The sequence below is a fragment of the Kogia breviceps genome, chromosome 19, assembly GCF_026419965.1.
Source record: "Kogia breviceps isolate mKogBre1 chromosome 19, mKogBre1 haplotype 1, whole genome shotgun sequence".
Taxonomy (NCBI): Eukaryota; Metazoa; Chordata; class Mammalia; order Artiodactyla; family Physeteridae; genus Kogia; species Kogia breviceps.
This window is the reverse complement of record NC_081328.1, coordinates 26,677,370-26,749,458: the sequence shown is the minus strand read 5'-3', so window position 1 is coordinate 26,749,458 and position 72,089 is coordinate 26,677,370. Positions and strand designations below refer to the sequence as shown.

Sequence of the window (72,089 nt, the reverse complement as noted above, 5' to 3'; positions counted from 1 at the left end):
CATCAAAACAGTTCACCTATTGCCCCCACCCCAACCATTAATCTGTTCTCTGTATCTATGAGCTTGCTTTCTTTTGCGAAACAAATACTTTAAAGAAAAAAAAAAAAAAAAAAAGCAGCAGCGTACCACCATCTACAATCATGATTATTTCTTAAAAGAGAGAATACTTCAGAGCAAAACCAAAAACAGGATATAACCTCATGAAATTGCTTTTATTTTTCACATTTTTCAGTGAATGTCTCCAAATTAGCATTTGGAAACCACCAAAGCTAGATTAATTAATCCAGGAGCCAGAGATGTGAGTTATAATGTCAAGTCCTGTAAAAAATCATAGAGGACCAAAATTATTTGATTTGAATTGGTATTAACTATTGCTCATATCATGTGGCTCTTTCATGGGGCCAAGGTGTTATGTCTGAAGATTTCTCTATTATTTGAGAGACAGCATATGGAAATCAGCATGCCCAGACACACAAGCCTTACTGAGAGAATCTCTAACTTTGCCACACTCCATAAACCACTCAGCCTTCATCTTTAAAAGAAAGATCTGCTTTACAGGATGTTATATGAAATGAAATAGTAAATCTGAATGCATTTAATAAACTATAAAGTGATTTGTAGCCATCAGATTTTTGTCAGTATCTCTAAGCTTTATAGATGTTTTCTTTAATCAAAACCTGATTAAGGCTGTGTTAATCTCCCTGCAATGTCTGATGAAACATCAAAATATGTTCTACATAGGAGACCACGGTATATAATGTATATGTCAGTGCCTGGCACAAAATAGGCACTCAATTATTTTCTGTTCCCCTACCCACTGAAAGTACATGCTTTGACTCTAGATAATACCAAACATTTTGCTGTAAAAGCAATAGTCAAACTGCAGTTATGCTTCCATGATCTTTTTGAAATTTTCTTGGATAAATGAATGGAAAGGAATCAGAATAATCTTTACGTTATGAAATCCTTCATCCTGCTCACACATCAGCTTTTTCACTTCACTTCCTTCTCTCTCTCCTTGCGCCCTCTACTGACTACAAGTTTGTACTGATTTAGCAAATTTAACTATTCTGAACAAAAAGATCACAATTTTCTCCAGCCTGTGACAGTGACTAATATGTATGCTACTTTTCCCACAAATATAGGATCAAGCTGTACATTAGTTTTTGAAAATTCGCTTTAGTACTAATTGTGTATGGCAAACATCTCTCCATGTCAATAAATGGACCATCAAAATGGCTACATAGTGTGCCATTGCAACGATGTCCCATCTTTATGGGAGCACATTTAGTCTGCCTCAGCTTTTCTCACTGCTGTATTTTAAAAAGTTTCCTTTTATGTCTCATATTCTCCATGAAGATATGTTAGAAAGTAGAGCCAAAATTGATAACACTCCATAATTAACATTGCAATCTAAAAAAGATACACCAGTACTCAAAATTGTAATATATAGTACTGCCAAATATTTATCCTGCCACTTTCTTTTCCCTGCACTGCTTATCCTTTTCTCCTAAATTGCACCAAAATATATTTATCATAATCAGAGAGCAAATATTTAAAAAGACTTAAAATCTTGTTTACAATAGGACCCAAGAAGATATTTCTTCTCCAAAATGAAAGAGGGTTGATTGTAATGAATAAGGAAAAATCTGAGGTCTGGAAAAGCTAGGAGAAAATTAGAAATATATTTGCTATGTTCACCCCCCCACCAATGAAGGAGTGAATGTCCTATATTACACTGAAAAAATCCAATTAATGAAGCTGAAGAAAAACTTGAGCATTCTCTCAAAATTCACAGGAAAATAATAAATAATTGAAAATAATTAAAGAAAAGATAAGAAATAAGGAGTCCAAAACATGTAGTTATACAAAGTAGGAATTCCAAAGCAGGAAATGGAACCAGGAGAACACAAGCAAAAATTAAGTGACAGAAGAAGAAATTTTTAAGCTAAAGAAATATTTAAGTTTGAAGCTTTAAAAACTTCACTAAAAATAAATGAAACACATGCCTAGGTATATCCAGGCAAAATTCTTGAATATAAAAGATAAACCAAGCTTTCTACATGAATTGAGCCTTTTAAAACAGAAAAAAATCATGTGTTCTAGAGAAGAACACAAATCAAGCTATTCTCCCTAAAGCTAAATGCCAATCCTCAATGTTTACAGAACTTTGAGGATGGGTCAAAATTAAGGATTCAAGAACAGTAGAGACTTAGCTTAAAAAAACTAACAGTGAACAATAAAAGCATGGTTTTGAAGCAATTTGCAAATATAAAAATATAATTCTTTAAAGACAGGATGGATGTTGTAAACCATAACAGTAATAATCTAGGCTTTCATTCCAAAATAATATAAGCAAACCAAAGAAATAGCAAAGGTTAGTGAAAGGTAGTATAAAATCACTATATTTTTTCATTTTTTGGATGAGATTAATATTTTTTATTGAAGTATAGTTGATGTACAATATTATATAAGCTACAGGTAGACACCACAGTGATTCAAAACTTTTAAAGGTTATACTCCATTTATAGCTATTATAAAATATTGGCTATATTCCCCATGTAGTACAATATATCCTTGTAGCTTATTTTATATCTAATAGCTTGTACCTTTTTTTTTTCCAACATCTTTATTGGAGTATAGTTGCTCTACAATTGTGTGTTAGTTTCTGCTGTAAAACAAAGTGGATCAGCCATACATATACACATATCCATATTTCCTCCCTCTTGCATCTCCCTCCCACCCTCCCTATCCCACCCCTCTAGGTGGTCACAAAACACGAGCTGATCTCCCTGTGCTATGCAGCTGCTTCCCACCAGCCATCCATTCTACATTTGTTAGTACATATATGTCCCTACCACTCTCTCACTTTGTCCCAGCCCACTCCTCCCCCTCAATGTGTCCTCAAGTCCACTCTCCAAGTCTGCATCTCAACTCCTGTCATGCCCCTAGGTTCCTCAGAACCATTTTTTTTTTTTTTTTAGACTCCATATATATGTGTGAGACTACAGTATTTGTTTTTCTTCCTGACTTCACTCTGTATGACAGACTCTAGGTCCATCCACCTCATTACAAATAACTCATGTTCGTTTCTTTTTATGGCTGAGTAATATTCCATTGTATAAATGTGCCACATATTCTTTATCCATTCATCTGTTGATGGGCACTTAGGTTGCTTCCATCTCCTGGCTATTGCAAATAGAGCTGCAATGAACATTGTGGTACATGACTCTTTTTGAATTATGGTTTTCTCAGGGTATATGACCAGTAGTGGGATTGCTGGGTGGTATGGTAGTTCTATTTTTAGTTTTTTAAGGAACCTCCATACTGTTCTCCATAGCAGCTGTATCAATTTATATTCCCACAAATAGTGCAAGACAGTTTCCTTTTCTCCACATCCTCTCCAGCATTTATTGTTTGTAGAGTTTTCTTATGATGGCCATTCTGACTGGTGTGAGGTGATACCTCATTGTAGCTTGGATTTACCTTTCTCTAATGATTAGTGCTGCTTGCATCCTTTCATGTGTTTGTTGGCAATATGTATATCTTCTTTGTAGAAATGTCTACTTAGGTCTTCTGGCCATTTTTGATTGGGTTGTTTGTTTTTTTGATATTGAGCTGCATGAGCTACTTGTATACTTTGGAGATTAATCCTTTGTCAGTTACTTCATTTGCAATTATTTCCTCCAATTCTGAGGGTGGTCTTTTGGTCTTGTTTATGGTTTCCTTTGCCATGAGAAAGCTTTTAAGTTTTGTTAGGTCCAATTTGTTTAATTCTGTTTTTATTTCCATTTCTCTAAGAGGTGGCTCAAAAAGGATCTTGCTGTGATTTATGTCATAGAGTGTTCTGCCTATGTTTTCCTCTAAGAGTTTAATAGTGTCTGGCCTTACATTTTTGTCTTTAATCTATTTTGAGTTTATTTTTGTGTATGGTGTAAGGGAGTGTTCTAATTTCATTCTTTTACACGTAGCTGTGCAGTTTTCCCAGCACCACTTATGGAAGAGTCTGTCTTTTCTCCATGGTATATTCTTGTCTCCTTTATCAAAGATAAGGTGACCATATGTGCGTGGGTTTATCTCTGGGCTTTCTATCCTGTTCCATTGATCTATATTTCTGTTTTTGTGCCAGTACCATACTGTCTTGATTACTATAGCTTTGTAGTATAGTCTGAAGTCAGGGAGCCTGATTCCTCCAGCTCCATTTTTCTTTCTCAAGATTGCTTTGGCTATTCGGGGTCTTTTGTGTTTCCATACAAATTGTGAAATTTTTTGTTCTAGTTCTGTGAAAAATGCCAGTGGTACTTTGATAGGGATTGCATTGAATCTGTAGATTGCTTTGGGTAGTACAGTCATTTTCACAATGTTGATTCTTCCAATCCAAGAACATGGTATATCTCTCCATCTATTTGTATCATCTTTAATTTCTTTCATCAGTGTCTTATAATTTTCTGCATACAGGTCTTTTGTCTCCTTAGGTAGGTTTATTCCTAGTCATTTTATTCTTTTTGTTGCAGTGATAAATGGGAGTGTTTCCTTAATTCCACATTCAGAAATTTTGTTACTAGTGTATAGGCATGCAAGAGATTTCTGTGCATTTTGTATCCTGCTACTTTTTGAAATTCATTGACTAGCTCTAGTAGTTTTCTGGTAGCATCTTTGGGATTGTCTATGTATAGTATCATGTCATCTGCAAACAGTGACAACTTTACTTCTTTTCCAATTTGGATCCCTTTTATTTCTTTTTCTTGTATGACTGCTGTGGTTAAAACTTCCAAAACTATGTTGAATCATAGTGGTGAGAGTGGACAACCTTGTCTTGTTCCTGAAATTAGAGGAAATGGTTTCAATTTTTCACCATTGAAAACCATGTTAGCTGTGGGTTTGTCATATATGGCCTTAATTATGTTGAGGTAATTTCCCTCTATGTCTTCTTTCTGGAGGGTTTTAATCATAAATGGGTGTTGAATTTTGTGGAAAGCTTTCTTTTCATCTATTGAGATGATCAAATGGTTTTTCTCCTTCAATTTGTTAATATGGTGTATCACATTGATTGATTTGAGTATATTGAAGAATCCTTGCATTCCTGGGATAAACCCCACTTGATCATGGTGTATGATCCTTTTAATGTGCTGTTGGATCCTGTTTGCTACTATTTTGTTGAGGATTTTTGCATCTATGTTCATCAGTGATATTGACCTGTAGTTCTCTTCTTTTGTGTCATCTTAGTCTGGTTTGGGTATCAGGGTGATGGTGGCCTCGTAGAATGAGTTTGGGAGTGTTCCTCCCTCTGCTATATTTTGGAAGAGTTGAGAAGGATAGTTGTTAGCCCTTCTCTAAATGTTTGATAGAATTCACCTGTGAAGCCATCTGGTCCTTGGCTTTTGTTTGTTCAAAGATTTTAAATCACAGTTTCAATTTCAGTGCTTGTGATTGGTCTATTTATATTTTCTATTTCTTTCTGGTTCAGTCTTGGAAGGTTGTGCATTTCTCAGAATTTGTACATTTCTTCCCAGTTATCCATTTTATTGGCATAGAGTTGCTTGTAGTAATCTCTTATGATCCTTTGTATTTCCAGTTGTTACTTCTCCTTTTTCATTTCTAATTCTATTAATTTGAGTCTTCTCCCTTTTTTTCTTGATGAGTCTGGCTATTGCTTTATCAATTTTGTTAAGGAACCAGCTTTTAAGTTTTATTGATCTTTGCTATAGTTTCCTTCATTTCTTTTTTGTTTATTTCTGATCTTTATGATCTTCTGATCCTTATGATTTCTTTCCTTCGGCTAACTCTGGTTTTTTTTTGTTGTTGTTGTTCTTCTTCTTCTTTCTCTAATTGCTTTAGGTGTAACTTTAGGTTGTTTATTTGAGATGTTTCTTGTTTCTTAAGGTAGGATTGTATTGCTTTAAACTTCTCTCTTAGAACTGCTTTCCCTGCAGCCCATAGGTTTTGAGTTGTCTTGTTTTCATTGTCATTTGTTTCTAGGTATTTTTTGATTTCCTGTTTGATTTCTTCAGTGATCTCTTGGTTATTTAGTAGTGTATTGTTTAGCTTCCATGTGTTTGTATTTTTTACAGATATTTTCCTTTAATTGATATCTAGTCTCATAGTGTTGTGGTAGGAAAAGATAACTGACATGGTTTCAATTTTCTTAAATTTACCAAGGCTTGGTTTGTGACCCAAGATATGATCTATCCTGGAGAATGCTGATGAGCACTTGAGAAGAATGTATATTCTCTTGTTTTTGGATGGAATGTCCTATAAATATCAATTACGTCCATCTTGTTTAATATATCATTTAAAGGTTGTGTTTCCTTATTTATTTTCATTTTGGATGAGCTGTCCATTGATGGAAGTGGGGTGTTAAAGTCCCCACTATGATTGTGTTACTGTCGATTTCCCCTTTTATGCCTGTTAGTGCTTGCCTTATGTATTGAGGTGCTCCTATGTTGGGTGCATAAATATTTGCAGTTTTTATATCTTCTTCTTGGATTGAATCCTTGATCATTATGTAGTGTCCTTCTTTGTCTCTTATAATTGTCTTTGTTTTAAAGTCTATTTTGTCTGATATGAGAATTGCTACTCCAGCTTTCTTTTGGTTTCCATTTGCATGGAATATCCTTTTTCTATCCCCTTACTTTCAGTCTGTATGTGTCCCTAGGTCTGAAATGGGTCTCTTGTAGACAGCATATATACGGGTCTTATTTTTGTATCCATTCAGCCAGTCCATGTCTTTTGGTTGGAGCATTTAATCCATTTACATTTAAGGTAATTATTGACTTGTATGTTCTTATTACCATTTTCTTAATTGTTTTGGGTTTGTTATTGTAGGTCCTTTGTTTCTCTTGTGTTTCCTGCCTAGAGAAGTTCCTTTAGCATTTGTTGTAAAGCTGGTTTGGTGGTGCTGAATTCTCTTAGCTTTGGCTTGTCTGTAAAGGTTTGAATTTCTGTCAAATCTGAATGAGATCCTTGCTGGGTAGAGGTATCTTGGTTGTAGGTTTTTCCCTTTCATCACTTTAAATATGTTCTGCCACTCCCTTCTGGCTTGCAGAGTTTCTGCTGAAAGATCACCTGTTAACCTTATGGGGATTCCCTTGTATGTTATTTGTTGTTTTTCCCTTGCTGCTTTTAATATTTTTTTTTGTATTTAATGTTTGTTAGTTTTATTAATATGTGTCTTGGCGTCTTTCTCCTTGGATTTATCTTGTATGGGACTCTCTGTGCTTCCTGGACTTAACTATATCCTTTCCCATATTAGGGAAGTTTTCAACTATAATCTCTTCAAGTATTTTCTTAGTCCCTTTCTTTTTCTCTTCTTCTTCAGGGACCCCTATAATTCGAATGTTGGTGCGTTTAATGTTGTCCCAGAGGTCTCTGAGACTGTCCTCAGTTCTTTTCATTCTTTTTTCTTTCTTCTGCTCTGCAGTAGTTATTTCCACTATTTTATCTTCCAGGTCACTTATCCGTTCTTCTGCCTCAGTTATTCTGCTACTCATCCCTTCTACAGAATTCTTAATTTCATTTATTGTGTTGTTCATCACTGTTTGTTTGCTCTTTAGTTAAACGTTTCTTGTATTTTCTCCATTCTATATCCAAGATTTTGGATCATCATTACTATCATTATTCTGAATTCTTTTTCAGGTAGACTGCCTATTTCCTCTTCATTTGTTAGGTCTGGTGGGTGTTTACCTTGCTCCTTCATCTGCTGTGTGTTTCTATGTCTTCTCATTTTGCTTAACTTACTGTGTTTGGGGTCTCCTTTCACAGGCTGCAGGTTCGTAGTTCCTGTTGTTTTTGGTGTCAGCCCCCAGTGGCTAAGGTTGGTTCAGTGGGTTGTGTAGGCTTCCTGGTGGAGGGGACTACTGCCTGTGTTCTGGTGGATGAGGATGTATCTTGTCTTTCTGGTGTGTAAGTCCATGTCTCATGGTGTGTTTTGGGGTGTCTGTGGCCTTATTATGATTTTAGGCAGTCTCTCTGTTAATGGGTTGGGTTGTATTCCTGTCTTGCTAGTTGTTTGGCATAGAGTGTCCAGCACTGTAGCCTGGTGGTCATTGAGTGGATCTTGTCTTGGTGTTGAGATGGAGATCTCTGTGAGATATTCACCATTTTATATTATGTGGAGCTGGGAGGTCTCTTGTGGACTAATGGCCTGAATTTGGCTCTCCAACCTCATAAGCACAGCCCTGACAACTGGCTGGAGTACCAAGAGCCTGTCATCCACATGGCTCAGAATAAAAGGGGAAAAAAGGGGAAAGAAAGAAAGAAGAAGATAAAATAATGTTATTAAAATAAAAAATAATTATTAAAAAATTTTTTAAGTGATAGGAATAAAAAGAAAGAAGAGAGCAACCAAACCAAAAAACAAACCCACCAATTATAACATGTCCTAAAAACTATACTAAAAAACAAACAAAAAATGGACAGAACCCTAGGACAAATGGTAAAAGCAAAGCTATACAGACAAAATCACACACAGAAGCATACACATACACACTCACAAAAAGAGAAAAGGGGGAAAAATATATATCGTTGCTCCCAAAGTCCACCTTCTCAGTTTGGGATGACTGGTTGTCTATTCAGGTATTCCACAGATGCAGGGTACATCAAGTTGATTGTGGAGCTTTAATCCGCTGCTCCTGAGGCTGCTGGGAGAAATTTCCCTTTCCCTTCTTTGTTCGTACAGCTCCTGGGGTTCAGCTTTGGATTTGTCCCCGCCTCTGCGCGTAGGTCACCTGAGGGCGTCTGTTCTTCGCTTAGACAGGACGGGGTTAAAGGAGCAGCAGACTCAGGGCTCTGGCTCACTCAGGCCGCGGGGAAGGAGGGGTACAGACGCGGGTTGAGCCTGCGGCGGCAGAGGCCGGCGTGACGTTGCACCAGCCTGAGGCATGCCATGTGTTCTCCCCGGGAAGTTGTACCTGGATCCCGGGACCCTGGCAGTGGCAGGCCACACAGGCTGCTGGAAGGGGCGGTGTGGAGAGTGACCTGTGCTCGCACACAGGCTTCCTGGTGGTGGCAGCAGCAGCCTTAGCATCTCATGCCCATCTCTGGGGTCCGCACTGACAGCCGCGGCTCGCGCCCATCTCTGGAGCTCCTTTAAGTGGCGCTCTTAATCCCCTCTCCTCGGGCATCAGGAAACAAAGAGGCAAGAAAAAGTCTCTTGCCTCTTCGGCAGCTCCAGACCTTTTCTCGGACTCCCTCCCAGCTAGCCGTGGTGCACTAACCCCTTCAGGCTGTGTTCACGCAGCCAACCCCAGTCCTCTCCCTGGGATCCGACCTCCGAAGCCCGAGCCTCAGCTCCCAGCCCCCGCCCGCCCTGGTGGGTGAGCAGACAAGCCTCTCGGGCTGGTGAGTGCTGATCGGCACTGATCTTCTGTGCGGGAATCTCTCCGCTTTGCCCTCTGCACCCCTGTTGCTGCGCTCTCCTCTGTGGCTCCGAAGCTTCCCCCCTCGGCCACCCGCAGTTTCCGCCCGCGAAGGGGCTTCTAGTGTGTAGAAACCTTTCCTCCTTCACAGCTCCCTCCTACTGGTGCAGGTCCCGTCCCTATTCTTTTGTCTCTATTTATTCTTTTTTCTTTAGCCCTACACAGGTACATGGGGAGTTTCTTGCCTTTTGGGAGGTCTGAGGTCTTCTGCCAGCGTTCAGTAGGTGTTCTGTAGGAGTTGTTCCACATGTAGATGTATTTCTGATGTATTTGTGGGGAGGAAGGTGATCTCCACGTCTTACTCCTCCGCCATCTTGAAGCCCCTTCCCCAGGATCTACTTTAAAGATGACTTGCTTACATGGCTGGCAAGCTGGTGCTAACTGCCAGTTATAAACTCAGCCAGGGCTGTGAGCCAGGGGCCTTGGATCACCTCCAAGGCTGCTTGGTCTTCCTCATTTCATGGCATCTAGGAATTGAGATAGACTTCCTAGGGAAACAGGAAGCAGTATTATCATCTAGATAAACAGGAAGCAGTATTATCGTCTATGACCTGGTCTTGGAAGTCACAGAATATCACTTCTGAGTGTGGGAAGAAGCTCACCCTGATTCAAAATGAGGGGACACAGACACTACCTTTTGGTGGTATGAGCATCACAGTCACATCATAGGAGGTTATGTGGGATAAGAGATATTGTTGTGGCTATTTTTTAGATAGTACAATTTGTCTACCTTCAAATTACCAAAGGGGAAAAAGTATTTTAAAATCTCCACATATATGGCCTTATTTACCTCAGTAGTTGTGAGAAGTGGCTAGAATTAGAAAGATTTGGATCCTGACTGTAATATTTACTTTCTTTGCATCTATGGACATTTCACTTAGTCTTTTTAAAGCTATTTGTTAAATGGAAATATTGATATACAATTCATAGGGTTTGTAGTGAGAAAACGTATTTTAACTAGTTAGCATACTACCTGGCTCATATTAAATGGTCAATAAATGATCATTTTTAAAAAGACAAGGATGACTGGGATACCACTGTTTACATTGTTTCAGAAGTTCTGGCCCAGTGATTCTCAAGTTTCTTTTGGGGAGTAGAACACTTTTCCCCTCATAAACTCTTCTGTAGAGCAATTAGAAAACCAACCTTTTTTTTTTTTTTTTTAAACATCTTTATTGGAGTATAATTGCTTTACAATGGTGTGTTAGTTTCTGCTTTACAACAAAGTGAATCAGTTATACATATACATATGTTCCCATATCTCTTCCCTCTTGCAAGACTGGGGGCCTGGAGCTCAACCTGCTAGTTTACCCTATTTCCCACAATGGAGCCAGAGATATCTCCTCAGACATTTCAGCTCATATAATAACATGGGAAAGGAAAAGAATTGATATAGCTATTGAATAAGCTATGATGCAATTATCTTCCCCACTCCTGACAATATGATTGTCTATGTAGAAAACTGAGAACAACTTAAAATCTAATGGAACTGACAAAAGAACTTAGTATACAATTCGTATATAATTCATATATATATGAATATATATATAAGGATCAACAGAATTCTTATATTAATTCACTCAACAGATATTTACATGTTATTACATGTTCATAACTGGGGAAAACAGTGGTGAGAGAGATGGACAGGTCTCTGCTGTTGGGCTTACGCTCTAATGGAGAAGACAGATGCTCAGCTAATTATAGATCAAGATCATTGTTGGAAATCAAAGAGCACTTACTTGTTTACTTTTTAGTTTTCCTACTGCCCCCACTGGGGTGCAAGTTCAGTCACAAGTAGCAGTAAATTTTATACAAGAAAAAAGCAAATGGCTGAGATAGCAAATAAAAGAGGCTGAGGGGAAGAGTCTATGGAAGGACGATTCAGGCTGATACCCAAAGGATGAGAATGAGTGAAGGGTGTGGGGAAAGCTGCTGAGGCAGAGAAAAGAGTGAGGACCATGTTTCTGAGGTAAGGACATACGTGGCACAACCCAGAAACTAAGGAACAGCAGGCTGGAGTCTAGTGAGTGAGGGGAGGGTGGGGAAAATGGGGATGAAGATGCAGGAAGGGCCAATCAGATGGTGGAGGACTCTGTAGGCTAGGGGAAGAAGTTTGAATGTTATTTAACGCACCCCTAAGCCAATGAATGGTTGTAAGGAGTGGGGTGACAGGATGACTCAGCATTTTAATACAGCACTCTGTGTGTCTCTGTGTTGGGAGTGGACTCCATCAGGGAGACCATCAGAAGGTCACTGAGCAATCAGGGGAACAGTCATGGGGCTTTGGCTACGTGGGTAGTACAGATGGAAAGCAGTGGAAAAATCCAAGCTATGTGGGAAGTAGAAATAGCAAAAGCTGTTTACAAATCATATGTGGGGTTTGAAGGAAAGAGAGGAGTATCATTGTAAGGTTTTTAAACTTCCAAACAAAATCTGATCTACCCTCATGGACACACAACCCTAGTGAGACAGTGCATAGAGAGGACCTGAGTGAGACCTTTACTAGGTGGAAATGGCCTAAATTAAGTTGCCTGAAGTTATGAAGAGCATAGTCTACAATCCCAGTCAGGCTTTGGATCCAAACTTGAGTGCTCCAGTCTAAGAGAGGAACCTATGTTTATGCTGATTCATATGAAAGTGCAGCCCTGCAGTCTGGAGATCACAACCCAGCTGAAACCCTAGACGTGGTCTGAAACATCCTAGTGCTGAACTTGGATCCCCTGTGGTGATTTGTCAGGGCAACGGAAGGGACTTCGTAATACAATACTTTCAGCTAGTCTCTGGAATCCCCTTACTGGAAGGAAGGTGGTTGATGATTTTATTCTCTGATCCCTTCCAGGAGTCAAACAAACCTAGTTTTGTGAATTATTATTTTCATTTAATAAAGTTCACACAACGCATGTTTTAACAGGAAAAACTATAAACTCATCTTTTCTAACACCTAATTTGTATGTCTTATTATATTTCTATTAACAGGCAAAATACACTAGGGACACTTGGTCTTCATGGGTCTGGACAACATGATTTGACTAAATGGATAACCAAATTATTATTCAAGGTATTACCTCTTTGTACCTCAATTCTCTCAGCTGTAAAAGTGGTGGACTAGATAATACATGACATACATAAAATACTTTCTCTAATTAATTGTGTTCATGTGGACTGCAAGCTAAAGATAAGAATTTGCATCTCGTATATCTTTTCTACAATAGCTGATATAGCCATGGAAGCATAAAATTTCATACTTAAGGAGAATATAGATATTGTCTTTAATTTATTCTTTTACCTATTTATATAGTCACTTGTTTGATAAATATTGATCAATATTCAATAAATACCTATCAAATGAGTACATAAATAAGTTAAAAGAAGAATAAACTATGGGTGATATCTAAATCCTTTTTAAGTATTAAATTTTATAGTTTTATGGCTATAATGGTTCATTAAAGTCTTTTAGGAATGAAAACCTTGTTTACAGATCTAATTGGGTTAGAAGTTATGTTCACTGCTTCATGTCTATAGATCCTGTATCAGTAATGGGTGATCCAGACATGAGAAATAGGTTCTAGAATTCAACAAAACTAGATCCAAACCCCAGCTTTGCCTTTGACCTACCCATGTGACTGTGGACAAGTTACTTCACTTCTCTAAACTTCAGTTTCTTCATGTAAAATCTGGAGAGTATAATAGAACTGATTTCAAAACTGGTATTGTAAATATTAAATGAAAACCCTTAGCATAGTTTCTGTTATAAAGAGTACTCAGTAGACTAAATCTATTATGAACCAACTTACAAGTTAATATTTTATAAGTTTTGGGGCCTGGTAACAGCTTCATCACCCTCTTTTTCTTCTCCATTGCCCTAGCAAGATAAAGCTCTTGAGCATTTTAATAGAGGCAGACATTCAACAGTACAAGTTGAGTAGACTAGAACTAAATTATTTGGATGGCCCTTGAAACAGATTAACATCAGCTCAGCAGTAGAATTTAGAGTTAACCACTGAGATAATACATTTCAAAAGGGTTTTATTTTCACTTTACAGAGAGCTTTCATTTGTATTATTATATTTATATCGCTGTTAAGTAAACAGGTTTGAAAATTGAAGTGATCTGCCAGGTTCTTAAAGACCAGAACCCAGATTTTTTATTGCAAAGCTAGTTTTTGTGACCTTGATTCTATCTTGGGAATCCACAAATCAAATTAGTTCTGTACTGTGAAACCTATCTCTACAGAAAGTGAGAAGTTCTGATCTTTACACAGATGTTTTATCCATGATACCATATATTTCATTCATTTTTCAGTTACTTGGGGACTAGTAGCTTTTACTAGTGAATAAGAACAGATATTCTTTTAATCCCCTAATTAAAAACAAAACCCAAAACACTGATCAATCACAATAGGTAATGCCTAACTTTGTTCCCTGTGCAAAGTTAGGCATTTGTGAACATTCATTATTCATTCATTTTTCATAGTATCTCAGAATGGTGTTTTTCTTCTGCTATTGTTAATGGCAATTATAGTATTATACCTTTATTAGAATCATTTCCTTTATTTGTTTAAATTACACAAATTTCAAATATACAGTAAAGTGTAGAGAATAACATTCATGAACCCACCACCCAGTGTATACATTACTATTGTGCCTTATTTGCCTCATACTTTTTTAAAGAAATAAAATGTTATAGTTACTGTTGAAGTTAATGAGAATTCTTCCCATTCACATTCACAGTTTTTAGGGCATATGTATTGTCCGTAAACACTATAAAGTATCTTACTCTGTACGTCCTTCTACAACTTGCTGTCTTCATTCATCAGTGTTTTCAAGATTTATCCATAATTTGTAAGTAGATTATTTTTTAATTTCAGAAGCTATACAATGAATAAACCACAATTTATTGATACTTATTTATTTTCTGGTTGGTAGATTATGTTTTATCAAACAAAATTTTTGCCACTAAAACAATGTGCATCCTTATGCAATATTAGCAGTTGTCTCAGGTGTACTAATAGATGTGGAACTGCTGGGCCAGAAAGTACGTGTATCCTCAAATTTAATAGGTCTTTTCAAGTTGTTTTTCAAACTATCATTTAAATTTTAACCAGAATACTTTGTTAGAGCTATCATTTCCCTCTATATTCACCAACACCTAATTTTTAAGTTTTTGCCAATTTAACGTAAATGAAATGATGTAATTTATCTTGCACTTCTCCAGTTACTCTGGAAGTTAAGCAACTTTTCATGTGTTCTTATACTATTTGGGTTTTCTCACTGTTCATATTTTCAATTTCGTTATCTGGGTTTTTCTCACTGATTCTTAGTTCTGTGTATATCATCAATATGGATCCTTGGCTGGCTTTGTGAGTAACAAGTGTCTTCTACAAATCTATGTGTTGGATTTTAATTTATTTATAGTATGTAGCTGAACAGGAGTTCTTGCTTTTTAATGTAGACAACAATCAGTCAAGAGTAAGTGCAGAAAAAAACACTCTAGGTATTTCAAGCAGAAAGGAATTTGATGCAGTGAATTAATTGGTGGCTAAGTTCCTAGAGTAAGTGTGTATTTGTTTTGTTTTGTTTTCAAATATATGGGGGGGGCAGGGATTGGCTATTTTTGTTTCCTTTTTATTCCTGTCTTTTATCTTTTACATTGTCATCAGAGAATGATATAGATTCTTTCCTGTTGGTTGAAAACATCCTTTGTGGCTTATGGAATCATCAATTTTAATAAATGTTTTATGCGAGTTTGTAATTGGGTTCTATAAGTGCCCTTTATATCAGACATATGAATTATATGCTCAAATCTTTCATATCTTTACCAATTTTTTTGTCTACTTGATCAATCCATTTCCTAGAAAAGAGCCTTAAAATCGTCCACTATGATTGTAAATTTGATGATTTTTCCTTGTACGGTGAGTCCTTCACATCCATGGGTTTCCTTGATTTAACCAACCACAAATTGAAAACATTAAAAAAAAATTCCAGAAACTTCCAAAAAGCAAAGCTTGAAAATGCTATACACAGGCAACTCTTTATGTAGCATTTACATTGTATTAGGTATTATAAGTAATCTAGAGATTATTTAAAGTATATGTGAGGAGGTGCATAGGTTATATACAAATATACCAATTCATATAAGGGATGTGAGTATCTGCGGATTTTGGTATCCTCAGGGGTCCTGGGATCAATCCCCCCAAATACTGAGGGAAGACCGCACAGGTAACATCTTTTGCCTTATGTATTTGAGACTATGTTGTGAAATGAATATAAATTTAGGCATTCAGAACTCCTGAAGAGTTGTGTCCTTTTTCCTTTAACTCATGAACTTCTTTCTACTAATTTTTTTCTTGCCTTAAAGTCTGTTTTGATGATTTTTTTTTTTTTTTTTTTTTTTTTTTTTTTTTTTTTTTTTTTGCGGTATGCGGGCCTCTCACTGTTGTGGCCTCTCCCATTGCGGAGCACAGGCTCCGGACGCGCAGGCCTAGCGGCCATGGCTCACGGGCTTAGTTGCTCCACGGCATGTGGGATCTTCCCGGACCAGAGCACGAACCCGTGTCTCCTGCATCTGCAGGCGGATTCTCAACCACTGCGCCACCAGGGAAGCCCTTGATGATATTTTTACAGCCACATCAGCTTTCTTTTGTTTAAGGCTTACTTGTGTATATTTTGCATACATTTACCTCTACATTTTCTGTGTAATTATATTTTAGTTATGTCTCATATAAACACATATAGCTGGGTTTTCTCAAAATTTCTATTTTGAATAATTTCAAATATGAAGAAAATTTGAAGGAATAGAAAATATTGCTACCCTTACCTAAATTTATCAGTTGTTTATATTTTGTCACTTTTGCATTTCTATATAGATTACACAATTTTTAACTGACCAATTTGAATATAAATTGCAGGTATCATGCTACTTCATTCCTGAATTGAATGATTTATACAAAATTGCATAACTTACATTGTATATATATATACAATATATATCACATACATATGCACACAAGTTCATATACACATATGTTAATCGTTTAAAAGTGTATTGCTGAGTAGTGCTTGGATGGTGGATATATCACAATGGATATATCACAATTTGTTTTATCAGTTCACCCACTGAAGGTCATTTGAGCTGTTTCCAGTTTTTGGCTATTACAAATTAAGATGCTATGAACATTTGTGTCTATATGAACAATGCTATTTTTTTTTTCTCTTGGGTAAATACCTAGGAATGGAATGGCTAGATTGTATGGTAGGTGTATTTTTTTTAATATCTTTATTGGAGTATAATTGTTTTACAATGTTGTGTTAGTTTCTGCTGTACAACAAAGTGAATCAGCTATATGTATACATATATCCCAATAGCTCCTCCCTCTTGCGTCTCCCTCCCACCCTCCCTATCCCACCCCTCTAGGTGATCACAAAGCACCAAGCTGATCTCCCTGTGCTATGCGGCTGCTTCCCACTAGCTATTTATTTTACATTTGGTAGTGTATATATGTCAATGCTACTCTCTCACTTTGTCCCAGCTTACCCTTCCCCCTCCTGTGTATGTTTAACTTTTAAAGAAATTGTCAGTTTTCCACACTGTCTGTCCCATTTCCATTCCCATCAGCAATGCAGGAGAGCTCTATTTCTTCCACATCCTTGCCAACACTTACTTTGGTCAATCTTTTTAATTTCAGCTCTCTAAAAGGTGCATATTTATATCTCATATGTGATTTTAATTTATTATCCTGATGATAAATGATGTTGAGTATCTTTTCATGTTCTTATTTGCCTATCTTTTCATGTTCTTATTTGCCATCAGTATATATTCTTGGTGAAATGTCTGTTTAAATCTTTTGCCCATTTTTATTTGTTTGCTTGCTTTCTTATTGTTGCATTTTGAGAATTTATTCCATTAAATTTTAACATGCACAGAAGACAATTAATCAATATCTCTTACCCACCTTCTAAAGAAAACTCTGACTTTGTCCTCCCCTGTTTATGTTTTTTGCTGTTTAGAATTTTAGTTTCTCTTTGTTTCCATATGTCAATTTATCTATCTATCTCCCCACCCATCCACCTCACCTCTTAACCTCTCTGTTCTCTTCTTGTGAAACTCTAGTCATAAATGTTTTACCTTTCCAATGTGTCCTTCATGTCTCTTAGTTAATCTTTCATGTTTTCCATTTCTTTATATCTCTGTGTTGCTTTCTGGAGAATTTCCTCATAGTCACCTTCTTATTTCCCTCTTGAAGTGTGGTAGGACAACTACTTTACCTCCTCTTTTACATTTCTAATTGTAGTGACTGTTAATAGTTTTTATTTGTAAAAGGTGGTTTGCTTTTTTTGCTTCTTTTTCACATTCATTTATCTTTTTCTTAGTGTTCTATTTTCTAGACCTTCTTTTACCTCTTACATTATCACAAATACATGTTGAATAATTACTCTCATATTGGTCTGTTATCTGTGGTTCTTTTGTTCTGATGGTCCTGTTTGCACATCTGCTAGCTCTCTGACATGGAGAGTTGTTCCCTCATGTCTTTGTAACTCACTTTTTGTACATGCACCTTCTTGTGGGTGTTGTTTTCTCTTGGATAATTACACGTGTCCTAGCTGTGAAAGTGTCACTGGTTTTGATTCTGGCAGGGTCCCAGGTGTTTCAATGGTCCTTTGTGTTAATTTATCTCCTTGTGGCTCCCATTCAGTTGCAGGTAATGTAAATTAAAATTCCATCTCTGGCATAGGCTTGGGGTGTGGTTTCTTCCAGTTGCCTTTTTGTTTTTTTCTACCTAAGTCTTCAGGAAAAGCATGAGGTTCCTTGAGGTTCCATGGTCTACAGTCTGGGGATTTTCTGGTTTCATTGGAATGGAAGGGGCAGCTCTTCGGGGATCCAGGGTCCATAAAGAAGTCCCTGGTTCAGCTTCGCACCAGCTATGGCCCAGCAGCACATCTTTAGTCCACGTGTGAGTACTAGAACCCCAACCCCAGCCCTTAGAACGTTTGTCTGTTGGGATTTTAGGAAGCCCCAAATATATTATTCCTCACCTGCCATGTTGCTGGAAGTTCCTCTAAAGAGTGTTTTTCACAAAGGAAAGAGGCTGGCCTATTATAATAGACAAGTCCTAAAGGAGAACAGATCTTTCTGGACCCCCTTCCAACCCTTTTCCAGATTTTTGCCACAAAATAAAAATTATTTCCTAATATTACTCTTTCCTTCATTAGCTCTAATAAAATAATCAGGGTTGTAAATATCAACATACCCAAACGTATATACATTTACCTTCTGAGTTTAGTAGATAGGCACACGTTTAAACACATGTAATAAACACAATTTAAACTTCCCGCTTTATATCTTTCATAATGCCATTTATACTCTCATGCTTGCCTTCATTAATCAGTTTCTATAAAGTGATAAAGCTGCAGCCTCATCAAAGCCCACCTTTAAAATGGAATTCTTTGATGATATATGAAAATACTTCATAGTCAATGTTTTTTGAAGAAATTCCTTTTTTTAAGCAATTAAACTTTAGTTTAAATATTTTTTTATAAAGAGGACCAAACTTAAGAGTCTCTAACCTCTTGTGCATTTAGTGTAGGGAACTACCCCATCCCTCCTACCATCCTCATAAAACAGAACAGAACCAGCCTTGAACTGAATACAGCAGTAATTTATCTACGCTGCCAAGTCTAATCATTTTCTCCTTGCAAACTGGCATAAATGCAGAGTTTGCCAGCAACTTCAAGGCTTTCTTTCAAGTATAGAAGGAGAAACATTTCAATATATAAATGTAAAACAAGTGGACATTTTAATGACCATTCACTTTGATAGGCACTGTGCAAACACGTTCTATGTTTATTTTATGTAGTAACCTCCTCAATTCTAACTGGTTGCACAATTTTACCCCATTTTACAGATGAGGAAACATGGGTTGCCAGAGTTTACTGGCACCCATGTACTGTTACACTGACTGATGTTTAAACTGTCTACTTTATCCAAACCAAAATGCAGCCTGGTGGTAAGAAATATAGCAACATCAAAGGGACTTGAGGGAACAAAAAGGTCTTTGAGTTGCAAAAGATCAAAATTATGCAACCAGCAGAAATCTTGGTTGGACACCATGATACCTTTTTAGATCATCTTCCACCATCCAGGGGGCAAAATACCATTATGTATTAGGTTTCTTAACCCTTTTTGTGAGATGGACCCTTTGGCCTTCTGGGGAATCCCATGGACCTCGTCTCAGAAAAATGTTTTAAAGTTCATAACAGAACGAATGTAATATTGTTCTAGCATCTGACCCCTAAGAATTTCAAGCATTTCTGCTCTGTCCATCTTACCTCCATGTCTACTGGACCACTCAGAGACCTTCCCTAGCCTTCTTCGGAGAAGGTAAAGGAGAGACAGCCAAGCAGGTTTGGTGGGTATGGTGTTGGGGAAGAGATGCTTCTGAGATGACATCAGTGTCTTCCTTTTCCCGTCTGTCTAGAAGCCTCCCCATTTCCTGCCCTCTCCAGCTTTCCCCAGATCAAGTCCAAAGTTTCTCTAGTTTTCTTTCTTTCCCGTCCTTCCGCAGCTCTCGCTCTGCGGAAACCTTCTCTAGGCCTGCCCCTCACGGGCCCCGCCTTCCCTTAGCCTCCTACTCCCAAGTCCCGCCTTCTCCCAATCACTTTTCGGTTCCCTGCCAGTCACGCTGGGCCACCCTCTCGCCCCGCCCCCGAACACGAACCTAGCGCGTCCTTGGCCTCCCCTGCAGGCTGAGAAGCCGCTGCTGCGGAAGGATGGACCTTGTGGCCGGCGGCTTTTCTGAGGAGCAGTTTCGGGAAGCCTGCGCTGAGCTTCAGCAGCCCGCACTTTCCGGGGCAGACTGGGAGCTGCTGGTGGAGACCTTTGGTATCAGCATCTATCGGCTGCTGGACCAGGTAGCTGTAGGCCCGCTGGAGGACCACGGGGCGACAGCATACGGGGTTCCCCCGCCCGCGGGGACTGCGGGGCTGTAGCCGGAAGTGCGGACCTCGCGGGTCTTCTGGAGCACAGAGAGCTAGCTCTGGGGGTGCCTGCCGCTGACTTTGCCCCCTGCTGGTCGCCGGGAGTGGGGAGGTCATCAGAATTTAGGCTCAGGTCTGAGGCCCGACAGGGCAAGTCGTTTGTTTACAAGAGTTAAAAGGTGGGTCTGCTGATTCTTAGCTCCATGCACTTGCCTGCAAGGGACGTGGAGCCCCGCTCCCGGATGGATGCCAGTGGTGTTTGTGTGGTGGGAAGTATTTTAGGATTGAATGCAGGTAGAAAAAAGATTGGACTTTTCAGAGAGTGGATGTGCAGGGTGATATGTGTGGGGAGAGGAGTGTTGCTGAGAAGGGACTTACTGTCATCTCTAGTCATTTTACTGACTTGGTTTGTTTGGATGCTCCCCGCTTCCTTGTAAATTGGACTTAATAACTTGTCTGAAGCTTCCCGGGAGAAAGATTGAAAGGGTAGGAGGAATGGAGTTGAGGGCCTGCCTGGAGGCCTTTGGAACCAGGTGGAATCATGGCCAGTCATCAGTTGCTCTGTGTGCGGGTAGCTGCATGGCAAGTGGCATAAAAGTCACCTTTAGACAAGGTAAATGAAGTTGAGGTTTCCTGGCAGAGGATCAGAGGATTAGAGTGTTCGAGAAGGGAGGAGCTCTGAATGTCTGTGAGTACCAGGGTCACTGGGTACAACAGGATGAACAGGAAGCTCAGTAAAGAGCAGGCAGAATTAATTTCTTAGTGTCATTTCAGCAGTTACCTTGGTGCAAAAATGGACATGTTTTCAGACAACATCCTTTTATCTTCTGACCATTTCATTTTCCACACCAGCCATGCTCAGTCATTTGCCAAGTGTCGTCATTTCACTGCTCAGATGTATCTGATGTCTGGTCCATTTCCCTTCCCTTTCTTTCCGTTGCCTTTGCTACTCTGAGTGGCACCTCTTACCTAGAATTGCAGTGACCTCCAACCTAGCTTCTTGGCCTTCCACCTCTCTGATCCCTTCGATCCTACACACTACAGTCCAGTCAAGCACCTGAAGGAGAGGTTGTGATCTTATCACCCTTCGATCCTACACACTACAGTCCAATCAAGCACCTGAAGGAGAGGTTGTGATCTTATCAATCTCCTTCCAGTGGCCCTGTCAATTGCAGAATTAATAATACCTACAGTAATAGCTAACACATTGCATGCTTTCGTAGGCTCCAGGCACTGTTTAAGGGCTTTGCAGGCATTGACTTAATCTTCACATCAACCCCATGTTGTAAGTTACTATGTATGTATATGTAAGGTACTATGACTATCACCTTTTTACCAATTTGGTAATGGATATGTGGAAAGGTTAAGTTGATTGCTCAAGACTCAAACTGGGATTGGAACTCAGCTATCTAGCTCCAGACCTGTGCTGTAAATATGCTCCTACACTGACTCTGAAAGAGGGCAAGTGCTGCCAGGTGGGCTATGCATGTGGTACTAGGCTGATCCCAACTCAATTTCCGGCTTTACCTCCCATGACTTGTCCATACCCCTCCTGTCCTCCAGTCAACCCTGACTGCTCCCCTCACCTGCCCCCAAGGGCTTGTGCTCTTTTGATTTTGTGCCTTTTATCGCACAGCATCCACTGCCTGAGCTGAGACAGAGTGACTGGCATTGTATTATGTATTGTTTCCATTGTGTATTGTTATGTAGCAGGTCCCATCTCCCTCCTGTGGGGAGGATGTGCGTGAGATTCAGGATGTGCGTGAGATTCAGAATAGTTCCTATCCCTACCAACCGTAAGTCTTATTTCCACCCGTTCTGGGTGTGAGGGCAGTCATGGTACATTGACGTAAGCTGCAAGTCTTTCCAGAGAACTTCCATAAGTTGGAAGCTGTACGATTCCCAGAGGTGTGCCCTTGAGCCTCAATAGCTAGGATGCAGGGCCACCTTGATCTCCATCTGTATTAAATGTCGAGAGGCCCTGTTGTGTTGGGTACAAGCCCTTCCTCTTTCTTCCTTCCTTTCCTTCCTTTCCTCCCTTCCTTCCTTCCTTCCTCTCTTTCTTTTTTCTTTCTTTCTTCTTTCTTCTCTCTCTTTCTTTCTTTTAAACCAGTTGCCAAGTGATGCTGAAACTCCTGGTCCACAGACCATACTTTGAGAACCACTGATATATGGGGAGCATCTGGCATGGTGCTTAAGGGAGTTCTGACACTGAGAGGCAGGAGAGGGCCCTAGACATGAGAAGCAGTGGGAACTGAAAGGTAAGGGAGAGAAAGAAGAGTGGACAGAAGCAATGCCCATTTTAACACTCACTCTCCCTGATTTTTCAATTAGTGGTCACATGGGAGTGAATGTGGTCCCCTGAACAGTGTTGAGAAGTTCCCCTGGAGAGAAAGGCCGTGGGTTACTTACAAAAGCTTTCCCAGGGACCTGCAGTCAGATCTCACTGGAGCTTTAGGCTGGTTACCAGGCCAGTAGACATCGCGAACTGCCAATAGGTGGTGTGAAACTGGCGTGCAGAGGCTCACATCATTGATTTGGACCAAGAAAGTGTTGGACTGAAAAGATCTGGCTGAGCGCTTGACTTCTTATGTTTTTAAACCAAGTGTCTGGCACTGTAAGAAGGGACTGCCTTTGTCCTCTCATAGGTCTTCTAATCAATGAGTTTGGTGAGGGGCAGACAGTACTTTCCTAGGGACTGTTCTTTCCTATATTGTTGACCTTCTAAAATACCGAGAGCCTGGATTTACTGGGAAAACTCTGTGGTTCGCCAGGCTGGACTGAGAGAAAGTTTGGCCTTTTGGAGGGGAGCAGAGATTTAACTGCCATGAGAACAGATTTCCCTCGATGGATGAGAAGCTTCCACTCAGGTGGGATCGTAATCCAATTTGCATCACGGGCGTCTTTACTTGCGGATGATAGGACTCTTCTGCCTCTCTCTTAAGGGAGGAGTAGGTACCAGTGTGATGGATGGAACAATTGTTGCACCCAGGACACTTACAGAGCCATATTTACTCATGGGTTGGGCCACCGTGTCTTAAGGCCGAGCACCATGTGTTGCCTCCTTCTACTTCCTGCTGCTGATCGAGGCTAACTCACTCTCTGTCTCTCTCTCTCTCTCTGTCTCTGCCTGTCTGTCTCTGTCTCTGTTCTATTTCATCTTTCCTGAGCATACAACTGGATGGACATGTCAGAGCCTCAGTTCGCCCTCTCCTCGCTTGTCTCTCAGGATGAGGGTGTGGTATGAGGCAGTATGAAGATGCTGGTCCCAAGACTTAGATTTGGGGGAACGAAGGGGGAGGGCTGAGTAGGATCCCCCACTTCCATCTGCAGGTATAAATCGAACTTTGTGCTCCACGTCCGCCTTTGGGCTGTTTGAATATGTCCTAGTGAGAAGAAACCTCCAAAATATCGGTTCATGACCCATTCAAGCAGTCTTTCAGGACCTATTGTGTGCCTGCATTTTGCTAAGCCCTGGTGATGCCTGGTGAATAAGACAAAGTTCATGCCTTCCAGAAGCTTTAAGACAATAAAACCGGCACTTTTTTTTTGCTGCGTAGATCTGAGCACCTGACCTATACCATTTTTCTTCTGCCTGAAAAGCTTCTTTTAACATTCCTTCCAGAGGAGGTCTGCTACTGATGTACTCCCTCAGTTTTTATTTGTCTGAAAAAGTTTTTATTTCTTCTTCACTCTTGAAGGACAGTTTCATTGGATATAGAATTCTAGTCAGTAATGTATTTCTTTCAAAATATTATGTATTTCACTCCACCCTCTTTTTGCAGGGTGGATTCTCAGCAGATGTCTGTTGTAATTCTCATCTGTATTCCTCTGTAGGTAAAGTGCTGCCCCATCCCTCCTGCTAGAGCATCTTTCAAGATTTTCTTTTTCTCTTTGGTTTTCTGAGTTTGAATATGATTTATTTAAGATTTTTTGGTGTTTCTTCTGTATGATGTGCTCAAGATTGGCAGATTTGCTTTGAAGGGTGGTCTGAGCTTAGATGGTAAACTGCCATGTGATTCAAAATACAATATAGTATATTTGGGGCTTATGACACAAAGATTTCTCTCTTGCGTGTGGAATTGCAATACAACTCTAGTAATTCAGAGTTTTCCTGGGGTGTATGTTTTAGAAGTGGTGGTGGCACTGGTCTAAAGCAGGGACTGTGAATTTTTTTATGTAAAGAGCCAAATAGAAAATATTTTAGGCTTTACAGGCTAAGAGGCAAAATGGAGGTAATTATGTATTGACTTATATAACCACTTAAAAATGTAAAAAACATTTTTAGCTTGTAGACTGTGAAAAATAGCCAGCATGACAGATTTAGCAACCCTGGTCTAACGTATAGTTCTTTTTTTTTTTTTTTTTTTGCGGTACGCAGGCCTCTCACTGTTGTGGCCTCTCGCGTTGCGGAGGACAGGCTCCAGATGTGCAGGCTCAGCGGCCATGACTCACGGGCCCAGCCGCTCTGCGGCATGTAGGATCCTCCCGGACCGGGGCACGAACCCGTGTCCCCTGCATTAGCAGGCGGACTCTCAACCACTGTGCCCCCAGGGAAGCCCTTAACGTATAGTTTTGATACCTAATTGCTCTGTCACTTTAAGATTTATGAACCTAAGACCCTAGCTGAGTCTCTGCTTCCCAGTCTACAAGCTGGAGATAATTCCTGTCCTGCCAAATTTGTACAGGGATCCAATGAGAAGATACATTTTGAAGCACCTTGTAAATTGAATGGTGTTTGGTTGTGAGATATAGCAAGGGTGATCTATGTCCCGATATACCCACCACAGGCTTGGTTTACACTTGTCCTGGTGAAACATTTTATAACGCCTCTGTCACTCAAAAGTGTTCTGGTTGGAATGATAAATTATATGGTCACCCTAATGCTATATGCACCCTGAGGGCTTATTAATTTATCTAAGGACATGTTGGGAGAGGTCAGTGACTATTTGAGGCAGGATCATAGACTTTGAACTCTGCGGTCATATCGCTGGCTTCAAGTCCAGGTTCTGTTGCAACTAATGAACTTCAAGTTCATTAGTTGTGTGACCTTGGGTGGGTTTCATAACCTTTTATTTTTATTTTAATAGCTCTTTTGAGGTATCACTTAAGTACCACAAAATTTACTCATTTTAAGTGTACAGTTCACTGAGTTTTAGTAAATTTATGGAGTCATGCAGCCTTCCCCAAGTCTAATTTTAGAACATGTGTGTTACCCCCAAAGAAACCTCCTGCCCATTTGCAGTCCTCCCATGTTTCCATTCTCAATCCCAGACAACCACCAAGCTACTTCTGTCTCTACAGACTTAGCTTTTCCAAGAATTTCTCAGAACTTCTTTAAACCTCAGTTTTGTTGTCTGTATGGTCCACACCTCATATTTTCATTGCATAGATTAAATAGGATGACCCCTGTAATGCACTCCGCCCAGGGCCTGGTATTCAGTAAGTACTCAACAAGCATTAGCTATCAGTGTTATTTTACCTAGCTATCTGCAGTCCTTCAGGATTAAACATGCCATGTGTTCTTGAGGAGACCTCAAATATTGAATCCGATTTAGCCAGCCATCTTTCTTCATACACACTGCCCAGTGGCAGTTGCAGCTTTGACATCTGCCATTAGGAGTGATTCTTGTTGGTGAAAAATGCTTACTTTTCATACCTTCTGAGCCTGTTACTTGCCACAGAGGGCTGGAGTTGGACAGTTTCCACAGTGGTAGATTGGAGAGGTGTCCTGGGGCCTGAGGAATGGAAATGAGCTCTTCTACGAGAGGCAAAGAAAATTCAGTGCACACTCGAGGGTGCATTTATAGGATTAGAGAGATGTGATTCACCAAGGCTGTCTTGTAGTTAGTGATGTAAATGCGGATAGACACCATAATTGAAGAAAATGAGTGGTGCCTTTCTGCAGGTGAAGTGTCAGGGTTTAGGGACAGTGGGATTTACTCCTCTGTGGAATTACTCCTGTGTGGGAATTGCAAATGTCAAACACAAACATTATGACCTTTTGACATTTCTCAGATGTAAACACATTAGCGCTACAGAATTTATTCTGCCTAGGACAAACAAGTGAACTATTGGCAGCAGTGTTTCTCAAAATATTTTAACTCTATGAATGCAATTAAAAAATTGAAATTTAAAAAAAATGCATTTGAATTACAATTGGTAAGAAATGTAAGAGCTTCATTTTTAGACTAGTAAGCCAGAATAACAGAACATCTCAAAAATTAGTGATGACAGTAGCAAATTGCTAAAGCATGCCTCCACACCCCTTCTGCTTCTTCACTGATAAAGTGGAGATAATGAGATGCTTATTTCATAGGGTTATTATGAGTATTAATCTCCAAGTACAGTGCCCAGCTTAGAGCAGGTGCTGCATAGATGTTAGTTCCTGTAAAATGCACATTACATTACAGCTCTGAATGATCAGTTCTTTAATCTGGAAAAAGGAGATCATTATTACACCTACCTTATTAGTACTTACTAAGTACTTATTACCTACTGGGCACCACAGTAAGAGCTTTAGATGGATTACCTAATTTAATCCTCATAATCATTCCCCTAAGTAGAAACTCTTATTAGACCCACTTTGCAGCTGAGGAAAGCAAGGCTAGTAGGTGGAAGAGCTTAGACCATACCCAGTTGTGACTCCAAGCCCATTCTATAAATACCACGCTGTATTTCCTGGCACGGGAGTTTTGAGATGACTCTGAAATAATATATGGAAAAATACCACAGCCCTAGCTCATTGAAAGTGATAATATTTATCCTTTCTCCATTCCTGCCTTTTCCTTTTTCCTTGTCTCAATCCCCCAGAAGCAGCATCTAAAAAATACCTCTTCTGGCTGGAGGCCAATTGGGCAAACACACCAGGCTGAAGGACTCATGGGACCATCTCAGTGGGAGGTCCATCCTGGGTGGTCGGGTGCAGGAACACAGGCTTGGGGACTGGAAGTACCAGTTTCCCATCCACGCTTTGCCACCAAGAGTCATCAGCTGACTCTTGACGAGTCACTGTCACCTTTTCCATAAGGGTCTAAGGCCTCTTCCAGCTCTAAGAGCTTGTGTTGTCTTTACTGAAATTATTAGCTTGTCATTTGGAACAGTGGCTTGGAGCAAATGTGCAGAGAGAATAGAGCTAAATTAGAAGACTTTGTGGGAAGAAGAAGGGGCCAGTGTCACCCTCTTTCTGGCTGTCCCAAGTGTTAACTGTAGGACTCAGGCAACTAATGTAGCCTCTTTGAGCTTCATTTCCTCATGTAAAGGTGGAGATGACACCAATGTCCCTATTGATACCACAGGGCTATGTTGAGATTATAAGACATAATGAATATAAAACTGAAAACTGCACTGTGTTTAGAGAAACAAATGCTAGTGTTATTGAAAGAGCTTACAGCAGGTCCAAGTGATTGGAAGACTTCAAATGCATAATACATGATTGTTGCAGTGACTGCTGACAGATCACCAAAGGAAACACATTCCAAGCTGAAAAATCAAGTATAAGACTATGCCTGATTGTTTTCTCAGGGCCAAGAACATAGTGGGTCCATAAATTTTTTCTGAGTTACATAGTGGAAGGAGTTGGAACTTTCTATGATAGTGTGTGTGAAGTTTCAGATATCTGTGCAAAATTAAATATGCTTCAATTTAATGTCCATTAATAGTGTCCATTATCTCTTCTATTCCTTGACAATTCATTTTAGTAATGCTTATGTATTAATGTACTATTTTAATGTTTTACACATAGTCATATTTGCTTGTAATGTTTTTGTCAGTCTACTTGTCTACTTAAAATAATGTTAAAGAAAAAACAAACCTGGACTTAGGGTTGGGGGTTATTGTAGTAGGGAGAATACTTTTTTTTTTTTGGCGGTATGCAGGCCTCTCACTGTTGTGGCCTCTCCCTTTGCGGAGCACAGGCTCCGGACGTGCAGGCTCAGCGGCCATGGCTCATGGGCCCAGCCATTCCGCGGCATGTGGGATCTTCCCAGATCGGGACACGATCTGTCCCCTGCATCGGCAGGCAGACTCTCAACCACTGTGCCACCAGGGAAGCCCAAGGGAGAATACTTTGACCATAAGATCCACGAGTATCTCAGAAGTGAGGCAGAAAGGTCTTTCTTTTATAGAGAGAAGTCAGCAAAGCTAGAAGCCATGTGTGGGCAAGTGGGATGAAGGTGGCCTGACTGGAGAATAGAACAGAGAATATCTTACCCTGAGGCCAGTCCGTTCTCAGGAGGTGCTGGATGCTGACTCAGGCTGAGGCTGGTCCAAAGTTTAGGGTCTGGAGGAAGGAGAGGTGCTTAACTAGCTCGGTTAACAAGTATTTTGTTCCGGTTGATCAGTGGAATAAGCAGTTTAGCTAATCATTTACAGGGCAATGAAAGGGAATTTAGAGGCTCTATGTCTGGCCTTGTGATAGGTATACAAGGGGCATGTGTGTGAGTCTTATCTAAGTCATGAGGGAAAAGGTGGTTCTTTTGTGATAAGCTGTTTTCTGGAACCCAAAGGGTGGGAGATTTTCTTAACCTCTACTATTTTCTGGGATGACAGAACTCAAGTACAATTCTCAGTAAGAACTGCTTGTAATAATTAGGATTGCTTTTAGCTGCAAGTAACAGAAAACTGGATTACAATGACTTAAACAAAGAGGGGTTTATTTTTCTCACCTAACAAGTAGTTCAGAGGTCAACAGTTGCTGGCATTGGTTTAGCTGATCAATGACGTTAATAAAACCCTGAATATTTTCACTCTGCTTTCTCATGTTTGTTGTCTTTTAGTCACAAAATAGCTGCTGCAGCTCCAGAATCATATACATATTCAAAACAAGAGAGAGGTGTCTTATGGCTATTACCTCTACTTGTATAGGAGACCAGGAAAGTTTTTAGCTGTGCACATGGCCATAGGGGTTCTCTTAGTAAGAGAGTATGTGCTATAACGAATCTTCTGTTTCTTCTGGGAATTATATTCTACACATGATATTGACTGATTCTCTACCATTGAATAATTCCTTTATCATCTCAAGTATAGGAAATTAAATATCCTATAAATGGAGCATTAGAAAATCATGCAGTGTGTTTTACTTTAGATAAACAAAATCGAGCCATTCTTAGAAGTGGTTTTCTGGAGGACCTTCAGGAAAAGCCAAGAACCTCTTCAGTAAACTTGTTTGGAGTCATTTATTGAAATGTTAGTATGTTTGGAAACATATCTGCAACAAATGTTGTACAGGAATTATATCTCTAATTTGAAAGAGACTAAATACTGAAGTTTTATGTGGGCAATACTAGAAACATTGCCCAAATAAAACTAAGGTTTATGTTCTTTTTCTGTTAAATTGTTTGTACAAACAATGGTACCTAATCCTGGTAAGATGCTCCTTTGCTACTGGTGAGAGTATAAATAGGTAAAAATTTTTCTTAAAGGTTTAGAAAAAGCAAAAATAGCATTAAAATATTAAAGTCCTTTACCCTAAAATTTATCTCTAAGGAAGAATTTGCTTTCCTTCTGAAAATGTTAGAATTATGAACCAAGTTTGTCCTTATAGAATCATTTTTTCCAGCAATGTTCATAATTGTGAAAATATATGGAAACAGAAATAACTTACAAGAATAATTAAATTAGTTGTTATTGCTCCATAGTTTCAAAATAATATAGTTAAAAATAAGAATACAAGCTGTTTATACCATCTTACTACCATTTTATAACATGTAGAAGTATTTATTTACTCAAAAAACATGTCAGATATTACCAATGGGTACTTGTGGATTATGGAATTTCACATCATTTAAATTTTCTTTATTATTTTTGGCATTTTCTAATTTTCCTTAATGAATATGAATTATTTCTATAATTATAAAAAATTCACTTTATTTTATAAAAGATATAATGAAAATGTGAGTATGTTTTCTGAGACCCTCTAAATAAGGGATGAAAAAGTGCTTTGATCCAAGAATTTGGGTGGGGTTGCTCAGAGCCTGAAAAGAACATTTTATTGATAGACTAGAAAAGGTGTCACAAAGCATTTTGTCCTCTGGAGTTCTGGCATTTCCCAGTTCTGCCACGAAGGAAATGTTCAAAGGAAGTTGTCACAATAGTTCATTCTTCGGTATTCAGGTTAATCACATCTTTCTATTTTTCTCTTCCTAGAGAGCTTTCTGTTTTACTTTTCTGTGATATGTACAAGACTGAGGTTACTAGGGCTGAAACTATATTCAGAGGGATGGGAAGAAATTCTAGAAAACTGTCTTAATTCATCCAGATAATCAAAGGTAACTCATGTGGAGTTGGGGAGATCATTATCTCTATACATAATTATCCCTTTTGCTTAGTATGTGTAGAAAATCGGGACCCAGTACTCCTGAACAGAAGCTAATTGTCCCTCTCCTAAGACATTAAAATGTGTGTGGGTGTAGATGTGTGGTGTGTACAATCCCTCACTAACTTTCCATCTGTGAGCTTGAGGGGAGGGGACAGGAGGGGAAGGAGATATTTCTCTCGAGTCCTGCCTTTCCTATGGGGCATCCATGGTACAGCATATAAGGAGGTCAGTCCTACCAGTTTGTCATTTGCTGGTTGCAAACCCTTGGTATAAAGCCACATACTTTTGGAATTGAAACATCCTTATGAATTCAGTTTCAATTTTACCTTCCATATCCTGCCAGGTACTTTCATATACATCTGAGATTCCTAAACTGGGATATGCTTATCCCTGGGTTATGCCACCTGAGTCAGGAGACACTTGAAGCCTCAGGATCTCTAGAAAGATTCCCCGTGTTTACCCCTTGACCTCAGATAAGTCCCTGGAGCGGTGTTTAAGAAGAAGGGTTCATTCATGTTTGATTAGCCAATCAGATTGCGTTAGGATGTGGAAATATGAATACATATAAAAGCTTCATTTTTGTTTGTTTGCTTTTGCACTGAAATTAAGAGACATTGATTTAATTTTAACAATAGAGCTTTTAGACAAGGTGAGGTTCAGGAATTGTTAGCTGCCATTGTACGGAGAGTGAAGCGTGTAGTGTCACCAACTCCAGCCCAGAACCCTCACAGAATATGGCTTAACATGAAAACAAGGAAAATCTCTTGTACTTAGGAATCTAGATATGGTCTTTTACTGAATAAAAGGGACTAGTATGATTTGAGGCTGGTGTGTTGCCCCCTTTTCATTCTTTTATACACAAGTCTTTTATAGGGACTTCCCTGGCAGTCCAGTGGTTAAGACTTCGCCTTCCAATGCAGTGGGTGAGGGTTCAATCCCTGGTTGGGGAGCTAAGATCCCACATGCCTCCTGGTGAAAACCCCAAAACATAAAACAGAAGCAATATTGTAACAAATTCAATAAAGACTTAAAAAAAGAAAGTCACTTATAGAAAAATTCTGTCTTGGAATTGGTAAAACAATGTGTTGGGTTTCATTACACCCCACGGATATCTAAAACTGTAGTCTGAACCCTGAATGCTAACTGCCTATATGATACCCCTACATGGATGTTTAATAAGCATCTCAAACTCAACTTGCCCAAGGTAGAACTCTTGGTTACCCTGCAGCCCACAAATCACCTCCTCTGCAAGTTTTCTCTGTCTTAGAAAATGGATCTCCCATCTACCTGCTTGTTTAAGCAAATGTTATAAGAATTATCCTCAACTCTTTGTTTTCTCTGTCCCCACGGCCAGTCAGCAATTCCTGTTGACATTATTTCTAAAATGTGTCCCTAAATCACTGACTTCTCTCCATCACTGTTACCTTCCTGTCTAATCACCATCATCTCTTTTCTGGACCATTGCCCTGGTCTTCTAACTCAGGGGTCCCCATCCCCTGGGTCACGGACTGGTGCTGGTCCATGGGCTGTTAGGAACCGCACTGCACAGCAGGAGGTGAGCGACAGGTGAGCGAGCAAAGCTTCATCTGTATTTACAGCCACTCCCCATCACTCACATTACCGCCTGAGCTCTGCCTTCTGTCAGATCAGCAGTGGCATTAGAATATCATAGGAGTGCAAACCCTACTGTGCATTGCTCGTGTGAGGGATCTAGGTTGCGTACTTCTCATGAGACTCTAATGCCTGATGATCTGAGGTGGAGCTGAGGCCGTGATGCTAGCGCTGGGGAGTGGCTGCAAATACAGATTATCATTAGCAGAGAGGTTTGACTACACAGACACCATAATAAATCAATTGCTTGCAGACTCATTTCAAAACCCTATCAGTGAGTAGCAAGTGAAAACACGCTCAGGGCTCCCACTGATTCTGCATTATGGTGAGTCATATAATTATTTCATTAAATATTGCAATGTAATAATAATAGAAATAAAGTACACAATAAATGTAATGCACTTGAATCATCCTGAAACCATCCTCCACCCTGGTCCGTGGAAAAATTGTCTTCCACGAAACTGGTCCCTAGTGCCAAAAAAGTTGGGGACTGCTGTTCTAACCCATCTCCTTGCTCTCTTATGATCTATCTTCTGCCAAGCAGCAAGAATCATCTTTTAAAAGTCATCCCCTATTTAAAATCATTCCCATATTTAAAATTATTGTTGGTTTTCCATAGCAGTTATAAAAATATTTTTACCCCTTTACCCTGGTTTACAAAGCCCTTTGGGCATGGCCTCTACTACCTCTCTGACCTCAGCCCCTACCACTCTCCCCCATCACAGTTCTCTGGACCCCCTGACTTTCTGTTCTGTAAGGCAAACCATCGGGCACCCTCCCAACCAGAAGTGGGCTTTCCTCATCTTCCCATGGCTGGATCCTTCTAATATTTAGAAGAAACCATTCTGATAAATCCCTCATAGAGACATTTCCTGAACACCCGACGATATAGGACGTACCACCAGCCCACCAAAACTAGACAGCATTTATCACATAACCCTCTTTTATCCTACTTAAATTACCTGGATAGCATATAGCTGTCACCGACTCCAAGGCCTAAGGCCAAATATAAGACCCATGAGAGCAGGCTCCTCATCTGCTTTTTCACTATTGTTTCACTAAGACCAAGAGGAGGTGCTCAATAATGGTGCTGCATGAACAGCTGTTTTTCATATGCTGTGTTATCTCAACCTGGGAATCAATAGGTTGTTTCTATCTGTTCTGTTTTTATAGCAGACTGGAGTGTATGAGTATAAGGTCTTTGGCGTTCTGGAGGATTGCTCGCTGGATCTACTTGCAGATGTCTATATGGACTTAGACTATAGAAAACAGTGGGACCAGTATGTTAAAGGTGAGTGACACCTACAATTTAACAAAGCCAGTTAGAAAGTAGAATCTAATGTTATTTATTCTAGCCAGCAGTAAGCAAAAGGTTTAATTTTTACTATATTATGTTTCATTTTTAATTTTGGCATATATGTCTTAAAGTTCTAGGTTAAAATGTGACTTTGCTAATCTTAAGATTTGCTCCTTGCATACTATTAGAGTCACTCTCCAGTTTGCTCTGAGGGCTACTTTGTTCTTATTATAAGTTCTTTGTCATCTCATAAACCTAGGTGGTCATGGAAGGCTTCTTGGAGGAGGTGGTACCCAAGCTTTGTTTTAGAGGTTGAATCAGAGTTTTATAAATGGCAAGAATACCTATATGTGAAGAGGTGAGAGGGTGAGGGGGTGAGTGGTTAAAGGGCATTTGAGGTCTAGGGAATAGCATGAGTAAAGTGAGGAAGGCATGAAACAACATGAAATATTAAAAAACTGTGAGCAGTTGGGTGCTGTTGAGTTACTGGGGTAGCAGAATCTGGAACTAGGGTGGCAGGAGGGTCCAGAGCCCCAAGGGCCTAGGCTGGCCACCTGGCTACATTTCTTAGATTTTCACTAGAAGTGAGGGAGAGTTATGAGAGGCATTAGATTGGGGGTCTTCCTGCCACTTAGAGTGGGGAGTGGCCTCTGCCATCCCAGTCACAGTGGGATAGATACACAGCAGCTAGCCCAGGGACACAGGAAACCCTGACATACCCTTGCTGTAGTCAGGAATCTTGGTTGCAAGTAACCAAGCACTAACAAATGCCAGTGTAAGAAAAGGAGAAAGCGTTTTTTTGGTTGTTGTTGTTCATGGAATTGAAAAGTGCATAGGTGTCTGGCTTCCAGGTCAGCTACATCCAATACTTTATATCTCCAGCTTGACTGTGTTTTCTTCTGTGTTGACCTCATTCTCAGGCAGATTCTTATGTCATGGCAAAGTTGCCACCAGAGGGTGCAGGCTTACATTCTAACCATGTACATAACCCCAGAGGAATAGGAACTTTCCTATTGATGCAGCCAGAGTCCCAGGGCTGGCTCTTATAGCCTCAATATGGATCATATACTTACTTCCTGGGGACAGTTATCATGGTTTTGGGTCACTTAGTGCTATCAAATAGCCTTCCTATCTAGGGGGAATTGTGATGCCACCTATTCAGGGGAGAAGCCACAAGTTCTCTGCCCATCTCTCTAGCAGACATTGTACAGTCGTGTGCTGTAGACATTGGAAGAGCCTCTGATGTGTGGTACTTGGCATCAGCATTCCACACTATGGAGTAAAGTCGAGAGACGGCAGTAGTTTGGCTTCTCTGGAGCCATCCTGAGGTTTTCACCTAACTCTGGTCCTCCTAGATCTTCTGTAAACTGCATGAGAGCCTTTAAAAGTACACTTTTTGGCCTAAACTTGCTAGAGTGGCAAGCCAAGACTCTGTCCACACATGCCTTCCCTAAACTAATCACCTTGGCCATGTCTGGCTCAATATCCCACCCCTATAATTAACGCCGAGTCAGTTCTGCTTAAACCACATAGTGAAGGAGAAAAAGTAGAATGAGATGCTGGTCCAAGAAAGGGAGAGCCAGAGCTGAGCAGGCAAAGCAACAGATGTCTGCTCCTTCATTTCCTTTCAAGGGCATCTTCAGCCTCCTGTACCAGTGAGCTGGCAAGCTCTTTACCCCGTGGTCTGCTTCTAATAGATTTCATTTTTTCAAAAGCTAAATTAATTAACACATTGCCACAGTTAGTATCTCCTTAAGGGACTCTCTTGGTTCTTTGAGCACCCTTGGTGTAGGACCTTCTCTAAATGGTTAGTTAGAAGCTTCCTGCACAGTTTGGGGGCAGAGGCTGTGCACTTCATAGCATTCCTTTGCTATCTCCCTACAAGAGCTGATGTATATGCACTATATGCGTGGTGGACATTAAGGAGATTTGATCCCTGTAGCTGTGGTATAAAGCAACATAGGAGAGAGGAAAGAAAGTTAGGGTTAGCACAGTTAAGCAACTTTCTATCTGTTTAGAAAGGACACTGCCCTTTCTGGAACCTTCGTTTCCCAATTGAACACACTAGACTGGGTTGCTCAGTCTCAGGACACCTGTAATATGTTAAGAAATCTAAAGGGGGGGCGTAAGGACACAACAGTAAAACATTTGGTACTCTAGTGACATCTGGTGGTTTCCCTGATTTTTAAACCTGAAAATTTATTTATTTATTTATTTATTTATTTTTTTTTTGCGGTATGCGGGCCTCTCACTGTTGTGGCCTCTCCCGTTGCGGAGCACAGGCTCCGGACGCGCAGGCCTAGCGGCCATGGCTCACGGGCTTGGTCGCTCCGCGGCACGTGGGATCTTCCCGGACCAGGGCACGAACCCGTGTCTCCTGCATCGGCAGGAGGATTCTCAACCACTGCGCCACCAGGGAAGCCCTGAAAATTTATTTTTTAATGCCTAATTTTATTTCACTGCATTTTATTTGAGAGTGTTGTTTGTGCTATATGATGATCAACTTTTGCTGGGTTCTTTTATTTTTACTCTGTTTTAATATCTACTAGACTCTACCCCTGGGCAACAAGCTTTCAGTGGTAGTAAATCTGACTTTTTCTTGAATTCTGTGCCTTATGAGTGAGTGGTTTATCATCTCTACAGAATCATCATATCAAAGCTTCTTGGTTTTTTTGTTTATTTTTTCTGAATTTTTGAGTTTTATTTTGTTTATTTTTTTATACAGCAGGTTCTTACTACTCATCCATTTTATACATATTAGTGTATACATGTCAATCCCAATCTCCCAATTCATCACACACACACCCCACTGCCACTTTCTCCCGTTGGTACCCACACATTTGTTCTCTCCACCTGTGTCTCTATTTCTGCCCTGAAAACCAGTTCATCTGTACCATTTTTCTAGGTTCCACATATATGTGTTAATATATGATACTTGTTTTTCTCTTTCTGACTTAACTTCACTCTGTATGACAGTCTCCAGATCCATCCACATCTCTACAAATGACCCAATTTCGTTCCTTTTTATGGCTAATATTCCATTGTATATATGTACCACATCTTCTTCATGCATTCGTCTGTCGATGGACATTTAGGTTGCTTCCATGACCTGGCTATCGTAAATAGTGCTGAAGTGAACATTGGGGTGCATGTGTCTTTTTGAATTGTGGTTTTCTCTGGCTATATGCCCAGTAGTGGGATTGCTGGGTCATATGGTAATTCTATTATTAGTTTTTAAAGGAACCTCCATACTGTTCTCCATAGTGGCTGTATCAATTTACAATCCCACCAACAGTGCAAGAGGGTTCCCTTTTCTCCACACCCACTCCAGCATTTGTTGTTTGTAGATTTTCTGATGATGCCCATTCTAACTGGTGTGAGGTGATACCTCATTGTAGTTTTGATTTGCATTTCTCTAATAATTAGTGATGTGGAGCAGCTTTTCATGTGCTTCTTGTCCTTCTGTATATCTTCTTTGGAGAAATGTCTATTTAGGTCTTCTGCCCATTTTTGGATTGGGTTGTTTGTTTCTCTAATATTTAGCTGCATGAGCTGTTTATATATTTTGGAGATAAATCCTGTGTCCGTTGATTCATTTGCAAATATTTTCTTGCATTCTGAGGGTTGTGTTTACATCTTGTTTGTAGTTTCCTTTGCTGTGCAAAAGCTTTTAAGTTTCATTAGGTCCCATTTGTTTATTTTTGTTTTTATTTCCATTACTCTAGGAGGTGGATCAAAAAGGATCTTGCTGTGATTTATGTCAAAGAGTGTTCTTCCTATGTTTTCCGCTAAGAGTTTTATAGCGTCCGGTCTTACATTTAGGGCTCTAATCCATTTTGAGTTTATTTTTGTGTATGGTGTTAGGGAGTGTTCTAATTTCATTCTTTTATATGTAGCTGTCCAATTTTCCCATCACCACTTATTGAAGAGACTGTCTTTTCTCCATTGTATATCCTTGCCTCCTTTGTCATAGATTAGGTGACTAGGTGCCTGGGTTTATCACTGGGCTTTCTATACTGTCCCATTGATCTGTATGTCTGTTTTTGTGCCAGTACCATATTGTCTTGATGACTTTAGCTTTGTAGTATAGTCTGAAGTCAGGGAGTCTGATTCCTCCAGCTCTGTTTTTTTCCCTCAAGACTGCTTTGGCTCTTCGGAGTCTTTTGTGTCTCCATACAAATTTTAAGATTTTTTGTTCTAGTTCTGTAAAAAATTCCATTGGTAATTTGATAGGGATTGCACTGAATCTGTAGATTGTGTAGTATAGTCATTTTTACAATATTGATTCTTCCAATCCAAGAACATGGTATATCTCTCCATCTGTTTGTGTCATCTTTAATTTCTTTCATCAGTGTCTTGTAGTTTTCTGCATACCGTTCTGTTGTCTCCCTAGGTAGGTTTATTTCTAGGTATTTTATTCTTTTTGTTGCAATGGTAAATGGGAGTGTTTCCTTAATTTCTCTTTCAGATTTTTCATCATTGGTATATAGGAATGCAAGAGACTTCTGTGCATTAATTTTGTATTCTGCAACTTTACTAAATTCATTGATTAGCTCTTATAGTTTTCTGGTGGCATCTTTAGTATTCTCTACATATAGTATCATTTCATCTGCAAAGAGTGACAGTTTTACTTCTACTTTTCCGATTTGCATTCCTTTTATTTATTTTTCTTTTCTGATTGCTGGGGCTAGGACTTGCCAAAACTATGTTTAATCATAATGGTGAGAGTGGACATCCTTGTTTTGTTCCTGATCTTAGAGGAAATGCTTTCAGTTTTTTACCATTGAGAATGATATTTGCTGTGGGTTTGTCATCTACGGCATTTATTATGTTGAGGTAGGTTCCTTCTATGCCCACTTTCTGGTGATTTTTTATAATAAATGGGCATTGAAGTTTGTCAGAAACTTTTTCTGCACCTGTTGAGATGATCATACGGTTTTTATTCTTCAGTTTGTTAATATGGTGTATCACATTGATTGATTTGCATATATTGAAGAATCCTTGCATCCCTGGGATAAATCCCACTTAATCACGGTGTGTGATCCTTTGAATGTGTTTTTGGATTCTGTTTGCTAGAATTTTGTTGAGGATTTTTGCGTCTATGTTCATCAGTGATATTGGTGTGTAATTTTCTTTTTTTGCAGTATCTTTTTCTGGTTTTTGTATCAGGGTGATGGTGGCCTCGTAGAATGAGTTTGGGAGTGTTCCTCCCTCTGATATATTTTGTAAGAGTTTGAGAATGATAGGTGTTATCTCGTCTGTAAATATTTGATAGAATTCACCTGTGAAGCCATCTGGTCCTGGACTTTTGTTTGTTGCAAGATTTTTAATCACAGTTTCAATTTCATTACTTGTGATTGTTCTGTTCATATTTTCTATTTCTTCCTGTTTCAGTCTTGGAAGGTTATACCTTTCTAAGAATTTTTCCATTTCTTCCAGGTTGTCCATTTTACTGGCATAGAGTTGCTTGTAGTAGTCTCTTAGTATGTTTTGTATTTCTGGGCTGTCTGTTGTAACTTCTCCTTTTTCATTTCTCATTTTATTGATTTGAGTCCTCTCACTCTTTTTCTTGATGAGTCTGCCTAATGGTTAATCCATTTTGTTTATCTTCTCAAAGAACCAGCTTTTAGTTTTATCAATCTTTGCTATTGTTTTCTTTGTTTCAATTTCATTTATTTCTACTCTGATCTTTATGAGTTCTTTCCTTCTGCTAACTTTCGGTTTTGTGTGTTCTTCTTTCTCAAGGTCCTTTAGGTGTAAGGTTAGATTGTTTATTTGAGATTTTTCTTGTTTCCTGAGGTAGGCTTCTATTGCTAAAAACTTCCCTCTTAGAACAGCTTTTGCTGCATCCCATAGGTTTTGGATGGTCATTTTTTTGTTGTAATTTGTTTCCAGGTATTTTTTGATTTCCTCAGTGATGTCTTGGTTATTTAGTAGCATATTGTTTAACTTCCATTTGTTTGTGTTTTTTATGTTGTTTTCCCTGTAATTGATTTCTGATCTCATAGCATTGTTGTCAGAAAGGTGCTTGATATTATTTAAATTTTCTTAAATTTACTGAGGCTTGATTTGTTACCCAAGATGTGATCTATCCTGGAAAATGTTCCGTGTGCACTTGAGAAGAAAACGTAATCTGCTGGTTTTGGATGGAATGTCCTATAAATATCAATTAAATCTATCTGGTCTGTTGTGTCATTTAAAGCTTGTGTTTCCTTATTAATTTTCTGTTTGGATGATCTGTCCGTTGGTGTAAGTGAGGTATTAAAGTCTCCCACTATTATTGTGTTACTGTTGGTTTCCTCTTTTATAGCTGTTAGCAGTTGCCTTATGTATTGAGGTGCTCCTATGGTGGGTGCATATATATTTATAATTGTTATATCTTCTTCCTGGTTTGATCCCTTGATCATTATGTAGTGTCCTTCCTTGTCTCTTGTAACATTTTTTATTTTTAAAGTCTATTTAATCTGATATAAGTATTGCTACTCTAGCTTTCTTTTGATTTCCATTTGCATGGAATATCTTTTTCCATCCCCTCACTTTCAGTCTGTATGTGTCCTTAGGTCTGAAATGGGTCTCTTGTAGACAGCATATATATGGGTCTTGTTTTTGTATCCATTCAACAATCCTGTGTCTTTTGGTGGAAGCATTTAATCCGTTCATGTTTAAGGTAATTATCAATATTTATGTTCCTGTTACCATTTTCTTAATTGTTATGGGTTTGTTTTTGTAGTTCCTTTTTTTCTCTTTGTTTCCCACTTAGAGAAGTTCCTTTAGCATTTGTTGCAGAGCTGGTTTGGTGGCGCTGAATTTTCTTAGCTTTTGCTTGTCTGTAAAGCTTTTGCTTTCTCCATTGAATCTGAATGAGATCCTTGCCGGGAAGAGTAGTCTTGGTTGTAGGTATTTCCCTTTCATCACTTTAAATGTATCATGCCACTCCCTTCTGGCTTGCAGAGTTTCTGCTGAGAAATCAGCTGTTAACCTTATGGGAGTTCCCCTTTTATGTTATTTGTCATTCTTCCCTTGTTGCTTTCAATAATTTTTCTTTGTCTTTAATTTTTGTCAGTGTGATTACTGTGTGTCTCAGCATGTTTCTCCTTGGGTTTATCCTACCTGGGAGTCTCTGTGCTTCCTGGACTTGGGTGGCTCTTTGCTTTCCCACGTTAGGGAAATTTTTGACTATAATGCCTTCAAATATTTTCTCAGGTCCTTTCTCTTGTTCTTCTCCTTCTGGGACCCCTATAATGTGAATGTTGTTGTGTTTAATGTTGTCCCAGAGGTCTCTTAGGCTGTCTTCATTTCTTTTCATTCTTTTTTCTTTAGTCTGTTCTGTGGCAGTGAATTCCACCATTCTGTCTTCCTGGTCACTTATCCATTCTTCTGCCTCAGTTATTCTTTTTTTTTTGTGGTATGCGGGCCTCACTGTTGTGGCCTCTCCTGTTGTGGAGCACAGGCTCTGAACGCGCAGGCTCAGCAGCCATTGCTCACGGGCCCAGCCGCTCCGTGGCATGTGGGATCTTCCCAGACCAGGGCACGAACCCGTGTCCCCTGCATCGGCAGGCGGATTCTCAACCACTGCGCCACCAGGGAAGCCCTCAGTTATTCTGCTATTGACTCCTTCTAGAGTATTTTTCATTTCAGTTATTGTATTGTTCATCTCTGTTTGTTTGTTCTTTAGTTCTTCTAGGTCTTTGTTAAACATTTCTTGCATCTTCTAGATCTTTGCCTCCATTCTTTTTCCGAGGTCCTGAATCATCTTCACTATCATTATTCTGTACTCTTTTTCTGGAAGATTTCCTATCTCCACTTCATTTAGTTGTTTTTCTGGGGTTTTATCTTGTTCCTTCATCTGGTACATAGTCCTCTGCCTTTTCATGTTGTCTATCTTTCTGTGAATGGGGTTTTTGTTCTACAAGCTACAGGATTGTAGTTCTTCTTGCTTCTTCTGTCTGACCTCTGGTGGATGAGGCTATCTAAGAGGTTTGTGCAAGTTTCCTGATGGGAGGCAAAGCTTCTTGTTAATAGAAGCCAAAGAGGCTTCTATATGCAATAACTTCTTTTTTTTTTTTTTCAGAACTTTATGAGAAAGAGTGCAATGGAGAAGTAATGGTCTACTGGCAAGTCAAGTACCCTTTTCCCATGTCCAACAGAGATGTATCCTTTCCAAAAACATACCATTACTCAGCTTTTGAAGTGTTTCTGTGCCCCATGGCCATCACCCAATGGTGGTATGTCCAGCAGGTGTGGACAATATTGTCTTTGACTCTTGTAGAGACATCTGCTACAGCTGTTGCTTCCTGTGTGGCTTTCAGATTTCCAGGCCTGACCACGTGGAGCATCTGTAATTATGGTCACAGGAGTGCAGCTCATAATTTCCCGAAAAGTTTTCTAGGAAATCCTTGTGCCAGAGAATTGCGGACCTGAAAACAACTTTTCATAAAGAGTATTCAATACACTCTCAATCTGTAGGAGAGGAAGTAGGGATCCAGAGAGACAATGTGACAGAGTCCCACACTCAGGTGGTTAGCAGCAGACTGGGGCTGGGACCCAGGCCCCACATTTCCAGCTCCCTCCACCTCCTTCCTCCTCGAATAATGGATATGGACACTGTGTGTATGTTTCTTCCCCTCAGTTTCCTTTATTATGATATGAAGCAGTTGAATGGATGTGAGGAGTTTTAGCTGACAGTCCAAGTCTCTATGAAGCCCCTTAGGGCCAGCCTGGGAGGGTTTGATGGGCATTTGCTGGGTGGGCAGATGGGGTAGAATATAGGCGGGGACAGGTGAGATTTCCACTCCACTGTTCTCTTCAATCATAGCAGCTGAGTGCTTTACACACTGAATTTCCATAAATAATCCTTTTAACAAAGGTTCTGTGGAATTAAAAGAAAAAAAAAAACTTGGAAACCAGTGAACTGGATGATCGCTGGAATCTTTTCTAGATCTAACATTCTGTAAGTCTGTATATTCCTAAATAATTGTTCTTTAAAAAGAGAGGGGACATCAGGGTGGTTTGTGGGTATTGTTTCTGTGTGTTTTGTGTGTATGTGTCTACCCTGGCCCAGCTAGATTACAGACTCCATAAGGGATTATTTTGGCCAAGTTCCCACAGACTGCTAGATACATGTGGTAGGTAATTCAAGATTGTGGTAGATTTTATATGGTTTTCTCTCCTCCTGCCAACAACTGTGCAGGGTAGGAGCCATCATCCCCATCAGTCAGGGAGGGAAACTGAGGCAAAGGGAAGTTCAGAATCCTGCTCAGGTTCTCATCAGGTTCTCACCACTAGTGGGTGGCAGAGGCAGGCCTGGGCCCAGGTCCAGCTGTGACCAGAGAAGGTGATCTGGACCAGGGCAACACCACTTTCTGACCTCCTGTGGATACTGCTGGGGGCTGTTCTCAGGAGTGGACACTTGGTGCTCCTTGAAGTTTGGTTTCATTGGCTTTCCAGTGCCACACAGTCCCGTAATGAGTTTCTTAGTCCTTGTATATACACATATGTATCTCCAGCAAGGGCTGTTCAATTTTTAGAATAGAGAACAGTGTAATGGAAAAGAACATTAGTTTTGGAGGGAAAGATCCCAGGTTAAGTGTGCTCTCATTTCCTGGTTTGCTCTGTGATCTTGGAAAATGCACTTCACTTCTCTGGGCCTCAGTAAACTAGTGGTTCTCTACTCATAGACTGTGTGGCATGCTGGACCTTCCAACCCTTCAAAGAACTCTGTGAAATGGCAGTGAATATATCAAGTTAATTTTTCTTCCATGGAGTGTCAGGTGATGTTTATCACATGAGCTAAGCAAGGTGTGGGACCATATTTGCTGTGAGGAAAAAACAAAAGACTTGGGAAAGAGGAAATCCAGAGCTAAAGCAACTTCATTCCTTCCCTAAAACATTTAAGAGATTTACTCATCAGTGCCTAGAGACTGGGGGCAGTAGACCATCCTGCAGGGTGCCTGGGGGAGGGGCAGCCCACTGTGGGTGCTGTAGAGCCTCCGAGCTGGCCTGGGGCTATGGTCGCGGCTGTTGCAGTAAGTGTAACTGTGTTGTACGTACAGTGGTTGTTTGGATTATTTTAGGCTTTAATTCCTTCTCCTGTGAAACCTAAAATTCTGCTATTGGAAAGTCTAATGAACACATTAAAGAGCTGAGCCCTCTGTAGCTATGAAAATCTCACCAGGTTTTGGAGTCTAATCTTGGTTCAAATTCAGGTTCCATCACTTCAGCTGGGCTATGGGATCTTCAGCAAGTTTCTTCTCTGAGGATGGGGATACTTATGCTGGACTCACAGGGACTTTCTCAGGATCAAAATTGATGCCAATTGTAAAGCACACGATGCATGTACGTGGTAAGGGCTCAATAAGTGATGACTCATGTTTCTTAAAATCAAATCATCTTCCCTATAATAGTGCCCCAGACGTAGTGGTTATTCTATAAGTGTTTATTGAGTTGAAATGGCTTTGTGATTCTTGGTGAACCAGCAAGGGCATCTGCTTACTAAATATTCAGGTATTCATGTGTCTTCCTATGATCTCCAGGTGTAAGTAACCCTTCCTGACCATCCTCTGTGCATAGAGGTCAGTGATTAGGGGAAGGACGAAGAGCAATGGCCCCATTGTTTACTGAGGGTTTATTCTGCTCCAGTCTCTCTCTAGAGCCCCCACCAAGTCTGACTGCAGGGCAGTGGTACCCTCTTTTCTTTCAGAGGGAAACCAATCTCAGAAAAGTTGAGTTACCAAACCAGGATCACAAGCTGATAAGTGACCAATCCTCTGAGATCTCATTGCCATCTTGGAAAAACGAGGAATGGGTTCCCCACATAACTAAAAGCAGCAGGGAACGATTCACAGGTGGGTAACACACGCTCTCAAATGAGAACACCAGGTAGGAGGAGCTGCGGTTTTGCAGAGCAGGTCGGCAGACAGGGCAGGAAGTGAAGTAACAGTGCAAGGGAGCAAATGCCAAGTGGAGGAACAGAATCATCTCCCTTTGCTTCTGGCTTGCGGGCTTCTGCCCATCTGAGGTGCTGGCCTTGATGTTGTGCCTTGACTGGCGGTGTGGTACGTGTATGTGCGGCAGCGGCGAGAGCTGGACCATGAAGGACAGAAGATCCACGTGATCCTGGCCCAGAGCACCTCCGTGCCACAGTTTCCAGAGAAGTCGGGCGTGATTCGGGTGAAGCAGTACAAGCAGAGGCTGGCGATCCAGAGCGATGGCAAGAGGGGGAGCAAAGGTAAAATGAGGGCACGTGTTGGCGCACCAGCCAGGAGCACCGATATAAGGCCACACTGGCTGCAAGGCACGTAAAATGCAGGATGCTTTATTCCCTGAGGTCAGGGACTGGGCACGGGCGCAAAAGAAACAAGGGAGACTCAATTCACCCCAGAAGCTTGGCTACAATGCAGCGTGGATGTTTAAATCTGATCAATTCATTCTTTACCGACTCTTGCATTGTTCAGATGAAATCAGAACATCCAAGTGAACCAGAAGGTTTAGAAGCTCACTTCAGGCTGGTCCTGTCCATGCACACACCAGCCAAGCGGGGGCAGGAGGGCTAGTGGGACCATCTCTGAGGAGGCAGCTCCTGCTCAGCAAAAACCCAGGGACTCAGGACCTGCCTGCCTTGAGTTCCAGCCTCTGGAGAGAGGCTGGGAGGGGTCCATGCGGCCACCTGCTGGACTGGAATGGGTGTGGCCTTGAGGCTGTGGCAAAATCTGAACTTAGTTGTGACATGTGTGTTAGATCTGCCGCCTTGGGCATGTCACCCCACTCTTCTGAGTCTCCGTTTTATCATTTATAAACTGGGGTTCAATTTTATCAACTCCTTAGGATTGAGATGATTAATGAGAGGAATAATAAAATGAGAGACTGTATCTAAGTCTAGCCCTTGCCAGGTGGTTAATAAATATCAGCAGAATGAGCCTTGGCTGTTTTCCAAAGTGTTTATGTGTAAGTCTCCCGTAAGGCAAGGCAGAGGGGCAAGTCCACTTGAATTCCGTGTTACCTCCCTCCTTACTTTCTGGACCTGGATATGAAGGTGGAATGTTTGCAAAGTTTGTTATTATATCTTTCTAACATGTTTCTTCCTTTTGAATTGTCCTTTCTTTTCCTCTCTAGTTTTCATGTATTACTTCGATAACCCAGGTGGCCAAATTCCGTCCTGGCTCGTTAACTGGGCTGCCAAGGTGAGATCCCAGGAGGCAGGAGGGGAAGTGTGTTTGACAAATGTTGACTTAGCCCATGGGGCTGTCAGGCTGAAGAGATGAGCTGTCTCAGGCTCATGATGCTCTTTTATGAGGCAACTCTGTTGAGTGACTATGGTTAGGACTGGGGTTGCCAATACCCAGCACAGAGGCTGGGACAAAAGACAAATAATCTTTAGCTGGAATGCCAGCCCTCCCTGCTTTTCTCTGAGAGCCCGCACCAGGATCCCAATAGCCTGGTCCTTGTAGGGACAATGGTGCCTGTGGATCCTCTATCTGCTTATAGAGGAGTTAGGCCAACCTGGCCCAGGAGACACCAGCCATGTCCAAGCCTGGGGAAGCCTTCAGTTTTTTTAATGGTTCTTTTGTTTTTCTGTAAGGAGAGGGAACCACAGTGGTACCCAGATCACTAGAGACTGCCTAGGACCTGGAATCATGGTGACCATTCAGTCTGCTTTATAAGGCCCTACGTACTGGGTGGAAGCCTCACCGATTCCCTGGGAGAGTGAAAACGCACATAGGTTTTGAGTCAAACACATGATATTTTGAATCCTGGCCTTGTTTCTGACTGTGTAATCTAGGGAAGCCATCAATTTCTTCCCTCGTAAAAATGGAGATGGATATTCCCGCCCTGTAGAGAAGGAGTAAATAGAACAATGTTTGGAGAAAGTCTTGAACAGTGTTCAACACTAACTAAAGAATGACATATCCTGCCTCTTGCCCCCAGTCCTTACCATTTTCTAATTCTGGAAAGCAAGTCCTTTCTTTCACTTCTTTGGAAGAATCCCACAGCCTAACCCAATCTCATTTTTGGGTTTTCTTTTTCTTTTGAAAAAATGGTGTCTTAGAAATATCTTAGCTTTTTATTAGCAAAAGTTAAAATATACAACAAGGTCTTATAACAGTGGCCCCTGCGGTTCAGCCTTACCTGTGCCCTGCATCTTACCTTTTGTTATCATCTACTGCAACGCTCTGTGGAAATCTGCTCGTGGGCCCTATTGTCATATTTATTACTCCCAAAGCCATCTTCCTTTACCTTTGCCACATCCCGAAGAATTAAGAATAATCCCTGTGAGGATATAGAAGTGACAGTCTCCTTTCCTTTGCAGAATGGAGTTCCTAACTTCTTGAAAGACATGACAAAAGCCTGTCAGAACTATCACAAGAAAACCTAAGGGAGGGAATTGGGAGTCTTGTGTCCATGGAATGATGTCTCCAGAAGTGCCACAACCGCCAGCGCTCAGCCTGCCTTTCACTTTTTTGTCCTCAGAGGCTTGCACGCTCTCCAGCATGTTGTCCCCAGGTGTGTTTGCCTGACGCCCGGCTTCCTTTCCCACTCTCGCTTCCCCAGGACCCGCTGCCTTCTTCCACTGTTGAATGTGGGTCAGATTAGGGAAACTTTTGCTTGTTTACTTTTAAAAAGGGGAGTCCTCAGTAAGGAACACAGTCAATCCATTGTGCCATTCTAGGGAGATCTTGGGTGGAGGACTGATAACACCATCTAAGAGTGACTGATCCTGGCAAGCTGGCTCCTTCCCACATGTGATTTCTTGCAACCCAGGGGGGTGATTTCCTGCTGAAGTTGCATTTTCTTCAGAACTTACGCTCAGTGCACCAAGACTGGGAGATTCATGTCCATTTGCCTTATGCTTTGCTGCCTTGATCTGAGCTGATAATCCACTAAACCTCTCCCCATTCCTGCTTGTGGAGGATCATGAGCTCTTTTGATTTTAAACCATTTTGAAGAATGTTGCAGACCTAAGTGTATAGTGTGATAACAGTTTTTTCTTATCACCCATGTCTGGGTTTGTCTCTTTCCCATATGCCACTGGAGAAGGCTGTCCGTACCTCACTAGCTCTTTCTTTTACTGGACACTAGGCATCAAGACTGCTCTGGCAGTTACCAGAAGCCCACCTACTTTGCACACAGCATTGCGATAATGTGTCTTTTTATGCAATTTCCCTTCCAGAATGTTTGGAGATGTTGAAAGGATAAGAGTTCCCAGCCAGGGAAATATTAATTAGTGGTGTGGTTCACTCTGCACCTTTTTCTCAGGAATTCTACCTAAGTTATCCACCTGTCCCACCACCAGAAGACCTTCCATTTCCTACTTTTCTCTTGAATTTTGGAGGGAAAGATATTCTGTGGACAAAGGCACAGCCTTATAATCTCAGGGAAAAATTGTAACCACTGTATGTGACGGTACCAAACATTGATTAAGGGGAATAAAAATCCAGGATGCAAAGCCAGAAGCAGGGGATTTATTAAAATGGGATACTCCAGACTCTGTAATTTCTCTCTGGAAAGGGAAGTGCATTGAACACCAAATAAATACAGAGTGACTTATACTTGTCCTGTCTGCAGTCTCCTTCCTGCCTTGTTCCTTCTGTGAGAATAAGTCTGTTAGGTCTCTTTGGTTTGCAAGTCACATCCAACCTAACTCATGGACTTGAAGGAATTTTAGTCTCACTTACATGCAAGGCCAGGTGTAGAGTGGTCTCAAGTATGGGTTGATACGGGTGCTCAAACTGGCATTAGGAATCAGCTCGTTCTTCTTTAAGGTTTCTTTGATTTGGGGCTGTGTTTGGTGGCAGGACTGCTGCTGATAGCAAATGGTAGGCCTGCATCTTCTCAGGTTCCTGCTGAGTCAAAAAAAGACAGTATTTCTTCCCAGTAGATCCTGAACCATCCCATGATTCCCTCTAAACCATGTGTTGATCCCTGCCCTAGTCACTGTGGTCATATGGATAGAATTATGCAAATTAGCATTTACTTCATAAATGTGTCATTAAATTATCACTATTAGTAATGTAGTTGGAATTTAATTTTTGGTAAAGTAAATTTAAATGTCTCATGTAATAGAGGTCAAGTTGACATTTTATGTATAAAGTCATTGAAAGACAAACACTAGGATTATAGTCTTTGAGCAGAGAATCTGCATGAAATGGTGTCAGGCAAACCGTATCTTTTACAGTGTTTGACAATCTGCTAAGAACACTGAGTATACTAAGAATACTGAGTTTCTAGATAAGGCAGTTTAAGAAAAGTCACTAAGCTTGCTATAATTAGTAGAGTTAAGACCCTTTGGCATTCATGCTTGCTTATTCAGAGAAGACAGTCCTATACAGCATTGATATAGGTTACGTGAGAAACTGAGAAGCCCTGAGCCAATATTAAATGCAAGGGGCCCAAAATATGTAGAATTGGTGCTCTGGAAGCTGCACTGGATTCTTCAAGGTCTGTCTCTGTGCAGGGGCTGAAAGTATCATTTGGAATTTGAAAGTTATAAGTGTATTGTCATTACTCTAGCTCTTTGTTTCACTTATTTTCTCATGTCTGTCTCTGAATAGACAAAAAATAGACTTTTTTTGGATAGAAACCCTTCTTTCACTTTGATTTCTGGCCCTCAAATGATAACTAAATGAGTGAATTTAATGATTTGGGGAAGAATGACCAAATGACACACACCCAGAAGGCAAAACTTACCCAGATATAGAAGTTTAATTTGATTACATTAAATACTACTTTAATATTTAATAATTTAGTTCTAGCCAAATTATTTCCTCGAGTCATCGTTTTAGGGGTTCTTGATTCCTGAGGATCTCATTGTTTTTTCCTTGAAAGCACTCAGGTTCTTTGTTTGTTAAGGGGTGGCTTTGCTGGTGTGGCTGTGGGTTATACTTTAATGTTATGGAAATGGTGCAGTCTGGACTGAGTTCCACTGTGATTAGTCAGGATTTCAGGATTCTCATGATGAAAGTAGCACTACTGTTAGTGCTAAATGTTTTCCACAGGCAAATTATTCACGCTGCATAACAGTTCAAAGTTAATGACCACCTTGGAACTGAGGGATTCCAGCAGAGGGTCACTTCCTTAAAAACGTTCCTATTTCACAGTGAGGGTCCTGGCCTGGCTCCCTGGCTGAGATTCCTCTCCCAGAATCCCCACCTCTACTGCCTGCCCTTCAATCCTCCTGCTTCCCAGCTGGGTTTCATTGAAAGAGAGAGAGAGAGCAGGAAGAGCCCATTTGGTTCTCATGTTTCTGGTAGCACCACCCAGTCTGCTCAGAGAATTATCTTTAAAAGTTGTAAGATGCATGTTCACTTCACAGATATTTCTCAATGGTCTGGTGTCCATCTGGCAAGGGGACAGGTATGGCTGTTCCTGGGATGAGTGGGACAGACTTGGTGTTCGCCCTCATGGAGCTTACCCAGTGAAGAAGACACAATGGACAAGCTGTTGAAAAGGTGATGAGTTGTGAGAAAGGGCAAGTAGGGGGGGCTAGAATCTAAACCTGGGGGCACTAACCAACTTTGAGGGGTCAGGGGAGAACATGTTGGAGTTGGCTGGATGAAGGTTGGAGAAGAAAACTATTCCACATGGAAGGCAGCGTTTCCATAAAATCCCTCAAGAAGGAAAGCCGGTCATGTTGGAGGAACTACCAGAGGCCAGTAGGTCTGAGCAATGAAAGTGGAAGAAGGCATCTCACATGTGGCTGAAGAAGGAGACCATCAGGTCATGGGAGATCCTGAGAGGTATGGCAAGGACTTTGGACTTTATACCCAGAACACCAGTAAGCTTTGAAGGATTTTAGGCTGAGCAGTGACCAGATAAGACATATTCATTCCTAACAGCCCCCATGGTTCTTCACCATCTCCAGTGTCCCTCCAGCACCATCATGGGGGTGCTCTCCAACGTGCTGTATGCCTCGTGGCTCTGAATCATCCTCACCGTCAGGCTGCACACTGAGTAGCCCACACCCAAACCTAGTTTCTAAGGTTGAGCATCAGCCTCTGAAGTTTAAGGGGAGTAAATGAGGTGCAGGGAACACCCATGGGCACAGCCCCCTTCTTTTCTTGCCTACACTGTTGTCAACATGCCCTCCTATGTGACTGCACCATGTAGCCCATCAGAACAGAGCTACTACAGGAGCCAGAAGTGTCAGAGAAAAAGAAAAGGCATACAAAATGTAAGCAGGTCTGCCTTCCCCAAAGTTTATTTTACTATACTGCTCCCCAACTAAAAGGAAGAATATATATATTTTTCTTGAGAATATAGAAACACTTTATTCGTTTAGGTTCTCAGCGTTTAGAACCAGCATAATGGAAGGACTTCAGAAAAATTATTTATATTGTTAATCTATTTATGTGAATGTTTGTGTGTGTCTGCTTGGACACATATAATATGTGCTCCATTTCAGAAGGTGTGATAATGGAACAACAACTAGACAGCATGTTATGTGAAGTGGCTTTGCACGTTCTCTACATGACGTGCCAGGCTCAGTGCTAGGCAGTGGAGTTCGTAAAGTTGAACAAATTCTTCCCTTAGGTAATTAGCAGACTACAGAGGACATGGAATATGTGCACAGTTTATGAGAATGACATCACCACCTTATGTAAGGAAAATATGTAATATTTTCAGAGTCTGTGGCTAACTGCTCTTAAAAACAAGACAACAGGCCCCAAATGGAGTCACTTATGCTAAGCCCCACATCCCAAACCAAGACTTAATATCAGTTTCGGCTCTCCCCAAAATGGAATCTCAAACCAGTCCATCAGGAATTGCCTCATCAGCACTAGTTAATCTGCCTGATAGACCTCTGTCCTCCCCTAAATGAAAGTAATGTTGCAATAACCAACCTTCTTTTTTTCCTAATATAACTTCCTTGTTTCTGCTTCCTTCTGCCTATAAAATTCTCTCATTTTGTACATTCCTTTCGAGCTCCTTTCTATCTCCTAGGAGGGATACTGTCCTATCGAACTGATTTTTGCTTAAACAAGCTCTTAAAATTTTTAATATGCCTCAGTTTCTCTTTTAACAGCTCTGGTGTGAGAAGAGGGAACTTAAGGAGACCCGCCTCCCCAAAGGCCCCAAGAAGCAAAAGCAACCAGACTTGGTTACCTGCTGAGCCCTTGAACTCTGCTTTCCCGGTGCTTCTGGAGGTGGTGAGTAAGTCTCTCTCAGATTGTAGCTCTGTAGCTTTTCCTTGAGTTTCCAGATTTTATTTGAGCATTTTTTTTTTTTTTCTTGACTGGGTCCAGAAACTCACCAAAATCAGATTGGGTCTGACTTAGAAACCAGACTGGGTGTGCAATTTGACTGGGTCCAGCTTAGAAACTAGACTGAGTCTAGAGTCAGACTGGGTCTGACTTAGGTTGTACTGAGTCCTCTTGAGGCCTCAGGTGAATAAAATATTGTTTTAGGGCTGGACAAGTAGGCTCACCTTACCAAAGATAATCTTGAATCACAGTGGCCACAGTAGAGAACTTTTACCCTAGATAATCTTATCATTTATGATGTGATCTAGAAAAAAAGGGTTCTCAGCCAAGTATTCATCATAAAGGGTAGAGGGAAAATGATTTTTCCTCCTCTAAAAGTTTTGGTGACCAGGATGGGACCTGCTGGGACACCCTACTCACTGCGGACAGGATCCTAGGAGAACTGGCAGAAGCCAGCAAAGGTAAGAATTCTTACCAAAGTCAGCTCTCTCATCTCTATATCCATCTGTGGTGCCTGGTTAACAGAGGAAGGTAAAATTCCACTTTCTCCCTTCCTTTCCAAATTCAGATTGGCAGGCAGAAAACATTTATAAGAATTAGATCTTTAAATTGTGAATTTGCTTTTGAGTACACATTGGTTGTAGATCCCTCCTTTCCCAAGGACAGCCATTGCCTTCTTGTTTGTCTACGTTTTGTCCTGAGAACTTGGTTTGGCAACAGCCAAGTTGGGATCCCCAAAAATTTTGCCTGGGAAGAAATGTGAGTTGCACTCCATGTGTGGCCAGGGTTCTACCCCTGTTGTCAGCCTTCATGGGAATTGTCTGAGGCTGTCTTTCTTTTGGTTATCTTTGGGAGTGTCTCTGGATCTTGGGAGGATAATATTTTTTGCACTCTTTGGGAATGCCTGTTGTCCTCATGGGGTTGTTCAGTACTGCTAGGAATATGTACTATTTGTCCAGTTGAAACCTGATAAGATATTCAAAAGGAATTTTTTTTTTTTTTTTTTAGTAACTCTATGGTAGGAAATTGGCCAAATTGGAAGTTGACATTCAGAGCCTGATGGGACCTTTTTTTAGGCTTTCTTCTTTAAGCTAAAATGAAACTATGTAGCCAGAGGGAAATAAATATTCTGAAGGCTTTGTGGAAGGATTGACTAAAGCACTCCACAGACACACAGCTCTAAATCTAGAACATAGGATCTTTTGATTTCCATCTTAGTTGAAGATCTTCTCCCTGATGTAAAGAAGGGAATTGAGGAGAGTATAGTTGGATGGGTGGGGCGGCCTCTGTATCATTCAGGTTGCTACCCAATTCTTTGAGGAATTAAAGATAACTGTACTTGTCTTACAAATCAAGCCTTTGTAAGAACAAAAGTGAAGATATAGAAATAATTCAAAGCCCTCTTTTCCTTTCTACCAATGGCCAAATGTACCCTTTTGATCTCAGAAGGTTTGCAGATATTGTAAACGTTCTGGACTTAAGGAACAAAGGTCCTTGGTGCAGCTTCCATTCTTTCTTTGTGCCTTTGAGATATAAATATTCTACATAATCTTCTCTAGGAAGCAAGGGAATTCTTATCAGAAGGAGGAAAGAAAGAGAAAAGACTATTTTTAAAATTAGAACTATGAAAAATCTTAAAAGTCTCTTTTACAAATATTAGTAAAAAGCTATCTGAGCAGGTAGACTTAATTTATTCCATCTGCCAGAAACACAAAGGACCCAACTGTTCTTTTATAAACTAGTGAGTTTCATATTATCATATCTGTTTCATGGCTAAAATTTTAAAATGAAAGCTAGAAGATCTCTGTTTGACTTTATGGTTTTATATATCTGTATATATTTGCTATAGATAGTAATTTTTTTGTACCTCTGAATGGTATTTACAAAATTATTTTTTAAAGGCTCTAGTTAATTGGCTTAAAGATGAACAAGCATTATATAAATCAAGTATACTGTCAGAAATATAGACTAATCCATATGTTTTTCCACATTCAAGAGATCTAGGATAATATTTGGTATACTAATACTTTTAGTATAAACAGGTTTAATAGAAGTCAAATAAGATCTTATATCTGTTGCAAATTTTTCAGCAAGAAAAATAACTTGGTATGATGACATTTTTATAAGTAAGTGTGAAATGAGATAAGAGCTTTTGGGTGAACTCCTTAGGAATAATTATATTTTAGGAATATCTACTTAAAAATAATCTCTCTCATAGCACAGGGAGATCAAAAAAAAAATAATAATAATAATCTCTCTGACCACAAGGACCTACTATATAGCACAGGGAACTATACTCAATACCTTGTAATAACCTATAATGGAAGAGAAGGTAAAAAAAGAATATATATATATATAATATGTATATATATGTATGTGTGTATTTTATATATATACATATACATATCTGTACATATTGTATATAGACATATATAACTGAATCACTTTGCTGTACACCTGAAACTAGCACATTATAAATCAACTACCTTTCAATAAAAAAATTAAAAAATCTCTCCAGATTCTGGTAACTTGAAGTTTAGATTTGTGCTAAATTAAAAGATGAACGTTTATTGAATAGTTAGGTCATTCCCAAATAAAACAAGATACTGAAACATTAATTACTGAACATTGGCTTCCTTTTACAAAGAAACTAAAGGGATTTAGGACTATCAATAAATAATGTTTGGTTCCACACTGAGATATTTTCTATAAGAAAGCACATGTTTTTAGAAATTATTACTGTTATTTATGTTTGCCAATCTACGGAATGCTAATGTAAAAGTTCATAATTGCTTACTTTTTAGTTTTCACTAGAAATTAAGGTTTTTAAGAGTTGAGTATTTGAATTTAAACATGTAATTAAAGCTACTCGAAATAATAAGGGGAAAATTTCAGTATACAGTAGCAAAGTAGGATGTGTATTTTCAGTGAAAGGAGGTATGAGGAATGGAATTGCATTTTGTTAAGGGAAAAGAAAGTAATTTTGTCTTAGAAATAGTTGTTTCTGGATGGAAAAAAAGAACAAACTATATGGATACTAATATGGATACAGAAAGTTATGGAAAGTTTATGGAAAAGGAACACTGAGAAAAGAGTTTTCTGCCTGGTTAGGATTGGCTAAATTTAGAATAAATTTAACTGAGTAAATTTTAAAAAGTAATCTGGTACAAAACCAGAATTTGTTTTTTTTTCTCTTTTAAGAGGTCAGTTTTCTTAACATATTGATCTGCTTTTGATAACAGATTGTAAAGTTTATTTTACCTTTAACCAGTAATCTGTTATAACTTTCTGTTTTTGCCTTTGAAATCTTTTGTTATCACTTTGGTTAAGTGACTAACTATTGATTCACAGTGCCTTATGATCCTATTTGACCAAGTGTTTTGAAACTTTTTGATATTTTTGATAAAAAATTTCCCAAATCAAATTTTAATGTAGTTCCTTTGACCTCTAGCCAACTTTGGGATGCTTCAAACGACCCTTGAAACATCCCAAAGAGAGCTATGAACTAGTTAGGTTTATTTGTTATGTTAAATTACATGGGAAGCACTGTCAAATGAGTAATAAATCTTCTTAGGTTATACTGTATGAGTCAATGTTATTAATCTATTAATAATTAATATTCTAGAACATTAATATTCTAGAAATTATATGGAATTCAAAAAATTGGGTATGTCCTGGTAAAATGTTATCAGTCATAATTTTAGCCATTATTTAAAAATATTGTATGTCACAGCAGTAACCAAGTTTCTTTGTCAATTGCATTGTAAGCAGATCTTTTTTTTTTCTTTTTGGTTGCACCAGGTCTTAGTTGCGGCAGGCAGGCTCCTTTAGTTGCAGCTCGAGGGCTCCTTTAGTTGCGGCTCACTGGCTCCTTAGTTGTGGCACGTGGGCTCCTTATATGTGGCATATGAAGTCTTAGGTGTGGCATGCATGTGGGATCTAGTTCCCTGGCCAGGGATTGAACCCAGGCCCCCTGCATTGGGAGCACAGAGTCTTAACCACTGCACCAACAGGGAAGTCCCTGTAAGCAGGTCTTTAACCATGCCTTCTGTGGTCTTTTCATCATTCATAGACAGTTATTGTTTTACTCTGATGTTTTGCAAAAATGCTTCCTCTTCAAGAAGCTCCTTAGCAAGGACTTCTTGACAAGTACAGGTTTCTGACAACTTTTAGATCATACTGCTGAATTGGGTAAGAAATTAAGAATTCTAATGGTAAACCTGATAGTGTCATAAAACTGTTAATGAAAAGGATTAGTTATATAGGACTGTGTGAACTGGTGAATATGTTTATAATTTTTATGGTTTCTGTCTAAAATATTACTAGCTTTTAATCTGTGTTTTCCAGATATAAGGAAACTCTTCCCCTCAAGCTAATTATGAGTTACAGGAACTTGGTAAATTATACATTTGTAAGCAGAATTGAAACATTTATCTTTTTTCTTTACTTGATTCCTCCAGAGACTGGAAACTCTTAGGTTGCCAGCAACTTTAAGAATCAGGTAAATTAGGAAAGCCATCTCCTAGCAGGTGCAGAAATCTCAAGGTATTTTGGGGACCTTGAAAAGGGAGGAATTCACCCAAATCTGTAGATGACTCAGGTGAAATCATTGACAAGCCTTTGCCATGGCTTTCCTGGCCTTGAGAGGCCTTTTAAAAATTCAATCTGAGGTGCCATATAGTAGGTTCCAGCAAAGCTAATTTCAAAAGAGCCTGTGTGATTAATTACACTTCTGTAAATCATCAGGCCAAGTTTTTTGAAGCCAGAATTATTTAGCAAACAAATTAGTCTTAATTTGGCTATATTTGGTAGAAATGAGGGTAATTTTAGAGAGAAAAAGATTATGTTTCTGTGGAGAGTAAATTCAAGTTTTGTTAATTGAGGTCTATATTTACTAAGAGTCACTTCCCAAATAGCTCCTTTCCTTATTGTTATATTCTTGTAAATTTTAGCTGAATCATTAAAAGGACACTCTAGTTTGTTTCTGAAGTTTTTCTCATTAATCTAACTTTGGATGAAGATCATATGCCCCATGACCTGCAACCAGGGGATTATGCATACTGGAAAAGACATCATTTAAAGGACTGTCTCCAACCTAGGTGGTAGGATGCTTATCAGGTCCTCTTCACTAGCTCATGCACAGTGAACCTGAAGGGAATTGACTCTTGGATTAATATTTCCACTTAGAAAGGGCCCCTGAAATGGACTGGCCTATACAGAGCACTGCTGACCTCAAAATCACCTTAAAACAATGCTCAAACAGAGGAGAAATTACCAGACCAGGATGGTAAGAAGAAGACATCTAAAGTAGACAGCTGATCCAGGATGCCAAACCTGTCCTGTATACCAATTACTTTGATAATTGCTTACACTTGCTTGTGAACTAAATGTATTTCACAATCTTAAGCAGAGTTAAAGTTAATTGAATTGTTGAGTTTATGGTCAATTATCTATATCTAGTACTTCTGGTTACCTTGGTGGATTTCTCCACTCCAAGGCTCTCATTGGATGGCCCTTAGGAAATTATTCTAGAAGAAAGAAGTTACAGTTCTGTTTGGGCCACTATTGATATTACTGGATGGGACTCCCTCACTTGGCCAATCAATCATAGTTGCTCTGACCATTGCCATAAATATAAAAGACCCCCCCTTATGTTGGGAACAATTAAACCATACTAAGGGTAGCCAGGATAAATAATACAAGGAAATGTGTCTGGGTGCCTTATGAACAATGCCAGTATATCATTTCCTTTAAAGGTAAGGATTGGTACAGAACAGATTAAGTCAGATGACCTAGGGGTATACTGTGTGGAACCTAATGGAAGTTCTTGGCTTAAATTCTTACTTATAACCTTACAAATACTACTAGCTATATTACTTGTATTCTACCTATTTTATAAGATTGTTGTTTCTTTCCTTACCAAATATGTAACTGAGCCTCTGATAAAATAATAAGAAGGTGACTTAAGGCTGTTGACCAGATATATAGTTCTATACAAGATCAGTGATGGTAATAGTGTAACTTTAGATATGGAAAGAAGCATCAAGAGGGAATCATTTCCTGGACCATAACAGACTAGTAAATCAGTGGTCCAGAGACTTTTAGCTATAGTTAATAGGGCCTAGTCCTGTAATAGCACACTGAATGGCCTATCAATGAGATCTTTGCCTGGGGCAAAACGATCATGAAATGCCTCCCAAACCATGGTCGAATTTATGACCATGAGAGGGCACTGCCGACTAAAAATTGTCACTTGCCCTCTTTCACTACAAGTATGATATCACTAGCCAATGCAGTCACCGACTTTTGACACACCCTGAAAAGAGTTCATGGTGGAGATCAGGAATGAGGTACTCAGTACTCTGGAAAGATCTGGCAGAACAGGTCTTCAGATAGTTAGATATTTTCAGGAGAAGATTTTATGAACCTGATTTCTTGCTTCTTCTTATATCTAGAAAATATCTAGAAAATCACTAAAATCATTAATGGAGACATCTGCTCCTTCTGACTAGCAGCAACCTTCTTGACTGGCAGCAACCGTCTGCCAAAATGTGTACTTGATTGCATGTGTCCCCCCTTCACTAAAATCACATATATACTGACCTACGTCCACCTCTATAGAGCAGCTCCTCAGAGCTATCTGAGAGGCTTCTCCTGGGCTATAGTCCTCATTTTGCCCCAAAGAAAACTTAACTCACAACTCTCACATTGTGCATTATTTTTCAGTCGACACCTTCAAACTAAAAATTTAAAATAAAATGTCTTCATGTTTGATAAGCAGCTCTACCACCAGTCTCTGATATCCTATGTCATTCAATGCAGCCATTGCATCTAAGGTCTCCTGAGGGTTGGGCCAAAGACGACTCCAAGGTTTTCACATTCCTACGATTCTCCTTTCAATGGAGGATCATTTTGAAAAACACATGTAAAGGAGTGTGACTTTGTGTAAGCCATGGTGTGCAGCATTGTGCTGTAGCACTAAAAGAAAAACAAGATTCACAGTAAAGGTTTGTGCCCACTTATCGAACAAAGAAAAACTAGTTGTAGTTCAGTCAGTTTAATTAAAACAGGCATATCTTTGGAGTTTTCAACATTAAATACTTTCATCCCGTGTTTGCTAAAAGTCAAATAAGTTCATGTTATTTCTATTACAGAATTTGTCAGCAAGAAAGATAACAAGCTGATGGTTAGCTGTTTAATAGCTCTTGAAATTTCCATGAGTGATCTAAACATAATTGTTATGAAGAAGGAAATTACATAGATGTAAATAAGAGAAAAGTATATAAATAAAGTTTTCAACAACAGTTGTATTCAGTGCTATGTCTACTTAAAAATAGTTTCCAAAATCTTTATGGGATTTCTCAGTCTACACAATCGTGTGAGTCAATCCTTGTGCTAAATGTTGAATTTGGACAGAAATTTGACAAAACGGGTGGAGGATTTCCTTTGAAACTTGGGGAGGTAAACGGAATAGCTTGAGTCAAAGCACAAGGGAGGTAATAGCTAAATATAGCAAAGATTTATTGACCACTTTCTAAATGCCAGGCGCAGTCTGAGCACTTCACACACGTTAGATTGATTCATCCTCACACTTCTATACATACAAAGACTCCAAGAGGACATGGAACTTTGTCATGTTCCCAGCTATACACTCAATATAGCGAACACACACAATATTCAAACTCTCTGCTAAAGGAATGAATGAATCAATGGTGAAGCAGCAATCCTAAAGCTCCAGGATCTCAATTTGAACCTATGCCAAAAAGATGGATATAAAAATGTATGCTTTATCCTGTGTTCCACCTATTTCTTAACAAAAGAGTGAGCTTTTGGACAAATGAATTTTTAGAATTTTTAACAGCTAGAATTGTTTTGTCTTTCAGTTATATTTTTGCTTAATCTTACTGCTTAAAAATTTTAAAAAATATTTTTTGCTTCTCCATTCTGTTTGAACACCTTTGGAGGACTTATACAGACTGTCTAGAAGTCCACACAGTAGGAAAGTACTGATGTAGCTGCTGGAGGGGAGAGAGGCAGGGGGCAAAGCAGGATAAGAAGAGAAGTGCTTTTCATTTGTAGGCCAAGAACCTGGAAGTTAAGAAAACCTGATTCCCCCAGGGACAGATATGGAGGTTGGTGGGGGTGAGGGTAGCACCCCAAACCCATTTTCTCTTATCTATTTCACCTGATTCCTCTCTAGTGGTTCATAAACTGAGAAAAAAGTCAATGGAAACCAAGCAGGATGAAAAGGGTACTTAGAGCTCAGTGAAAGACACACAGCAACTTTTGTTCTATGTCAAGCAACTTAGGAAGGGCTGGGTCTGTTTCTAAGTGGTCGTGGATTCTGTTTACCAATGAATGTGGAGTTTCATTTTCCCAGGGACAGTCAATAATACTCTTCAGTAGGAGCCTTATTTCAGGCCGGTGTTGAATAATTGCTGGATTGCTGAAAGCGTCCAACTAGGAGCTCTCCCTGCACGACACTGCTTGGCTCCTGTCCCCTTCCAGCCACTTCAAGCCCTTGTAAACAGCATTCATTTTCTATCACAAGTGAGGAAATGTGACTGTGTAGCCAAGGCGCCGGGTCCCTGGAGAGGGCCTGCCAGGGAGTCCGTTTCCTCACATCTCATTTTAGTTTGTAACTTGCTGGCGGGGTTGAATCATCGCTGAAGCTCCATGTCTTCCCATCCTATTCTGTTCCACTAACTTGTGAAACACCCAGCGACCCACTGGAGGACTAACAGATCAACCAGATGTTTCCTGAGCAAAGACAGCACACACAGCATCTCATGAGAGAGGAGGGCCGGCGGGCACTCACCCCCTCTGACATCACTGGGTGAGGTAGCCTGCGGGAGAATTTCAAAGCAGAGCAGCTTGGCCAGGGAAGAGCTCAGCTGGCAGCTCTGTGCTGGGAATAACTGACCCAGCTAACTAGGGAGAAGGAATCAGCAATTAAGTGTGTTTATTCTCTGGGAGGAATTAGACGCTGCACTCCCTGATTATCCATGGGCGCTAGGAGACCCTCCCCCCGTGGCTCCCCGTGCACAGTCAGGATCACGTTCACCGTGTTGCTTCTCATCCCAGCTCCTTGTTTTCCTGACTTTGCCTGAGGTTGACGTGGGACAAGCTCAACTGGTTGCAAAGAACAGCAATGGAATACTAATAATTATTAATAATAAATCAACTAATTCTTCTTCCCCCAAAACATAGGGGCGATCAAATCCTAAAAAATCTGATTTCAAATCACCTCCCTGTAGATCACTGGCTTGTCAGATTCAGGGTGTTAAGAACCAATAAAATAACATAATTTTTAATATAGGGAATGTAGGTATGGAATTGCCAGCTTCCCCTTAGAAAGGTCATTAAGAGTAAATCATAACAAACCAATAAATAAGTAGAATGCATGTACCATTTGCTGTCACTGTGATCTCATAAATGAAAGGTTAATTCAACCTCCTTGACTCAAATCCCTCCAAGAAATTTTCTTCACACTCATCAAATCCAAACTTCTGAGACCTGAAAAGTTCCATATGACCTAGTATCTGACCCCTGCCTACTTTATAAGCTCCACCTCCTCTTCTTATTCCTCTCCAGCCTTTTCTCTGTCCCTCAAACAAGCCCTGGTCTTTGCATTTGCTGTTCTCAACATCTGCAGCGCTCTTCCCCCAGATCTGTGGACAACGGCCTCCTGTGTTGGGCAGCCTTCTGATTGGACTCCCAGGGACCTACCTCCTGGAATTCATGTCTGTGTGATCCCCTCCCTTGTGTGTGAGCTGGACCTAGTGACTTGCTTCTAAAGAACAGACAAGAATAGACCTGCTGTAAAGAAGAGCAAAAGCAATGGGATGTCACCCAGAGATTAGGTTATGAAGGACTCTGACGTCCTTCCTACTCACTCTCTCTCTGTGGCTCTTCTCACTTGCTCTAATGGAGCGAGTTGCCATTTGTGAGCTGCTCTCTGCAGAGACTTGGTGTGACAAAGAACAGAGGGTGGTCACTTGACCAGCAGCCAGTTAGGAGCTGAGACCCTCCATCCAACAGGTTGGGAGGAACTGAGTCCTACCAACAACCTCTTGAGTAAGACTGCAGAGGATCCTTCCCTGTCCTCTCTGGTTTTGCAAGGACTGCAGTCCCAGAGGTCACCTTGACTGCAGCCTCGTGAGAGACGCTGAGCCAAACCCTGGGACCAACTCAGCCACACCTAGGGCCCAGACACACTGAAGCCCTGAGATACTGTGTTGGTACATTTGGTACAGGAGTTATAGTTGACTAATCCTCTACCTCGCTTCACTCAGGTCTCTGCTCAAATGTCTCCTAACTCACCTTCAAAACCAACCAATCCCACAAAACTGATCACACATTATCCTCTCTCCCCTTACGCATCTGAATTTTTCATTCTGGAAATTTTCACCACTTACATTTATATTATATATTTATTTATTAGCTGGCTTCTCTACTAGAGTGAATATTCACTGAACAACATATGTGTCATTTTGCTGGTGAAAAAAATGATCATATATTTGCACTGGTGGTGCTTAGGTTTATTTGAAAAATACTTATTGTAGGGCTACTTTATACCAGGTCCAGTGACAGAGGTTATTTATCCCTGTTCCCTGGTATCTGGGTCAATTAATTTAGTCTCTTGGCTAATTATTTTTTTCTTGTTATTGTTATTAAATTGCTCTGTTTTGATAATGCACTTTTCTATACCTTTAACTGAGTATTTAATTAAAATGCCAATATTTTGTCAAGGCCAGAGCTTTTACATGCTTGATTGAAGTCCAGCGTAGGATGATCATAATTATTTGAAAAGTTCTTATTTCACACTCTGCTGAAGTCTAACTTCCTGGTACTTTCCTCTTTTGGCCTTAGCTTTGCTTTCAGAATTTTATTAATAAAATAATAACATAACTATTCTGTTTCCACCAGCCCAGTTCTAATCATTCCATTAACTCTGTTTCTTTGGGTGTAAGTTCTGCTTGTTGAATTTATTGTCTTTTTTACACTGTAGACTTTTCTTGCATGTTTGGTGTTTCCTCATTTGGTGTTCACCTTTGCCATTGAGATTCCAATTCAACTTTATGCTTCCTTAGAGGAGGTGTGGGAGCTACTGCTGAGGTTCACTGTCCCCCAGTTTCCAGTGGGAGCGGGCAGGCCCATGGTGCCATTAGCCAGGCCTTCAGGAACCGTCTCCTGCATCACCTGACCTAGGAACTGCCTTGTGTATCTGCCTGAAGCTCCCACAGTCACTCTTCTCATCTCAAGGCAGATTCCTCTACCCCTGGTGTATGTGTGTGTGTGGTCTACTGTGGTTAATTGGCCTGACTACTTTCCTACTCTCATGAGAGATGCCAGAGATAGACAACCTCTGAGCGTGGATCATCTGTACCACTTCCCATCTTTACAACTGCGTTCTTCCACAGGAGTCCTGACCTCTAGCTTTCTCTCAAGTTTATCTCATTTGTTTGCTGTCTGTTTCTGGGCCACAAAATATAACAATTCTTATGTGGGAATCCTTATGCTTTAATTCTTATGTATGTGTTTAGGTTCATATATTTTACATATTTTAAATATAAAATATGACTTATTTATATTAGTATGTATACATATGTATATGTATATGTAGTCAGCTTAGCTGCCATTTTGAAACCAGTATCTACTTCCTTTCTTTCAGCCCTTCAAATATTTGAAGATCATTATCACATTCTCCCTTATTCTCTCCTCCTTAGTCTAAAAATATCATATTATGTTCCTCTAACAATTCTAATCTCCAATAATTTTCTGACTTTTTATCACCATAAACTCCTTTCTCTATTCCAGTAGACACGTAAGATTCATTCAATAGCACTATGTGGATCCCAGTGTGAGAGGAATACTCAGAGTACAATGGGACTATTACTTCTTGTAATGTATATATTTTTTCTGTACTGCTAGGTCTGGTTTATCTTTTTAACCACATATTTATACCACTGGCTCCTCATAATCCATTTCCTTTCCATTCCTCTTCCACATTTTAAATACATATACTCTGCCAAGCAACAGCTGCCCCTCCTCTACTTGTGTAATTGATCACTAACTAATATGAAAGACTTCACATTAGTCTCTACTGAGTTTTACCATGTTCATTTTAAGTTCTCCACACCATCTTGAAGTGTGTCAGGCTATGCAGAAAGAGTAGCTTCAGTTTATTTTTATCTTTACTAAATTGACTATCCTCTGATATATTGATCCCAGGAGAATTGTTTCCTTCCATCTATGGAACATTTTTTCCTCTCTTATTAACTTTTCAGAGAGCATACTATATTATCTTTAGCTGAATCCCATTTTTACTCATTGGGATTGTGTCATCCGCTCATTCAATAAAGATTTATCAAGGGCCAGCTCTGTGCCAAGAGTCACACTGGGCATTGGCTACACAGAGAGAGACAAACGTGGTTCTTGACTTCATGGAACTTATGGTATAATATTCACAATTGTATAATTGTTTGTAGACTTAATATTATAATTGCTAGTTTTTATATAGTCAGAAGTTTATTTCTTTTTAAAGTACCAATCTTGACCAAAGAAAAACAACACAATGTTAACTGTAGAATCTAGGTGGTGGATAGATGGATGCCCACTGTACATTTCTTTCTACTTTTCCGTATATTTGAAATATTTCATAATAAAGTTTTGGGATAAATTTTGCCTATCCATCACAATCTATATTTCTTTTATAGAAATATAGCTATAGATAGCTTTACTTGCTTTTATGAACTTCCAGATATCACAGCCTTGATTGCACAAGGTTCCTGGGAGAAACAGTAACGTAATAGAAGGAACACGCACAGTGAAGCTGGATTAGGACTCAAACTCGGAGCCCAGCACCTGCTGGCTCTGTGCCTCCTGACAAGTCACTTAATGTCTCTGAGCCTCGATTTTTCACATCCCTTAAATGGGATAATATTCACACCCTAAGTTATTGTGAAAAGTAAATAAAATTATGTACATAATCACTTAGTATATTTAAAATGCATCTGCCTCTATTCCACTACTTTCTTCACTTAGCCACCTTGCACATAACCATTATTTCCTTTCTTAAAAATCCGAATTAAGTGATTAATACCCATTCATCTTTTTTTTTTCTTTAACATGTGAAGAATAAGATTGTTAGAAACTCACATCCATAACATAGTATTAGATGTTTTTGTCTAGCAAATAATGGTGTCAGAAGAATTGAATTCATCCATCACCCTCAAATTTCTTTTTCTTCAGGTATGGGATTGATGTTAGGGAAATGCCATTCATATCCAGACCAAGGTGTCTGAAATGGCTTTATTGCCAATGGCTGTCTTGATTTAACATGTTTATGCTATTGTCTGTGTGTCCTAATTCCTCTGTCTACAGTGTTATCTTTTCTTTACAAAGCTGCAGAAGCCTTGCACTTCTTCAGAACAAGTTCAATGCTATGTCCTCCAGTAACATCTTCCTGAATCCCAGGTTTTACTCATGATATTTCCTCTGTATCGTGTCATATCTCAAAATATTTTACATCATTTACTACTAGATGGTAAGCACGATGCAGCCAGAGGAAAGCTCTCTTCTATCTTTCTATTCCTAGCGTACAGGACTGGGAACAGCCAGTAGGCACTTGTCAGAGATAATTCATGAATGCCTGTGTGGATAAGTGACTAGAGTTCATTGTCCTTGGGCATCAGGGTTCATCCTCTAAGAAATGAGAGAGATAGCCAGGTGCCTTAAAAAGTGTATTTGAGCACTAAAATGCTATGATTCTTAGATGTTGTATTATGCTACTCAAATGCAGTAGACTTAAAAAAAAGTTATTCCAAGTATTAATCTTAATGCCAGAGCTTTCTGCATGGTCAGAAGCTTCTTGATTTTTTTAGCAACTGGGATTTGGATGTTTCTAAAGCTCCTTTCTCTGACTCTTTGCCTGTAATTGCACCAAGGTTATGGCTGAGTTGATATATCTATCATTCCAGACGTATCCCCCACTCCAAACAAACAAACATTCTTCTCTTCATCTCTTTCACTTCCATATCCCAGATTACCTGGCTTAGAACACCCCTTCTGTCCTGCCTCTGAAGAAGTTTGAGTGGATTCAGGTACCTGGAGGCTGCTGGGTCTCTACCTAAGTGTTAAGATGATGCTGGCTTTCAGACTTTCAGCCGCTTTAATCCTCCAGTGGCTGCTGCGTCCCGTTGCGTGGAAGACATTGAAATTCTACCCTATATTATTGTGATCTTCCACTAATTATTGGAGAGAATCAGCAACACCCAGGGAGGATGAGGAAGCATGTCAGGGAAGTGCAAAACCTCATATTTCACCCTTCACTCCTCACCCTTTAAGTTCCAGCCATGCTGAACATATTTAATATGCTCAATGCTCTACACTGTCATTCAGTACTTTCCCTGTACTTCACACACTCTTCAAATCTTCTCTACTTTTGTTGTCTGCTAAAGCTTATTCATCCTCTGAGTCTCAGCTGAAAATATCACCTCCTACAGGAGTCTCCTGATTCTCCTATTATAACGATTACTACACTGTTTGGCAATTGTCTGATTACTGTGTGTTCTCTTCACTTACCTGTAAGATTCATATGGAAGAAGGTGCCATCTTTCTTGTTTATTGTTGTATCCCTAAAGCTTAGTACAGTGCCTGACATATAGTAGTTGCTCCTGTATCTACTGAATGAATTAATGAATGTAGGAGTCCCTGCTCTCATGGGGATTTAAATGTTATAGGATACACAAGATAAGCACACAAATAACCAGTATATTTGTGCCTCTTCTTTACAATTCCCAAGGAATCTGTGGAGTTAGCATTGTTTTTCTCTTTTTACAGAAAGGAAAATTTAGGCTTAGAAGTCATATAACTTCCCAAGATGACTCTACAGGTAGAAAGTGGCAGAAATGGATTTAAACTCTAGTCTTCTGATAGCCAATTAAGTGCTCCCTACCTAATGTTGCAACAATATGAAGCAAGTGTTACAAAGTTACAAAGTGTTACAAAATTTTACTTCATTTCATAAATGGGAGAATTCACTCCTAGATAAGATGACATTTGAGCTTGAATCTGAAAGATGAATCAGCTTTTTAAAAAAGAATTATTTTCAATTATGAAAACATAATCAAACAACCCTTATATGTTATAATAAATTCAACTAATACAGACATATTTAATGCAAAAGTCAAAGTTCACCTCACTCTTGTTTTAATTACATTCCCAAGATATAGCCATCATAAACCATATCTGTATATATAGACATGATATGGTGGTTTTGTTTTATTTGTTTTAAAAGGAGTCACACTATAAATACTGTTCTGCAGCCTCTTTTTTTTTTTTTTTTTTTAACTTCAATACCACTTGGACAAACTTCCATCTGGTATATTTATATTTACCTGCTGTACTTTTAACTGCTGCATTTCATTTCTTTGTAGGAATGATCTATAATTTGTTTAACAAATCTCCTGTTGTAGGCATTTAAGTGGCTTTTTGTTTTCTCTTCTACAAATATTTCTGCAATAATTCTCTAGTATATATATCTCCTAGCTTTCATTAAAGATTTTCTGTCCATCAATTCCTAAAAATAGGATTTCTTGTGTCATGGGTTATATGCCTTTTAAATTGTGAATAAAATGTGACAAAAATACACAGAATGCAAAAAGTTGGAAATGGGAGGGCAAAAAACATTCAAGGTGGGGAATGACACATAAACAAAGGTACCAAGAAGCCTAAATCACAATCCTTTATTTCTCCCAAGAAGTTTCAGCATTTTGACACTTTGTGTGAGCTCGAATGACAAACTCCAGCTCCTGCCAAGTGACCACAAATTATATGTCAGTCTCTTTTTATCCTCCTCCTGTCCTTTCAGTGATGAATTACCTAGAGATTAAATATTCTCATTAGTAATCTCACCACTAGACTCCCTGAGAACCAAAGTTTGCTGCCCTTTGTTGTTGTTTTTTTTTAAAATAGATCTTTATTGGAGTATAATTGCTTCACAATACCGTGTTAATTTCTGTTGCACAACAAAGCGAATCTGCTATATGCATACACGTGTCCCCATATCCCCTCCTTCTTAATCCTCGCTTTCGTCCTCCCTATCCCACCCCTCTAGGTCATCGCAAAGCACTGAGCTGATCTCCCTGTGCTATGCTGCTGCTTCCCACCAGCTAACTATTTCCTTAATGACTCCTCACCACACAAAGACCCCTCATTGTGCTATTCACAATTTCCAGATGAAACCAAAAGCTTGATTCAACTGTAGTCAAAGAAAAAGAATTCTGCACAATTCCACAAACATACACACACTAACACTACTTTCCACCAGCAACTGAAACTTAAAATTGAATGATCATGGCATGTGATGTTTCCAAAGAGCTACTCCCTTGTCTTCAGTTTTATTAAAGGCACAAACATGCAGTTGCATTTAATGGTGTTTACTTGGAAGCATGCGATATTTACCCTTGGAAACGTATTATGCATCTCTCACCTTACGGTGAACAAACGGGCGTTGTAATTTCATGTAGTCTAACTGCTTGCTTAAATTTATGTCTGCACTCAAATGAGAAAAATCCTTGAGTATCAGTCATCTTTGAATCCAAGGGACTTATTCATAGAGCATGTGGGGCTCTATTCATAAATGATTTACGTCTTTGCATAAAAGGGAGTGGGGACTGTGTGTGTGTGTGTGTGTGTGTGTGTATGTTGCTCAGAGAACCATCAACTGCCTCTCCTGAGTAATTTATACAAGATCAATATTTATCAAAGTGAGCCAAGAATTGTGCCATACTCTCTGAGTTCTAAATACTACCTTTATAGTTCCTTTACTCATAGAAGGGAGCATGAAATTGAAATGTTTGCACAAAACCTACTTAAAGCTGTTCTCACTTGGTTTCTGTTGCTTTAGATAAAATGTGATGCTTTGGCTGAAACTGCAGATTTCTGTCATGGATGTTGCTTATGACTAACACATAGTAGATATTCAAAAATGTATTTGTTGAGTAAATGAGTAAAGAGAAATAAGCAAACATTGTTGTCACTGTTCACAAAGGGGAAGGAGGGTTGCCCACTGAATGTATTATTTTAATATATCTTAACTGAGCACCTGCTAGGCATTTTGCATTGAATAGGACACAGTTGTTACTTGGAATGATATTCTAGCCATATGTGTAAATAATTAAAAACATAATAATGAAAAATGCTATATTCTTTGCTAAAGGTTAAAAACATGTTCTGGAGATCCAGAGGAAGGATCAACTAATTCTGCTTAGAGAAGTTTAGGGAAGGTTAAGAGTCTGTAGGAGTTAAACAGGCTTGTGGTGAACGGGGAAGGGAATTTTAGGAGGAAGTAATGGCATGAACAAAAGAGACATAAAAGACCTTCAGATTGCAGAAATGGGATGTGTTGCCATGAGCGATTAGAGTACTTGTGTCAGTAATGACAAGTCTGAACTTTTCTATTAGAATTGGATTATAAAAGGCCTTACATACTCAACCAGTGAGCTGTTGCTTGTTCTGTAAGCAAGATAAGACTCATAGATTTTTAAACATGGAAATGACATGATCAGATTTCCTGTAGTGATATATCTCTGGTGGCACAATCTATACTCTCTACATACCATCTGGTGGAGAAGGATAGAGAGGAGAGGACAAATGGGATTCCACTTGCTTCTCAAGTCTACTAGTGTCTGTATGGAATGCTGCTTTGAGAAGGACTTCAGAACTGCATCTGGACTCAGCAGGAAAGTCTCCAGTAATAAAGAAGTAATGCTTGTCATTAGTGTAAGAAGGAAAAGAAGAGAAAGTGACAGCAGGCATAACCTAAGCATTTGCCATCCCTGAATTAGCAGGATGTTGGGAAAGTCTAGGTGAGAAATCCTAAGTCCTAATTTATGGCAATCTCAGTGTGTAAGTGGGAGATGACAGGAGCATATTTAAATATTTTATACTATATATATACTAAATACATTAAACATGCTAATAAACATATATACACATATTTGTGTGTATATATATATAGTATATATAAATATACAAATAAATATACAAATAAATAAATAAATAAATAAATATATATATATATATACTCCTGCATATAGAGGACTTCATGAATCATGTGAGTTTTAAGATGAAAGAATAGAGGATAACTTTATAAAGTTTGTAGCTTAAGACAGAATCCTGGGAAAAGCAGCCATCATTAATTAGAAAAGAAATACGAGCAGGAAAGTAAGTTGACAGTGGTGAGGAGGTGAAAAGGAAGGTGATGACTTCATTATTGGGCATAATAATTTCTAGGTGCACAGAGGATATCCAGAGAGAGGTGCTCAGTAAAGTGTTTGAAGTCTGGGGTTGAAGCCCAGATGAATGCTCTGGAATAGAGATATAATTCTATTTATAAAATCTTGGGATTCTTCAGAATATGAGCAGCATTTCATGCACTGCATAGATATTATCTCTCAATAAGAAATGCTGATGAACACCAACATTTAAATAATGGACAGAAGACAAGGAAGATCCATGTGGATGATTTAAAACATCCACAAATAGTATTTACAACTTGAGAAAAATATGTAATTGTCTCTCAACCTTTCATTATTGCACACATGGAGAAACAAAAGGGATTTTTATTTTTGACACTGAAGGACTAGCTTGTTTCAGACCAACTATCCTGCAGAGAATAACTGGAAAAGGTAGATTAAATTTTTTACAATCTTCTTGAAAACATGGGAAACCTACAAAGAAAGTGATGATTTAGGGGCTAAAAAATCCAGGGATAAGTGCAAATAGATGAGCTTGATATTAAGGCTTTACATTTCCTCTTGAGGTTTTTGCTAACTTATAAGTCAAAGCAAAGAAGCTGAGGAGCTAAGCAGAGTTCAGGCAGTCTTATGGAGGCTGTGAAGCAAAATATAGAATTCAGAACCTCCCAAGGAACAGATGCTTTGTAAATACCACAGATTTTCAGATGGTACCAGGGCCAGGACTAGAGTGAAGAAAATTAGGTGTGTTTGGTACAAAGTTTTAGGACGAACTCATGTACCCTGCATGCCTCACCCCATCCTGACTCTTTGAGGACACTTGAAGTGTTATCTACAAGTAGTAAACAAAATCTGGAGTTAGTTTGTCCTTCACAAAGGCCAGTTCTAAAAGAGATCAATCCAAAATTGTACCATAACCTGCCTTTACTAGAGTTGCCTGATAGAGGTAAAATTTTATCCTCTCTGTAGGAAAAGAATATCATCTAGAAACTCATATTAAACTGTATTTTTTTCTGACAAGATGCCTTTCAAGAAATTTACTAGGTATGTAAGGATATAAAATGCAATGCTTAAAAAACAATAATAAAAAACAGGCAAAAGTGGCAGACCCATAGGAAATTCAGATCTTGATTTATAAGATGTAGACTTGGGACAGACCTTCAAGATGGTGGAGGAGTAAGATGTGGAGATCACCTTCCTCCCCACAAATACATCAGAAATACATCTACATGTGGAATAACTCCTACTGAACACCTACTGAATGCTGGCAGAAGACCTCAGACTTCCCAAAAGGCAAGAAACTCCCCACGTACCTGGGTAGGGCAAAAGAAAAAAGAAAAAACAGAGACAAAAGAATAGGACAGGACTTGCGCCTCTGGGAGGGAGCTGTGGAGGAGGAAAAGTTTCCGTACACTAGGAAGCCCCTTTACTGGTGGAGACAGGGTGGCAGGGGAGAAGTTTTGGAGCCACAGAGGAGAGAGTAGCAACAAGGGTGTAGAGGGCAAAGTGGAGAGATTCCTGCACAGAGGATCATTGCCGAACAGCACTCACCAGCCTGAGAGGTTTGTCTGCTCACCTGGTGGGGCGGGTGGGGGCTGAGAGCTGAGGCTCTGACTTTGGAGGTCAGATCCCAAGGAGAGGACTGGGGTTGGCAGCATGAACACAGCCTGAAGGGGGCTAGTGCACCACAGCTAGCTGGGAGGGAGTCCAGGAAAAAGTCTGGAACTGCCTAAGAGGCAAGAGACCATAGTTTCAGGGTGCATGAAGAGAAGGGATTCAGAGTACCACCTAAACGAGCTCCAGAGATGGGCTCAAGCTGTGGCTATCAGCATGGACACCAGAGACGGGCATGAAATGCTAAGGCTGCTGCTGCAGCCACCAAAGAGCCTGTGTGCAAGCACAGGTCACTATCCACTATCCCCTTCCAGGAGCCAGGGTCCTGTAATCCAGGGACAACTTCCCTGAGAGGACACATGGCGCGCCTCATGCTGTTGCAATGTCACTCCTGCCTCTG

At 39.8% G+C, this 72,089-nt stretch overlaps 1 protein-coding gene across 1 annotated transcript; it reads left to right on the top strand.

Annotated features, from left to right (window-relative positions):
- The first annotated feature begins 20,100 nt into the window (after positions 1–20,100).
- LOC131747038 (phosphatidylcholine transfer protein) lies at positions 20,101–48,161 on the top strand. Its single transcript, XM_067021493.1, has 6 exons — positions 20,101–20,323; positions 33,492–33,609; positions 41,687–41,766; positions 44,671–44,842; positions 45,727–45,794; positions 46,922–48,161. The coding sequence occupies exons 1-6, from the start codon at positions 20,183–20,185 to the stop codon at positions 46,985–46,987; spliced, it is 645 nt and encodes a 214-aa protein (XP_066877594.1). The 5' UTR covers positions 20,101–20,182; the 3' UTR covers positions 46,988–48,161.
- Positions 48,162–72,089: the final 23,928 nt, after the last annotated feature.

Bases quoted from the DNA above. Each gene is read 5' to 3' on its own strand.
- LOC131747038 (XM_067021493.1), top strand. From the start codon at position 20,183: ATGGACCTTGTGGCCGGCGGCTTTTCTGAGGAGCAGTTTCGGGAAGCC. The intron at 33,610-41,686 runs GTGAGTGACACC...TTTTTTTTTCAG, and splicing joins GTGGGACCAGTATGTTAAAG to AACTTTATGAGAAAGAGTGC. The intron at 41,767-44,670 runs GTATCCTTTCCA...CTGGCGGTGTGG, and splicing joins TTCCCATGTCCAACAGAGAT to TACGTGTATGTGCGGCAGCG.